Source organism: Nerophis lumbriciformis, linkage group LG29 (genome assembly GCF_033978685.3).
Source record: "Nerophis lumbriciformis linkage group LG29, RoL_Nlum_v2.1, whole genome shotgun sequence".
Classification (NCBI taxonomy): domain Eukaryota; kingdom Metazoa; phylum Chordata; class Actinopteri; order Syngnathiformes; family Syngnathidae; genus Nerophis; species Nerophis lumbriciformis.
In genome coordinates this window covers 18488287-18560375 of record NC_084576.2, presented here as the reverse complement: position 1 = coordinate 18560375, position 72089 = coordinate 18488287, and the positions used below count along the sequence as shown (strand labels likewise).

General features: G+C 39.9%; 1 pseudogene; it reads right to left on the bottom strand.

Moving 5' to 3' along the window:
* Positions 1-38127: 38127 nt before the first annotated feature.
* On the bottom strand, positions 38128-51305 carry LOC133571786 (uncharacterized; annotated as a pseudogene).
* Between the last annotated feature and the right edge of the window lie 20784 nt (positions 51306-72089).

Sequence of the window (72089 nt, the reverse complement as noted above, 5' to 3'; positions counted from 1 at the left end):
GGTGTGTTTTGAGTCTTGATTTGAAGAGGGATATTGAGTCAAAGTTACGAAGGTCTGGTACCAAATCATATGACTCTGAGGTATACTTCTGTCAAATTTGTAAAAAAAAAAAAAAAAACTTAGCATGCTAATGTTAGCATTAGCATAATAGACGTCTCCAATATAGACGTGTATTGCTGTAAAATTTGCTAAAAAATACAAAGTTAGCATGCTAATCTTAGCATTAGCATAATACACGTCTCCATTATAGACGTTTAAAATCATTATTATCAATATTGCTCGGGTCCTTGCATTGCATCGCACCTGCGGTTTTTGCTCTGCTGCTCGGGCCCTGATATAAAATAAACTAAGCAGTTTAATTTCTTTGACTTCTATTTACATTTAATATGGATTTAATCATTTAGTTTTTCCTTCTTTTTGTTTTCCAGAGCCCCTTGGCCTCAGAGGCAAATTTACGATGTTGTGTGTTTTGATGAGCGAACACTGGAGCCCGTCCAGGTGTTGCTCAACTTTTAAACCGCGAAGCAGGCAAGCCTGAGCAGAATTCCTCCGGCCGACAAAGAAGGAGAGCGAGCTATTTTGTTACCTCACACGCGCTTTAAAGGAAAGGAACCGGACCATCAATCACACCCAAAAGAAAAGCTGGGCTCCACAGATGATGAAGTATTGCGGGGCAGATGTGGACTTTTTCTCTTGTTCCTCTCCCATCTCTCTGCGAGGGGTTTAGGTCGGACCAGAGAAAGGGAGTCACAGCTGCAGCAATAAACGACATCCCTGCCAAAAAAAAAAGGGCTGCAATCATTTCTGAGCATTTAGCCGCGTTTTCCAAGAGCCCGCGGTCGCCCGACAAGATAGATCATGCACTTTTGTACAACCCCCATCAATTGTTCAATGCAACCTGTTGCCAACCCTCCCGGATTTTCCGGGAGACTCCCGAAATTCAGCGCCTCTCCCGAAAACCTCCCGGGACAAATTTTCTCCCGAAAATCTCCCGAATTTCAGGCGGAGCTGGAAGCCACGCCCCCTCCAGCTCCATGCGGACCTGAGTGACGTCAGGTGCGCAACACCACGTAAATCGTTGGTCAACCAAAAAGTAACCCCAGTACGCTATAGCCAACATTCACCAGGAGATGGCAACAGACAAACATAGATCACTATTACATTCCTACCCTTTTAGAAATGTATAGAAGTTACTCAAAATAAATAAACAACCCAACCAAAAAATGCAGCAGCTCAATTAAAAAACTGTACTTAAGCCACATTCTTTTCTTTTTTTTTTAGTACTGAACTCTTAACCCTCATTTGTAAAAAATAACATGCTTATTATACAAACAGTATTTGTACAACTTTAACACAGATTTTTATACTGTCTTCAGAGATTCAGTTTTTTTGGTGGTACTCGAAACCTTTCTGGGTACCTGCGAAAGGGTGTTCAGCATGGTTAGAAAAATAGTGACAGAGAATAGAACAAGGATGGACAATTCAACCCTTAACTCAACAATGAGTAGATGAATGTTATGTGTGTGTATATGTGTAAATAAAAGAACACTGAAATTCAAGTATTTCTTTTATATATATATATATATATATATATATATATATATATAATAAAATAAATATATATATAGCTAGAATTCACTGAAAGTCAAGTATTTCTTATATATATATATATATATATATATATATATATATATATATATATATATATATATATTATATATATATATATATATATATATATATATATATATATATATATATATATATATATATATATATATATATATATATATATATATATATATATATATATATATATGAAATACTTGACTTGGTGAATTCTAGCTGTAAATATACTCCTCCCCTCTTAGCCCCGCCCCACCCCGACCACGCCCCCCACCCCCCACCTCCCGAAATCGGAGGTCTCAAGGTTGGCAAGTATGACCTATCACGGCATGGAAAAGGGACCGGTCCACAGTGAGTGACAGGTCAAAGCAGTATTAAAAGGACCGACCAAAGACAATATGAAATGAGTCGTTGGCGCTACACGTCGACAGACCAATGAATAGTAAGACGGAACTGACTGTTCGCTGGTGTTGCATGTCCTTAGCGACACGCAGACTGTAAGTGGGTTGACCGGTCAGTCAATGTCATGCATGGTATTACTAATATGGAGATTGACCAATGAATGGTGAGTGACTGAAATGACCCATGTATTGACAGACATGTAGACTGACCAATGACCAATGGTCAGCAGATGACATAGCTAACCAATCGCTGAGGATGCTTGTAATGACGAATGTGTAGACTGACCAATGATGTGAGTGACTTAATTAATCACTTGTGGTCTGTGTAGTGATTGACATGTAGACTGACCAATGACAAGTAAGTATTATAATTGACTCGCGGTACATTTAAATTGACCAATGAATAGTAAGTGATATAACTTACCAATAACTGAGAATGCATGTAATGACTGATGAGGGGACGGCGTAGCGAAGTTGGTAGAGTGGCCGTGCCAGCAATCGGAGTGTTGCTGGTTACTGGGGTTCAATCCCCACCTTCTACCATCCTAGTCACGTCCGTTGTGTCCTTGGGCAAGACACTTCACCCCTTGCTCCTGATGGCTGCTGGTTAGCGCCTTGCATGGCAGCTCCCGCCATCAGTGTGTGAATGGGTGAATGTGGTAATACTGTCAAAGCGCTTTGAGTACCTTGAAGGTAGAAAAGCGCTATACAAGTATAACCCATTTATCATTTATGATCAATGATGTGAGTGACTTAATTGGCTAATCACTGGTGGTCAATGTATTGATTGACATGTAGACTGACCAATGACAAGTAAGTATTATAATTGACTCGTGGTACATTTAAATTGACCAATGACGTGCGGTGAGGTTGATGGCTGGTGAGGCACTGACTTCATCACAGTCAGATTTACAAACATATGAACCCTACAGAGTATCTTATTCACCATTTGATTGGCAGCAGTTAACGGGTTATGTTTAAAAGCTCATACCAGCATTCTTCCCTGCTTGGCACTCAGCATCAGGGGTTGGAATTGGGGGTTATTAAATGATAAATGATAAATGGGTTGTACTTGTATAGCGCTTTTCTACCTTCAAGGTACTCAAAGCGCTTTGACACTACTTCCACATTTACCCATTCACACACACATTCACACACTGATGGAGGGAGCTGCCATGCAAGGCGCTACCAGCACCCATCAGGAGCAAGGGTGAAGTGTCTTGCTCAGGACACAACGGACATGACGTGGTTGGTACTAGGTGGGGATTGAACCAGGGACCCTCGGGTCGCGCACGGCCACTCTTCCACTGCGCCACGCCGTCCCACCAAAAAAAATCACCAAAAATTATTCCCGGGCGCGGCACCGCTGCTGCTCACTGCTCCCCTCACCTCCCAGGGGGTGATCAAGGGGATGGGTCAAATGCAGAGGACAAATTTCATTACACCTAGTGTGTGTGTGACAATCATTGCTACTTTAACTTAACTTTAACTTTACACATACAAACTGTAGCACACAAAAAAGCACATTTAATTAAAAAAAACGTTATTATGGTCTTACCTTTACTTATAAAATAAGTCCATGAGCCGCTGTTGTGCTGGATTAATGCACCCCCTGATGAGAGTGTTATATCAACTAAAGCCCTCACTTAAACTTTCCACGTGCAAGATTGAATCTATTTAAAAAAGTGTAACCGAGGGTTTATAAATATCGCCTATACTGTATGAAACTACAAAATAACAAACACGGAGGCTCCAGTTTACACGAGGACCACTTTATTTACCTTCTTTCAAAATCTTCCGCTCCACTCCAACATGGCATCACTTCCGCTCTTAGTACCTTCAAAATAAGAGCTCAAGGCATATACTGTATAACAGCGCATAGCAGGAACTTAACATCACAAAGAGGAAAGCCCATAAAAATAGGTTACAAAAGTTATTTAATAAGAAGCCAAAAAGTGCAAAAACAATAATGTTCGTGTTGGAGGAGTTGTGAATTAGGTACACCTGCAGTCCGCAGGTGTACCTAATGTTGTGGCCCTGCAGTCATTCACAACTCCTCCAACACGAACATTATTGTTTTTGCACTTTTTGGCTTCTTATGAAATAACTCTTTTAAATAGATTCAATCTTGCACGTGGAAAGTTTAAGTGTGGGCTTTAGTTGATATAACACTCCCATCAGGGGTTGCCGTGCATTCTACGGCGGGGGTGCAGGAGGCGAGCCTCAGCCAGTGCGTCTTTTGCAGCCGTTTTATGATCGCTCAGCACAAGAAATACGTTACACACATACAGTTGTTGACAAAATACACTGTACATTATTTACCTCAGCTAACTAAACTATGGAAATGTATAATATAATTCATATAGCAATACGGTCTCACTGCACAGCAGACCAGCAGTTAGCCGAGTCCGCAATCCATGGTGAGGCACAACGCAGCTGTTCACCGCACCGTCTCTTCTCAGTATTTGAACGGCAAATGTGAAAATTCAGCGATTTTAAATAAAAATAATCTAAAACGGGTGAAGTTTAATGGAAAATAATATATACTTTATAGTATAATCACTGGATACATATAACAATTTAATAAAAATGTTTTCTTTTTACATTTTTTTTCTTTCCCCGCCTCACCTGCCTCTAGTGACTGCACGTCACTGACATAACCTACCAATAACTGAGGGTGCATGTGATAACTGATTATCAATAATGTGAGGGACTTAATTGGCTAATCACTGGTGTTTTATGTAGTGATTTATATGTAGACTGACCAATGACAGGTATGTACTGCAATTGACTCGTGTTACATTTCAATTGACCAATGAATAGTAACTGACTTAAGTTACCAATAACTGAGGGTGCACGTAATGACTGATGATCAATGAAGTAGGTGAGTTATTTGGCCAATCACTGGTGGTCTATGTAGTGATTGACATGTAGACTGACCAATGACAGGTAAGTACTGTAATTGACGCGTGCTACATTTCGATTGACCAATGAATATTAAGTGACATAAGTTACCAATAACTGAGGGTGCACGTAATGACTGATGATCAATGATGTGAGTGACTTATTTGGCTAATCACTGGTGGTCTGTGTAGTGATTGACATGTAGACTGACCAATGACAGGTAAGTACTGTAATTGACGCGTGCTACATTTCGATTGACCAATGAATAGTAAGTGACATGTCAGGCTTGTCCCTGACAGTTTGACTATGTTTTAGTTTTTTCTCTGTTTGTCTTAGTTTCCTGTCAGCGCTTTTATTTTTTCTTCATTTCCTGAGTGTCTCCCTGAGTGCTGCTTCCCCTCAGCTGTGGCTGATTGGCACCTGGCCACACCTGGTGTCAATCAGCCAGCTACTATTTAAACCTGCCTTCTCCTCCAGTCATGGCTGGATCATTTTCGTTACTACCTGTCGTGTCGTTGTTTGCTGTATGCTGTCGTTAAGCTATTCCCTGGATCCTGACTCCTGTTCCTGCTTCCTGTTTTCTGGTTCGTGTTTTCATTTTCTTATTTTTGAACATTAAAAACATGTTTTCTTGTACCAAGCCTGCTGCCATCTCTGCATCTTGGGGTTCGTCAACTACAAACTCTGACATAACATAAGTTACCAATAACTAAAGGTGCATGAAATGACTAATGATCACAGAAGTAGGTGAGTTATTTGGCTAATCACTGGTGGTTTATGTATTGATTGCCATGTGGACTAACCAATGACTTGAGTATCGTAACCGTTCAATCACTAGTGCAGCTTGTGGACTGACCAATGACTTGTGAGTACTGCAACAGATCAATCACTAGTGCAGCCTGTGGACTGACCAATGAAGTAATTGACTAAACTGACCAACCACGTGTTCACCATGTATTGATTGACCTGTAGACTGACCAATAACTAGGAATGATTGTAACTAACCAATAAATGGTGCCCTGTTTTAACTGACCAATAAATGGTCAGTGTCATAACCCACCAATAACATCTAATGACTAATGTGCAGACTGACCAATGAGGTAAGTGACGTATTTGGCTAATCACTGGTGGTTTAGGTATTGACATGTAGACTGACCAATGAATACTAAGTGAGTGAACTGACCAATCACTGGTGTCGCATGTAATAATGACTGATGGAACAATGAGTTTATTGAGTATCTATAATCACAAACTATACATCAAGTTGAATAAAATTGTGATGTCATAGTTTCAGTTCCAAGGTCTTGCCATTAGAGGCAAATACTGTATGGCTAGTTGTGTCTAGTATGGTCAAGGCCACAGAATGACCTCCGCCTCCTCAAACTGACAACTCATTTTTTGAGACGTGACCTAGTTTTCGACGGTGGCAAGTTGGCGTGAAGTTATTACATCGGCGTCTCTCTGACATTTACATGACGGAAGGGCTGAGAAGAAAGTTGGTCAAGGGGGAGACTGAAATATGATCTGTGGACAAATACAGTTGTGAAAAGAACCTCCATCTCAGGATTTGGTCTGAAAATATGAAAGCTTCCCTCCTGAGACATATGTGAAAAATACGCACGCGGGTGTGAGTACGACGCTGGGAAGAAGTTAAAGTTAAAGTTAAAATACCAATGATTGTCACACACACACTCGGTGTGGTGAAATTATTCTTTGCATTTGACCCATCACCCTTGATCACCTCCTGGGAGCTGGATAATATTATATCATTATAATACAGTATATAATCTATATATATATATATATATATATATATATATATATATATATATATATAATGACTAATGTGCAGATAAATAAATAAACAACCCAACCAAAAAATGCAGCAGCTCAATTAAAAAACTGTACTTATATCAAAACGGCAAACATTTATTCATGATAATATGTAAAAGCTGCTGATGCTGTGTTTGACGGAGATATTCCTTCATAAAACTACTGTAGTTGTTACATTCTATTGCATCACTTTATATAATATTTCCTATCCAAATGTTTGTTTTTCTTTTTAGAAGGCATGTTACATGTTCAAATTGTGCTGTTTAAGGACTAATTAAATCAGGGGTGTCAAAGTCAAGGCCCGCGAGAAAAAAAAAACGGCCCCCGGGATGATATTTGATTAGTATTAGAACCGGCCAGCAGGCCACAGCCGCCCGTTGCTGTTTTGCACGCACCAATACTCCATCAGTGTGGGCTCTAGGAATTTTCAAAATGGGGTCCCAGGGACCGCATCAAGTCATAAAAATGGGGTCCCTGTTACGTTTGCAGAAAGGGAGTTGACGGCTCAGACACCAGGGGGTAAAAATGTTTAATGATTTATTATCGTCAATATATATATATATTAATAATAAACAATACTAACTAACGATACTTAAATACCTAAATCCAAGAGTGTGTGTGGTGTTAAACTATGTGTGTAATTAACTGTTGTGTGTTACGCTCTTTCAGTCAATTAGTGCGCGAGGAACACATGTGTGTATATATATATATATATATATATATATATATATATATATATATATATATATATATATATATATATATATATATATATATATATACATATATATACAGCCCGGCCCCCGGTCAAATTTCTTTAACCCAATGTGGCCCCCGACTCACATTGACTCACATGTATGTGTGTATATATATATATATATATATATATATATATATATATATACCGTATATATATATATATATATATATATATATATATATACATGTATTATACATATACATACAGTATATACAAGTATATAAATATACATATATACATATATATTATGTATGTATATATATATATATATATATGTATATGTATATATGTATATATATATATACATGTATTATACATTTACATAAATACATGTGTGTGTATATATATATATATATATATATACACATATTTATATATATATACATATATGCATACATGTATATACATATATATATATATATATATATGTATGTATATATATATATGTATATATTATATATATTATATATATGTGTATATATGTATATATATGTATATATATACAGTATTTCTATATGTATATATATGTGTATATGTATATATGTATGTATATATATGTGTATATATATATATGTATATATATATATGTATATATGTATATATATATGTATACATATATACATATATATATACACATATATATACATATATATACTGTATATATATACATATATACACATATATATATATATAATATATACTGTATATATATTATATATACAGTATGTATATGTACATTGCTCAACCCTAATTTTGTATGTGTGCAGTTCTCACAGCATGTTTTACAGTGTTAAATGCCCGTTGCCAAAAAGGAGCATCATTTGAGTAGCAGGAATCAAAGATAGAAAAAAGAAAAAAAAAACGGATTCTCGGACCACGAGTGAAATGTATTGTTTAGCTCTGTCCGTGTGTTTGTGCACTGGCATGTTCGCTGGCCACTTCCTGTTGAGTGGGGGAGGATGTGAGATGCTCCCACTGAACAGACGGGGGGTCGTGTTTGGCTCCCACGAGTCAAGTCTCCCACTTGAGCGTAAACAACAATGGCGTCCAAAGTCGAAGGCAAGCTCCATTAAGAAAACACTTGCTCCATTTCACATGGAAGGAGAAAACGCCGAAGCTCTCCAACATCTTCTGGATGAACTCGCGAGGCTTTTTAACGCGGGCCAAGTGCTTTCACTCCGCGGTTCGCCTCACTGCGGGCGCCCTTGGGACTTTCTAGAAGCTTGCCCGGTTGGGAAATGTAATAAGCAGTGAACTGCTCATGCTCATTCGCATACAGGTGTCAGGTCTCTGCGTATTTCCCAGCCATGTGGTATCTTCATTCATCTAAGTGTGGAAGAAGGTGGCTGTCCAATGTTAACCTCCTGAGCTATCTGTGTGCGGCGCATGCGTGCAAAGAGACAAAGCATTTTTAAAGCTCACACCAAATTGTGTATACGCTGAATTTATGTGCACTAATTTATTTTACAGATTTTTTTTTACAATTAATTTTTTTTACACAAAATTTTGATACAGATTTTTTTTCCTCTGAATTTTTCATCACAAAATGTTTGTTGCACCAAATTTTTTATACACTGAATTTATGTGCACCAAATTTTTGACACCAATTTCTTTACATTAAATTTTTATACACATGTTTTTTTTTTTACATAAAATGTTTACACACTGAATTTAACAAATAAGCAAATACACCTATAAAGTGTTTTATTGTTTGTGCTATTGCGCCATCTTATGGACGAGTTTGCTCACTGCAGGTGTCCTTCCATTTAAGGGGTAGTGCTTTTTATGTATTTTCCAGTCAGAGTCAGTTTGTCTTCCAGCCATGCATAGCGTTCCTACTCGTATGGATCCTTCATACGTCACTCCAAGCAACGTTTGTAAGTTTTACAATATAACTAAAACAGTTTACACTTACTAAACCGTCCCATGTGTGATGTCTTATTATATATTTGTATAGCAATTTTATTTTTACACTGAATTTTTCTACAGCAAATATTTTTTCACCAAATTTTTATACACTGAATTTAAGTGCACCAACTTTTTTTTACACATTTTTTTTTGCTCTGAATATTTTTTACATAAAATTATTTTTACACTGATTTTTTCTGCACCAAATATTTTTCACCAAATGATTATACACTGAATTTATGTGCACTCATTTTATTTACACATTTTTTCACACAACATTTTTTTTACACTAAATTATTTTTACACTGATTTTTTCTGCACCAAACATTTTTTCACCAAATTTTTTATACGCTGAATTTATGTGCACTAATTTATTTTACAGATTTATTTTTACAATTAATGTTTTTTACACAAAGTTTTGATACCAGATTTTTTTCCACTGAATTTTTCATCCCAAAATGTTTGTTGCACCAATGTGTTTATACACTGAATGAATGTGCACTAATTTATTTTACAGATTTTTTTTTACTATTATTTTTTTTTACACAAAATTTTGATAAACAGATTTTTTTCCACTGACTTTTTCATCACAAAATGTTTGTTGCACCAAATTTTTTATACACTGAATTCATGTGCACCAAATATTTTACACTAATTTCTTTTACATTAAATTTTTATACACACTTTTTTTTTTTTTTTACATAAAATGTTTACACACTGAACAAATAAGCAAATACACCTAGAAAGTGTTTTATTGTTTGTGCTATTGCGCCATCTTATGGACGAGTTTGCTCACTGCAGGTGTCCTTCCATTTACGGGGTAGTGCTTTTTATGTGTTGTCCACCACGCGCTCACCCTTTAGAGCACAGCTGTAACTTCCAGGCACTAAACCGGCAGAAAATAGTTCTCAGGTTTCTCTATGTTTACATTTTGACACTTTGCACTATTTTGTTACATTTTATTAAGCATGTCTTACTTTTCGCGCCTTCATTTCAAGAGCTTACCGTTAAGTGTTCAATGTGATTTTACTATTTTGTTTTCATTGTTTTCCATGCTTGTGTTGCAATTTCCTTTCCTTTCTGCCTTGATAGCTAAGGAATTATAATCAGAGGAAGGTTACTGTAGATTCCTAATGAAGCATTAGCTTGACGCTCCTCTACTTTCTCCTGCTCCCGCTTGCTGCAGCAACAACAAACACAACTCCAGACGCTCCACTTCGTTTTGTATCGTTTACTTGTGAACTTAATCCTTCAAAAACGTGAAACAATAACGACGTGGGAACAAATGAATGGCGAAGTGAAGCGAGTTTGTCACAGTAAGAAAGAGTTAGAAAAAGTAGGGTCAAAAAAACTGTGTGGCTCGATTCCACCATACCTGACTGCCATTACCCACAATACATTGTGTCCAAACCATATTACCACACAGATCCTTCCGCCATATATGCGATTAAACAGTTACGTAATCTTCTCTGTATTAAAGCAGTATAACATAGTAGGTCATCAAATTATTCAGACAAATATAATAATTACAAATAAAGTGTACCTTATAATTAGAGATGTCCGATAATATAAATGGGTTAAAATGTGATATCGGAAATTATTGGTATCGGTTTTTTTTATTATCAGTATCGTTTTTTTTGTTGTTTTTTTGGGGGGGGGGTTTTTTTTTTTACTAAATCAACATAAAAAACACAAGATACACTTACAATTAGTGCACCAACCCAAAAAACCTTCCTCCCCCATTTACACTCATTCACACAAAAGGGTTGTTTCTCTCTGTTATTAATATTCTGGTTCCTACATTATATATCACTATATATCAATACAGTCTGCAAGAGATACAGTCTGTAAGCACTCATGATTGTGCGTGCTGCTGGTCCACTAATAGTACTAACCTTTAACAGTTAATTTTATTCATTTTCATTAATTACTTAGTTTATATGTAACTGTTTTTATATTGTTTTACTTTCTTTTTGTCATGTCTGTGTGATCATGTTTTGTTTTAGTCATGTTCGGTTTTGTTTTTGGACTTTTTGTGCACTTTTGTTTGTTTTGTCACCATAGCAACCATTAGTTTTCACCTGTCACGTCACGCACCTGTTTCACGTTTTGAGTCACGCACCTGTTTTCACTAATCATGTCTGTAGTGTTTAAGTTCATTGTTTTCAGTTTGTCTTTCTGGCGACATCCACATTTATGCTCTGCACATTCCTGACACTTGTTTTCATGTCCATCGTTCATGCTGCTCCTTTAGTCCATGCCAAGTAAGTTTTTGTTTATTAATGCCACAGTTAGTGTTTTTTGTTGTTCATAGTTTCTGCCTTTGTGCAAGTTTTGTGTTTATAGCCAAGTTTTGTACCTCCACTGTGAGCGCCTTTTGTTTGTTCCCTTTTTTTGAGTGTTAAAATTAAATCATGTACTTACATTCCCGTCTCGCCCGAGCCAACTTTCCGTTGCCTTCCGGAAAAACAAAACCCAAGGACCAAGTCATGACACTTTTTTATTCAAAAAAATGTTTTTAATTTATTTATCTTATTTTATTCTTTTTTTTTTTTTAAAGTACCTTATCTTCACCATACCTGGTGGTCCAAATTAGGCATAATAATGTGTTAATTCCACGACTGCATATATCGGTTGATATCGGTATCGATAATTAAAGAGTTGGACAATATAGGAATATCGGATTATGGCAAAAAGCCATTATCGGACATCCCTACTTATAATTATTCTATGCATGTAATATATACATTTTTGTATTATTTGAATAAAGTAAATAGTCCCCTTTTGGCTGAATAAACATAAAGCACCTTCCATAAAATGTAAATTAACTTAAACAGTTACATTTCAGATAAAAATGCTTACATTTAGTGCATTTTGTTCCCTGTCCTTATTTTGCACAGGTCATAAAAACATCGATAATTATCGATATCGACCAGCATAAAACACTTACATCGCAATACAGTTTTCAGTCATATCGCCCAGGCCTAAAAGAAGGCGAGGAAACACTATTGAATTCAGGAAAGCACTTATAAAAGAGTACAAAGGTGGCGAACTCATCACCATTTTGGCCAAAAAGAGTCTTAAATAAAGGTTAAAGTTAATTTCATTCGTCATTCATATGCATTTCACATTGTTTTCTACACAACAAACCACAGTTATTCTCTGTCAAATGTGTTTTGTGTTCATGTTTTTGGGCATCTGGAATGGATTTATTGGATTTGCGTAATTTGTCTGACCTGGAATGGATTACTCACGAAAGCCACAGTGCTACTAGATCTTTATTATTTATTCTTCTTTTTTCATATATTGTTATACTCTTATCTAACTAGAGTTGGGTAGAAATACACTACAATTACATCAGTAACTCTCTGGATAAAATGTACTTGTCAGGGTAGTTTTAACGCATCATACTTTTTCTTTTGTATTTGTATCAAGAACAAAGACTCGTTTTTTACTTTGTTACATGAAGCTTCATTATATTTATTTATAATCTATTTATAGTCTTTTTAATGTACTGTTCGGCCAGTTTTCAGCCATATCGCCCAGTCGTGTGAATGCAGAAATGCGCAAGCTAAACTTAAATGCTAACAGTTAAAATGTGTCAAATACCAAGTCGTATAACTATGAAGCGAATGCATTTAAAATTAGCTTCAAAAAGTTAACATGCTAATAAATGTTAGCGTGTGTCAAGTACAAAGTTATATGAGTCTGAGGTGTTCGGCTACAAAATTGGCCAAAAAGTTAGCATGTTAATGCTAGCATGCAAACAGTTAGCATGGGTCAAACCCCAAGTTATTTGAGTCTGAGGCGTTCGGCTGCAAAATTATCGGAAAAAGGTTATAAAGCTAACTTTAGCATGCTAACACTTAGCATGTGTTAAGTACCAAGTCGTATGACTCTGAGGTGTTTGTTTATAAAATTGCCTAAAAAGTTAGAATGTTAATGTTTACGAACAGTTAGCATGTGTCAAGTACCAAGTTGAGGCGTTGGGCTGCAAAATTGCCTAAAAAAGTTATTAAGCTAATTTTAGCATGCTAACAGTTAGCGTGTGTCAAGTACCAGGTCGTATGACTCAGGTGTTTGGCTGTAAAATTGGCTAAAAAGTTAGCATATTAATGTTTGCTAACAGTTAGCATGTGTCAAGTGATTTGCACCAGTCCCTCCGTGATCTTGACTTTGTTGAAACTCTTAAGAAACATTTGAAAACTTCTCTTTTTAGTAAAGCTTTTAGTTAATGCACCTTTTAACTATCACTTTTAATCCACTTTGTATCCTTTTTATGATGTTGCCCCTGTTGTTTTAATTGAATTGTTGTTTTACTTCACCTATGTTTTGTACAGCGCTTTGTGATTTTATCTGTGAAAACGCTTTATAAATACAATGTACTTACTTACTTACTTACCAACTTATATGAGTCTGAGGCATTTGGCTGCAAAATTGTCTCAAAAAGTTAGCCTACTAAAGTTAGCTTTATAACAGTTAGCATGTGTCAAGTACCAAGTCATATGACTGAGGTTTTATGGCTGTAAAATTGGCTAAAAATTTAGCATGTTAATGTTTGCTAACAGTTAGCATGTGTCAAGCAATTTGCACCAGTCCCTCCGTGATCTTGACTTTGTTGAAACTCTTAAGAAACATTTGAAAACTTCTCTTTTTAGTAAAGCTTTTAGTTAATGCACCTTTTAACGATAATTTTTAATCCACTTTGTATCCTTTTTATGATGTTGCTCCTCTTGTTTTAATTGAATTGTTGTTTTACTTCACCTATGTTTTGTACAGCGCTTCGTGATTTTATCGGTGAAAAGCGCTTTATAAATAAAATTCACTTACTTACTTACGTACTTACCAACTTATATGAGTCTGAGGCGTTTGGCTGCAAAATTGTCTTAAAAAGTTAGCATACTAAAGTTAGCTTTAAAACAGTTAACATGTGTCAAGTACCAAGTCATATGACTGAGGTTTTTGGCTGTAAAATTGGCCAAAAAGTTAGCATGTTAATGTTTTGCTAACAGTTAGCATGTGTCAAGCACCAACTTATATGTGTCTGAGGTGTTTGGCTGCAAAATGACCTAAAAAAAAAAAAAAGTTATAAAGCTAACATTAGCATGTTAACAGTTAGCATGTGTCAAGGACAAAGTTATATAAGTCTGAGGTGTTCGGCTGCAAAATTGGCCAACAAGTTAGCATGTTAATGTTAGTATGTTTAGTTAATGCACCTTTTAACTATCATTTTTAATCCATTTTGTATCTTTTTTATGATGTTGCCCCTGTTGTTTAAATTGAATTGTTGTTTTACTTCACCTATGTTTTGTACAGTGCTTTGTGATTTTATCGGTGAAAAGCGCTTTATAAATAAAATTCACTTACTTACTTACTTACGTACTTACCAACTTATATGAGTCTGAGGCGTTTGGCTGCAAAATTGTCTTGAAAAGTTAACATACTAAAGTTAGCTTTAACACAGTTAACATGTGTCAAGTACCAAGTCATATGACTGAGGTTTTTGGCTGTAAAATTGGCTAAAAAGCTAGCATGGTAATGTTTTGCTAAGAGTTAGCATGTGTCAAGCACCAACTTATATGTGTCTGAGGTGTTTGGCCTCAGAATTACCTAAATAAAAAAGTAGAGATGTCCGATAATATCAGCCTGCCGATATTATCGGCCGATAAATGCTTTAAAATGTAGTATCGGAAATTATCGGTATCGTTTTTTTTATTATCGGCAGGGGCGCCGCTAGGGATTTTGGGCCCCATGAAAAGAATCTTTACAAGGCCCCCAACACAGTGTCATTATTTTTTCTGTATTATAATTTCATCATCATTAGGGGCTTCTCTGGGCCCCCCTCCATCATGGGCCCCTAGAATCCGTCTCCTTTACCCCCCCTTTTCGGCGCCCCTGATTATTGGTATCGGGTTTTTGGGGGGGTTTTTTTGGTTTTTTTATTAAATCAACATAAAAAACACAAGATACACTTACAATTAGTGCACCAACCCTAAAAACCTCCCAACCTCATTCACACTCATTCACACAAAAGGGTTGTTTCTTTCTGTTATTAATATTCTGGTTCCTACATTATATATCAATATATATCCATACAGTCTGCAAGGGATACAGTCCGTAAGCACACATGATTGTGCGTGCTGCAGGTCCACTAATAGTACTAACCTTTTAACAGTTACTTTTACCAATTTTCATTAATTACTAGTGTCTATGTAGCTGTTTTTATATTGTTTTACTTTCTTTTTTATTTAAGAAAATGTTTTTAATTTATTTATCTTAATTCATTCATTCTCCTATTTCTGGGGCTGAGGTTGCCGAGGTAGTTAAAAAGCTCCTCTTTGGCAAGGCCCCGGGGGTGGATGAGATCCGCCCGGAGTTCCTTAAGGCTCTGGATGTTGTGGGGCTGTCTTGGTTGACAGGCTCTGCAACATCGCGTGGACATCGGGGGCGGTACCTCTGGATTGGCAGACCGGGGTGGTGGTTCCTCTCTTTAAGAAGGGGAACCGGAGGGTGTGTTCCAACTATCGTGGGATCACACTCCTCAGCCTTCCCGGTAAGGTCTATTCAGGTGTACTGGAGAGGAGGCTACGACGGTTAGTCGAACCTCGGATTCAGGAGGAACAGTGTGGTTTTCGTCCTGGTCGTGGAACTGTGGACCAGCTCTATACTCTCGGCAGGGTCCTTGAGGGTGCATGGGAGTTTGCCCAACTAGTCTACATGTGCTTTGTGGACTTGGAGAAGGCATTCGACCGTGTACCCTGGTAAGTCCTGTGGGGAGTGCTCAGAGAGTATGGGGTAACGGACTGTCTTATTGTGGCAGTTCGCTCCCTGTATAATCAGTGTCAGAGCTTGGTCCGCATTGCCGGCAGTAAGTCGGACACGTTTCCAGTGAGGGTTGGACTCCGCCAAGGCTGCCCTTTGTCACCCATTCTGTTCATAACCTTTATGGACAGAATTTCTAGGCGCAGTCAGGGCGTTGAGGGTATCTGGTTTGGTGGCTGCAGGATTAGGTCTCTGCTATTTGCAGATGATGTGGTCCTGATGGCTTCCTCCGGCCAAGATCTTCAGCTCTCACTGGATCGGTTCGCAGCCGAGTGTGAAGCGACTGGGATGGGAATCAGCACCTCCAAGTCCGAGTCCATGGTTCTCGCCCGGAAAAGGGTGGAGTGCCATCTCCGGGTTGGGCAGGGGATCTTGCCCCAAGTGGAGGAGTTCAAGTACCTCGGAGTCTTGTTCACGAGTGGAGAAAGAGTGGATCGTGAGATCGACAGGCGGATCGGTGCGGCATCTTCAGTAATGCGGACGCTGTATCGATCCGTTGTAGTGAAGAAGGAGCTGAGCCGTAAGGCAAAGCTCTCGATTTACCGGTCGATCTCCGTTCCCATCCTCACCTATGGTCATGAGCTTTGGGTCATGACCGAAAGGACAAGATCACGGGTACAAGCGGCCGAAATGAGTTTCCTCCGCCGAGTGGCGGGGCTCTCCTTTAGAGATAGGGTGAGAAGCTCTGTCATTTGGGGGGAGCTCAAAGTAAAACCGCTGCTCCTCCACATGGAGAGGAGCCAGATGAGGTGGTTCGGGCATCTAGTCAGGATGCCACCCGAACGCCTCCCTAGGAAGGTGTTTCGGGCACGTCTGACTGGTAGGAGGCCACGGGGAAGACCCAGGACACGCTGGGAAGACTATCTCTCCCGGCTGGCCTGGGAATGCCTCGGGATCCCCCGGGAGGAGCTGGACGAAGTGGCTGGGGAGAGGGAAGTCTGGGCTTCCCTGCTTAAGCTGCTGCCCCCGCGACCCGACCTCGGATAAGCGGAAGAAGATGGATGGATTAATTCATTTTATTATTATTTTTTAAAAAGGACCTTATCTTCACCATACCTGGTTGTCCAAATTAGGCATAATAATGTGTTAATTCCACGACTGTATATATCGGTATCGGTTGATATCGGTATCGGTAATTAAGAGTTGGACAATATCGGAATATCGGATATCGGCAAAAAAGCCATTATCGGACATCCCTATAAAAAAGTTATAAAGCCAACTTTAGCATGTTAACAGTTAGCATGTGTCAAGTACCAAGTCATATATGACTGAGGTGTTTGGCTGTAAAATTGGCTGAAACGCTTGCTAATGTTAGTCATGTTGGCTGAGGCTGAGCCAATCAGTGGCCCCAATACTGAACGAGTGTAGTCTAGTGGCCGATACTACTGTAGTATTGGTGCTTTTAGAATAGAATAGAAAATAGTTTTATTTGTCATTATTGCAGTGAACAGGTTCAAAGAACAACGAAATTGGAGCAGATCCCCTAAGGCGCATACACAATAATTTAGTAATATAAACAGTAAAAAAAAAGATAAAAAAAGAAGATATGTATCTATATATATGTATATATCCACACACATGCATAAATCCATACATATGCATATACATATACACATATTTTGATTCATTTAGCCATGTTTATTGATGAGAATGATAAATTCAGGGCATACTTACGTAGAATATGCTTTGTTAATGATGTGCATGTTGTGTTTAGATCAGTGGTTCTTAAAGGGGAACATTATCACAATTTCAGAAGGGTTAAAACCATTAAAAATCAGTTCCCAGTGGCTTATTTTATTTTTCGAAGTTTTTTTCAAAATTTTACCCATCACGCAATATCCCTAAAAAAAGCTTCAAAGTGCCTGATTTTAACCATCGTTATATACACCCGTCCATTTTCCTGTGACGTCACACAGTGATGCCAATACAAACAAACATGGCGGTTAGAACAGCAAGCTATAGCGACATTAGCTCGGATTCAGACTTGGATTTCAGCGGCTTAAGCGATTCAACAGATTACGCATGTATTGAAACGGATGGTTGTAGTGTGGAGGCAGGTAGCGAAAACGAGATTGAAGAAGAAACTGAAGCTATTGAGCCATATCAGTTTGAACCGTATGCAAGCGAAACCGACGAAAACGACACGACAGCCAGCGACACGGGAGAAAGCGAGGACGAATTCGGCGATCGCCTTCTAACCAATGATTGGTATGTGTTTGTTTGGCATTAAAGGAAACTAACAACTATGAACTAGGTTTACAGCATATGAAATACATTTGGCAACAACATGCACTTTGAGAGTGCAGACAGCCCAGTTTTCATCAATTACTATATTCTGTAGACATACCCTCATCCGCTCTCTTTTCCTGAAAGCTGATCTGTCCAGTCCAGTTGGAAATGCATCTGCTTTGAGTGTCGCAGGATATCCACACATTCTTGCCATCTCTGTCGTAGCATAGCTTTCGTCGGTAAAGTGTGCGGAACAAACGTCAAATTTCTTGCCACTTTCGCATCTTTGGGCCACTGGTGCAACTTGAATCCGTCCCTGTTCGTGTTGTTACACCCTCCGACAACACACCGACGAGGCATGATGTCTCCAAGGTACGGAAAACAGTCGAAAAAACGGAAAATAACAGCTGATTTGACTCGGTGTTTGTAATGTGTTTGAGAAAATGGCGGATTGCTTCCCGAGAGCGAATATTAGAAAGGCGTTTAATTCGCCAAAATTCACCCATTTAGAGTTCGGAAATCGGTTAAAAAAATTATATGGTCTTTTTTCTGCAACATCAAGGTATATATTGACGCTTACATAGGTCTGGTGATAATGTTCCCCTTTAACCTGGGTTCGATGGAACCCTAGGGGTTCGGTGAGTCGGGCTCAGGGGTTCGGCGAAGGTCAAGACACACCCGACTCATCGTGTAAATAAAAACTTCTCCCTATCGGCTTATTACGGATACAGCAACAGCAGAAGTCACACTGATTTGCAGGTGTGTAATTTGTTGTGAGTTTATGCACTGTGTTGGTTTTGTTCTTTGAACAAGGTGATGTTCATGCACGGTTCATTTTATGCACCAGTAATAAAACATGGTAACACTTTAGTATGGGGAACATATTCACCATTAATTAGTTGCTTATCAACATGCAAATTAGTAACATATTGGCTCTTAACTGGTCATTATTAAGTATTTATTAATGCTTTATTCGGCATGGCCTTATTATAACCCTAACCCTCTAACCCTGGCCCTAACCCTCTAACCCTAACCCTAACCAAATAACTCTAAATTAAGTCTTTGTTACTTAGAATATGTTCCCCATACTAAAGTGTTACCAAAAACATATAACTTTGTCTTGAATTTGAAAAAAAAAAACATTTTATTTTTCACTAAAGAAGGGTTCGGTGAATGCGTATATGAAACTGGTGAGGTTCGGTACCTCCAACAAGGTTAAGAACCACTAGTTTAGATAGTTTAGCATATATTGACAGAGCTACATTGTATTGGTTTTATCATCTTTAATGTACAAAACGTATCAAAGTGACCTCCACAGCCTTATTTTTTTACACGCGACCCTCGCTGGAAAAGTTAGGACACCCCTGGTTTAAATGTTGAACACATTTGAGCCATGTGTGTTCTAAACTAGGACAGACCAGACATTGAACTTAGCTGGGGAATGAGTTTGTGTGGGGGGGGCACAATAACTCCCATGCAGGGTTCCTCTGTTTCCAGTCAAATAGACTCTACACAGGAAGTCAGTGATGCCGCTTATCTGGACCATCTGCCGTCCGTCATCAGGCAGCTGATGGCGTCCGTGTTCACAGGGCACTTAACTCTTTGCTCTAATTGCACGTGCTCAATTTGGACCTGCGGTTCATTTTTAGCTGAAGATGAAGCGAGTTTTACAGGAAGCTTTTGTGGAAGTATCCCCCTTCCTCAAATTGTGTCTGCTTTCCCTCTCCTTGACCTGGAAAATGGATGGAAGGATGTCGAGTACTGTGAATACGGTTGTGTATACAACACTAAGGGGGGGGGAAAAGTACAAAAAAAAACCCACACAAAGCCAACGTATAAGTGTTGTCCGTGCTTTGTTTTGTCTTTGGAAATTAATAGGTGGAAAACCTTGGAAATAATTTGCTGTATAGGCGGTTTACATTTGCGTGACATTTGAGCATCCCTAATTAATTAAATGATTTTAATGTATTTATTAATTAATTAATTTAAATATTTACTTATTTTTTTTATTTATATATACTTTTTTTTTTTCTTTTTAAAAAAAAATACAATTTCTTACATAGAAGTTAAATGGGTTATACTTGTATAGCGCTTGTATAGTGGAAACCCTAGGAAATAATTTGCGGTACAGGCGGTTTACATTAGCGTGACATTTGAGCATCCCTAAATAATGAAATTATTTTTATGTATTTATTCATTAATTAATTTAAATTATTTACTTGTTTTTTTTATTTCTATATACTTTTTTTTTTTTTTTTTTTTTTTTTTTTTTAATAACATTTCTTACAAAGAACTTAAATGGGTTATATTTCTTACAAAGAAGTTAATTGGGTTATACTTGTATAGCGCTTGTATGGTGGAAACCCTAGGAAATAATTTGCGGTACAGGCGGTTTACATTAGCATGACATTTGAGCATCCCTAATTAATAAATTGTATTGTATTTATTTATTTTACTTTATTTTTTTTAATTTATATATACTTTTTTTTATAGCGCTTGTATAGTGGAAACTTTTGAAAATCATTTGCAGTACAGGCGGTTTACATTAGCGTGACATTTGAGCATCCCTAATTTATTTAATTTATGTTATTCATTCATCTATTTAATTATTTTGTTATTTTTTTATTTATATACACTTTTTTTTTTTAATAACATTTCTTACAAAGAAGTTAAATGGGTTATACTTGTATAGCGCTTGTATAGTGGAAACCCTTGGAAATAATTTACGGTTTAACATTAACATGACATTTGAGCATCGCTAATTTATTTATTTTTTTATTTTTTTAAATTTAATTATTTACATACTTTTTTTTGTTAATATATATACTTTTTTTTTTAGTAAAAAAAAATTTTCAATACAATTTCTTACAAAGAAGTTAAATGGGCTATACTTGTATAGCGCTTTTCTACTTTCAAGATGTTGTTGACGTTCTTATCCAATGACTTGTGTAAGATCTGGGGCACAGACTGCTCCCAAAACAAGACGACGGTAAAATGGTTGGTAAAAACCTGCCGGGCTTGTCACTCATGCACATCAAAGCGCGCTGTTAGTATATTCTCCCCAGAAAGCAAGCTTCTTTTTTTTTACCCTGAATTATTTCTATACCAATTTTATTTTTACACTGAATTTTTGTACAGCAAATATTTTTTCACCAAATTTTTATACACTGAATTTATGTGCACCAACTTTTTTTACACATTTTTTTTGCACTGAATTTTTTTTACACAAAATTATTTTTACACTGATTTTCTCTGCACCAAATATTTTTCACCAAATTATTATACACTGAATTTATGTGCACTAATTTGTAATTTTATTTACACATTTTTTTACACTAAATTATTTTTACACTGATTTTTTCTGCACCAAAAATTTTTTCACCAAATTTTTTATATGCTGAATTTATGTGCACCAAATATTTTACACCAATTTATTTTACATTCAATTTTTATACACACATTTTTTTTTTACATAAAATGTTTACACACTGAATTTAACAAATAGTTTTTTTTAAACTGTTTTGAAATTCATTCTGGAAAAATTAATTGCAAAAAAATTCAGTGTATAAAAAAACATTGCAGAAAAATGTGTTGCTTCGAGACTCGCTTCCAGTAAATTAAAACTGAAGCAATCGACCCTGTTTTAGGCTTAATTTACAGAAGGTAATCTTTAGTTTTAAGCAATTAATATTTGTGCGCTGAATTTTTTTACATTGGTTTTATGTGCACCAAATTTTCACACCAATTTTCTTTTACACTGAATTTTTTTCCTCTAAAAATTTCTGCAACATTTTTTTTGTACACTGAAATTTTCTGCACCAATTTTTTTACACAAAATTTTTCTGCGCCAATTTTTTTTACACTGAATTATTTTTATACCTATTTTATTTTTACACTGAATTTTTCTACACCAAACATTTTTTCACCAAATGTTTATACACTGAATTTATGTGGACCAAACTTTTTTTACAGATTTTTTTTACAATGAATGTTTTTTTACACAAAATTTTGATACACAGATTTTTTTCTACTGAATTTTTCTCCACCAAATTTTTGTTGCACAAATTTTTTTATACACTGAATTTATGTGCACCAAATATTTTACACCAAATTTATTTTACATTACATTTTTATGCACACAATTTTTTTTACACACTGAATTTAAAAAACACTTTTTTTTAATAAACATACACATTTTGCTGAATTTTTTTTTATTGAACAACATAATTTTTAACAATTTAGTAAAAAAATGTGTCCAAAAAAAAGTTTGCGTAAATAAAGACACAAATTAACCTCCAAAATCGGTGTTACGGTGTTACAGCAGTCCTCATAATTTTTTATTTTATTTTTTTATCAAGTACCAACTCGAAAAAAACGTGCCTCTCCAAGTACCACCATAATGACCAACAATAAAATACAGTAGCGTAGCAGGCCTATGTGTTCATTAAAAACAAGGCAGAGGTTTTATTAAACAAGTTTATATAATATTTTTGGCCAGTGTAACATTAAACAGTTTGAACAGTAACACTGTGTTTAATATAGGAAAATAAAACACTGTACTTTAATCAAGTGATTATTTGATGTACCACTAAACGGAGCCTGCGTACCACACTTTGAGAATCAATATGCGGCCAAATTAAAAGCCTTTGTAACGGCATTTGAAAAACCACACGGACAACAGCAGTGCGGGCCAAAACCAACAAAAACGAGCGGCCATGTTTACGTCGAAACTATTGATTTACTGCGCTTACATCCTGTTAGCGTGGTCGCGGGGACACTCTCAGGCTTTCCTGTCCAAACAGAAGCGCACTTATTGCCGCCTCACACGACTCTCCGTGGAGCCAATCGCCACCTCATTAGGATGATTGACAGCCCACAAACGGACCGGGGACAGGAAGTGTTAAAGATGGCAGCGTTGATGGTGAACATGCAGCTTGACGATGGCGAGGGGAACAATATTTACCTGTGGGATCTGGATCTTGTCTGCAGTTCTTCTAAATGATTGGATTATTTCAGCATGGCTGATTAAACAGTGTCTCCGGTGTACTTTCTGCCTTGCAGTTGAAACGGACAAGTCATTTACGCGTATGTGCGCACACTGTGCTCCGTTTTAATCAATGCATTATACAAGTATGTATTCATCACAGCAAAAGACACGCACTGACAGGTCCAAATGAGCAAACATTATGGCGGAAAACAAAACATTCCTACAACGAGATAGAATAACACACTCTGTATGCAAATTGGGAATCCACCTGAATGAGTTGTGCATGAACATTGTTAGCGTGACACTGATAAATAAAAGCTTTTAGGAACAATTTCAGGAGTTCAGACTTACAGGAAATGTTGGGGTTTGAAACTTATTTTTGAATTTTGATTTTAAAAAAATGTAAAAATGGAACCTCTATCCCCCGGGTGTCCAAAGTGCGGCCCGGGTGCCATTTGTGGACCGCAACTTGTTCCGAACAGGAGAAAATAAACATATTATGGATTAGAACACTACACGAAAAAATGAGAATATGCAAATTCAGGAAACATGGTGTGTTAAGGCCGAAATGCGTAAGCCACTGAAATGTGCGAGCTGAACGTGGCATGCCAACAGTTAGCACGTGCCATGTACCGAGTTATAGGAAGCTCGGGTGTTTGGCTGAAAAATTGGCTAAAATGATAGCATGGCAACAGTTAGCACGTGTCAAGTACCAAGTTATAGGAAGCTAAGGTGTTTGGCTGCAAAACTAGCTAAAAAGATTGCATGATAACATTAGCATGCCAACAGCTAGCACATGTCAAGTACCAAGTTATAGGAAGCTGGGGTGTTTGGCTGAAATATTGGCTAAAAAGATAGCATGGTAACCGTTAGCACGTGTCAAGTACCAAGTTATAGGAAGCTGAGGTGTTTCGCTGCAAAATTGGCTAAAAAGATAGCATGATAATGTTAGCATGCCAACAGTTAGCACATGTCAAGTATCAAGTTATAGGAAGCTGGGGTGTTTGGCTGAAAAATTGGCTGAAAAGATAGCATGGCAACCGTTAGCACGTGTCAAGTACCAAGTTATAGGAAGCTGGGGTGTTTGGCTGAAAAATTGGCTAAAAAGATAGCATGGTAACCGTTAGCACGTGTCAAGTACCAAGTTATAGGAAGCTGAGGTGTTTGGCTGCAAAATTGGCTAAAAAGGTAGCATGATAACGTTAGCATGCCAACAGTTATCACGTGTCAAATACTAAGTTATAGGAAGCTGGGGTGTTTGGCTGAAAACTTGGCTGAAATGATAGCATGGTAACCGTTAGCACGTGTCAAGTACCAAGTTATAGGAAGCTGAGGTGTTTGGCTGCAAAATTGGCTAAAAAGATAGCATGATAACGTTAGCATGCCAACAGTTAGCACATGTCAAGTACCAAGTTATAGGAAGCTGGGGTGTTTGGCTGAAAAATTGGCTGAAAAGATAGCATGGTAACCGTTAGCACGTGTCAAGTACCGTGTTATATGAAGCTAAGGTGTTTGGCTGCAAAACTAGCTAAAAAGATTGCATGATAACGTTAGCATGCCAACAGTTAGCACATGTCAAATACTAAGTTATAGGAAGCTGGGGTGTTTGGCTGAAAACTTGGCTGAAAAGATAGCATGGTAACCGTTAGCACTTGTCAAGTACCAAGTTATAGGAAGCTGAGGTGTTTGGCTGCAAAATTGGCTAAAAACATAGCATGATAATGTTAGCATGCCAACAGTTAGCACATGTCAAATACTAAGTTATAGGAAGCTGGGGTGTTTGGCTGAAAAATTGGCTAAAAAGATAGCATGGTAACCGTTAGCACGTGTCAAGTACCAAGTTATAGGAAGCTGAGGTGTTTGGCTGCAAAATTGACTAAAAAGATAGCATGATAATGTTAACATGCGAACAGTTAGTACATGTCAAATATTAAGTTATAGGAAGCTGGGGTGTTTGGCTGAAAACTTGGCTGAAAAGATAGCATGGTAACCGTTAGCACGTGTCAAGTACCAGGTTATAGGAAGCTAAGGTGTTTGGCTGCAAAACTAGCTAAAAAGATTGCATGATAACGTTAGCATGCCAACAGTTAGCACATGTCAAGTACCAAGTTATAGGAAGCTGGGGTGTTTGGCTGAAAAATTGGCTAAAAAGATAGCATGGTAACCGTTAGCACGTGTCAAGTACCAAGTTATAGGAAGCTGAGGTGTTTGGCTGCAAAATTGGCTAAAAAGATAGCATGATAATGTTAGCATGCCAACAGTTAGCACATGTCAAATATTAAGTTATAGGAAGCTGGGGTGTTTGGCTGAAAAATTGGCTAAAAAGATAGCACGGTAATGTTAGCATGCCAACAGTTAGCACATGTCAAGTACCAAGTTATAGGAAGCTGCGGCGTTCGGCTGAAAAATTGGCTAAAAAGATAGCATGGTAACCGTTAGCACGTGTCAAGTACCAAGTTATATAAAGCTGAGGTGTTTGGCTGAAAAATTGGCTGAAAAGATAGCATGATAATGTTAGCATGCCAACAGTTAGCACGTGTCAAATACTAAGTTATAGGAAGCTGGGGTGTTTGGCTGAAAAGATAGCATGGTAACCGTTAGCACGTGTCAAGTACCGTGTTATATGAAGCTAAGGTGTTTGGCTGCAAAACTAGCTAAAAAGATTGAATGATAACGTTAGCATGCCAACAGTTAGCACATGTCAAGTACCAAGTTATAGGAAGCTGGGGTGTTTGGCTGAAAAATTGGCTGAAAAGATAGCATGGTAACCGTTAGCACTTGTCAAGTACCAAGTTATAGGAAGCTGAGGTGTTTGGCTGCAAAATTGGCTAAAAACATAGCATGATAATGTTAACATGCCAACAGTTAGCACGTGTCAAATACTAAGTTATAGGAAGCTGGGGTGTTTGGCTGAAAAATTGGCTAAAAAGATAGCATGGTAACCGTTAGCACGTGTCAAGTACCAAGTTATAGGAAGCTGAGGTGTTTGGCTGCAAAATTGGCTAAAAAGCTGGTATGATAATGTTAGCATGCCAACAGTTAGCACGTGCCAAATACTAAGTTATGGGAAGCTGGGGTGTTTGGCTGAAAAATTGGCTAAAAAGATAGCACGGTAATGTTAGTATACCAACAGTTAGCACATGTCAAGTACTAAGTTATAGGAAGCTTCGGTGTTTGGCTGAAAAAGTGGCTAAAAAGGAAGCATGGTAACCGTTAGCACGTGTCAAGTACCAAGTTATAGGAAGCTGAGGTGTTTAGGCTACAAAGTAAGCTAAAAAGATAGCATGATAGCGTTAGCATGCCAACAGTTAGCACGTGTCAAGTACCGAGTTATAGGAAGCTGGGGTGTTTGGCTGAAAAACTGGCTAAAAAAAGATAGCATGGTAACGTTAGCATGCCAACAGTTAGCACATGTCAAGTACCAAGTTATATGAAGCTGAGGTGTTTGGCTACAAAATTAGCTAAAAAGATAGCATGATAACGTTAGCATGCCAACAGTTAGCGCGTGTGGAGTACCAAGTTATATGAAGCTGGAGTGTTTGGCTGCAAAATTGGCTAAAAAGTTAGCATGGTAACATTATCATTCTAAGAGTCAGTATGTGTCAAGTACCAAGCTTTATGACTCTAAGGTGTTTGGCTGCAAAGTTGGATAAAAAGTTTGCATGCTAAAAATTAGCATGCTAACAATTAGCATGTGTCAAGCATAAAGTTATATGACAGAGGTGTTCGGCTGCAAAATTGGCTAAAAAGATAGCATGGTAACGTTAGCATGCCAACAGTTAGCACGTGTCAAGTACCAAGTTATATGAAGCTGGAGGGTTTGGCTGCAAAACTGGCTAAAAAGTTAGCATGGTAACGTTAGCATTCTAAGAGTTAGTACGTGTCAAGTACCAAGTTACATGACTCGGAGATGTTTGGCTGAAAACATTTTATTTAAAAAATGAACATGGTAATGTAAGCATGCTAAGAGTGAGCATGTGTCAGGTACTAAGTTACGTGACTGAAGTGTTCGGTTGCAAAATTAGCTTAAAAGTTAGCATGGTAACTGTCAGGTTCAAACACTGATGACATCTATTAAACAAGACAAGAAGCAAAGAATCAAACAGAGACAGAATTCAATTTGGCTCAGTGAGGAGAAACGTGTACATCTGTGCCCTTGTACAGTGTCATTACGCTCTGGCGAAAGATTGTATGCCTCCTCTTTTATTTGGACTTTCCCTGATTACATGGCAATAGCTGTTTCTAAGGGACGGGGGTCGTAAACAGCCATCGCCTTTGATTACAACAGGACACAACGGACGTGACTAGGATGATGGAAGCCGGGGTTCGAACCAGGAAATCCAGGTTGCTGGCACGGCCGAGGTATTTGCAAATTATTTTAGCGACGTTAACATGCTAACAATTAGCATGTGTCAAGTACCAAGTTAGAAGACTCTTACGTGTTTGGCTGCAAAATTGGATACAAATGTTAGCATGGCAACGTTACCCTAATCATTAGCATGTGTCAAGTACCAAGTTATATGATTCTGAGGTGTTTGGCTGTAAAATTAGCTGAAAATGTTAGCATGTTAATATTCGTGATGCTGCCTGAGGCTGAGCCAATCAGTTGCCATGACACTGAATGATTTGTTCTGGTCTCGTGGCCAATACTACTGTAGTATTGGTGTTTTTCAGAGGTCGATAAAGCTGTTCTCAGGACCTTTTCCACCAAAGGTTCCGGAACTCGAAGTACCTGGAACCTTTATCTCCTTACATAACGCTCTGAAAGGTTAAGCAAAGGTCATTTCGAGCGAGCTTTACGAGGAGGTCTAATGAGCGATGATGATGATGATGATGAGCTACAGTGCAACCAGGTGCTACCACTTGACAACCAGGACACAAAAACCCTTTGAAGCTCATCCTGGTAAGTCCTGTCGAGAACATTCTGAGCCGTGCTCTGTTTTCTTTCGAGCACAAGCCAGCAAAAGCACCTTTGCATTTGTTGCACGATGACTCATCCTGGGACTTTAAATTACATGCTGACACAGCCAGTTTCCAGACAAGGGTGCCAGGGTAAAAAAAAAAAAAGACCATTGTATTGAATTTCAGTGGAGAAAAATCATTGCATAAAAATTCAGTTTAAAAAATATTTGTGTAAAAATTCAGTGTATAAAATTGCAGTGTAAAAATTGTTGTATTGAAATTCAGTGTAGAAAAAATGTCAGTGTGAAAAAAAAATATTGTATTGAAATTTAGTGTAGGAAAAGAATTGCATAAAAATTCAGTGTAAAAAAATAATTGCATAAAATTTCAGTGTAAAAAATAGTCAGTGTCCCTGCTTTGGCTTCTGCCTAAGCAGGGACACTGACACTGAAGTCCAGACTTCCCTCTCACCAGCCACTTCGTCCAGCTCTTCCCGGGGGATCCCGAGGCGTTCCCAGGCCAGACGGGAGACATAGTCTTCCCAACGTGTCCTGGGTCTTCCCCGTGGCCTCCTACCGGTCGGACGTGCCCTAAACACCTCCCTAGGGAGGCATTCAGGTGGCATCCTGACCAGATGCCCGAACCACCTCATCTGGCTCCTCTCCATGTGGAGGAGCAGTGGCTTTACTTTGAGCTCCCCCCGGATGGCAGAGCTTCTCACCCTATCTCTAAGGGAGAGCCCCGCCACCCGGCGTAGAAAACTCATTTCGGCCGCTTGTACCCGTGATCTTGTCCTTTCGGTCACAACCCAAAGCTCATGACCATAGGTGAGGATGGGAACGTAGATCGACCGGTAAATTGAGAGCTTCGCCTTCCGGCTCAGCTCCTTCTTCACCACAACGGTGTCAGGTTTGTCACTGACAGTTTAGTTATGTTTTGAGTTTTTCCTGTCTGTCTGTCTTTATTTCCTGCTTTTTATCCCTGAGTGTTTTTCCCCCTCAGCTGTGGCTGGTTGGCACCGGGCCACACCTGGTGTCTGCTATTTAGACCTGCTTTGTCCTCCACTCTGCGCTGGATTATTGTCGCTACTACCTGTCATTTATACTTGTCGTTGTAGCTGTGTCTACTTCTGTTCACTCTGCATAGTCTCGTTTCGTGCCACATAAGTGTTTTTTTTTTCACGTCACAGTAAGTGTAGTTTTTCATGTCCATATTAGTTTCTGTCTTTGTGCTAGTTTTTGTTCATAGCCAAGTTTGTTCTCCGCCTTTTGTTTGTACCCTTTTGTTTGTTTTTGGTTATAGTGTTAAATTAAATCATGTTTTCCTGCTCAATGACTGCCGCCATCTCTGCATCTTGGGGTTCGTCAACAACACACTCTGACAAACGGATCGATACGGCATCCGCATTACTGAAGACGCCACACCGATCCGCCTGTCGATCTCACGATCCACTCTTCCCTCACTCGTGAACAAGACTCCGAGGTACTTGAACTCCTCCACTTGGGGCAGGGTGTCCTCCCCAACTCGATGATGGCACTCCACCCTTTTCCGGGCGAGAACCATGGACATGAACAAGTAGATTAATAATCCATCATAATAAATTGAGAAAAGACAATATGTTATTGCATATGTCAGCAGCCAAATTAGGAGCTTTTGTTTGCTTACTTACTATTAAAAGACAATTAGTATGTTTACTATGTTATTTAATGACAAATGTATTATTTGATTGCAATAAAAAAAACATGTTTATTATATCATAATATGTTCTGTTAAAATAAAGTCAATAATGAAATGTTATTTTTTTGTGTGGTCCCCTTTATTTTGAAAAGTATCAAAATATATTTTGGCACCGGTACCAAAGTATTGGTATCGGGACAACCCGGGTTGTCATGTTTCTGAGATAAGATCTCAGTTTTGGAGTGTAATCATGTCCCACAGTTGGTTTTGAGTGTGCTACTTATTCATTTTTACTAGAGATGTCCGATAATATCGGCCTGCCAATATTATCGGCCGATAAATGCGTTAAAATCAGTAACGTGCAGTCACTAGAGGCAGATGAGGCGGGGCCTCACCTGCCATCATGGAAAGAAAAAAAATGTAAAAAGAAAAAAAAATAATGAAATTGTTAAATGTATGCAGCGATTATACTATAAAGTTATTTTCCATTTAACTTCACCAGTTTTAGATTATTTTTATTCAAAATCGCTGAATTTTCACATTTGCCGTTCAAATACTGAGAAGAGACGGTGCGGTGAACGGCAGCCAGTTGAGGCACATCACTCAGTGCCTCTGTCATGACTTGGACTGTGGAGTTTTTGTTTTCCCAAGATGCAAAAGGATTTGGATCGGACATGGCTTGAAGGTAAATACATATTTAATAATATAACTATAAAGAAAGGATCAAACAAAAAGCGCGCACAGGGGCGGAGGTACAAAACTTGACTAATGAAAACAAAAGACTTGCACGGGGGCAAAAAACTATGAACAATAAAAAACACTAACTGTGGCAATAATAAACAAACTTACTTGGCATGGACATGAAGTGCGCAGACGTGGACAGAGTGTGACAGGGGGCATAAATGCGAGGATAGCAGGGTGAGAAAGGCTATGACTCCAGGACGAACAACAGAAAATCAAAAGCTTAAATAACACAGACATGATTAACAACAGGTGCGTGACTCAAAACAGGTGCGTGACATGACAGGTGAAACTAATGGGTAACTATGGTGACAAGACAAGGGAGTGAAAAGACAGAAACTAAACAAAACATGACTTAAAACAAAACATGATTACACAAACATGACAGAGCCCCTCCCTTAAGGACAGATACCAGATGTCCATAAAAATTAACAAGAGTCATGGGAGGGCGGGAGGGGGACATGGCGGTGGGTCGCCAGACCACGTGTCCCCGTATCCACCGGGGCAGAGTTAGGTGGCAGCGGCGAGTGGAACGCCGCTGCAGCAGGCGAGGCGGGCGCCCAGGGATTGGCCACATTCGTGGCCGACTGGGAGGTGGGCGCACTTGGCGTGGTGGGCGACCAGGTAGCGGCCATATCCGTGGCCGACGAGGAGGCAGGCGCGTCGTCAACTTGGCAGGCGTGGCAGCTCGGCGTGGCAAGTCAGGCGGCGAAGCTCGGCGTGACGCGTCCAGCGGCGAAGCTCGGCGTGACGCGTCCAGCGGCAAAGCTCGGCGTGGGTCTTGGTCTTGGTGTGGGTCTTGGTCTTGGCATGGCGAGTCTTGGTCTTGGCATGGCGAGTCTTGGTCTTGGCATGGCGAGTCTTGGTCTTGGCATGGCGAGTCTTGGTCTTGGCATGGCGAGTCTTGGTCTTGGCATGGCGTGTCTTGGTCTTGGCTTAGCGGGTCTTGGTCTTGGTCTTGGTCTTGGTCTTGGTTTTGTTGAGCTGGTACCGGAGCTTGGCGTCGTGGAGCTGGTACCGGAGCTTGGCGTCGTGGAGCTGGTACCAGAGCTTGGCGTCGTGGAGCTGGTACCGGAGCTTGGCGTTGTGGAGCTGGTACCGGAGCTAGGCGTCGTGGAGCTACTGGTGCAGGTGGAGGTGGTCTAGCTGGGGGTTGCGGCTTGGCATGGTGAAAGACCGGTGGTGGTGGCCGTGCTGGAGGCTGTGGCTTGGCGGGTCGGTAAACTGGAGAGGGCGGTCGTGCTGGAGGCTGTGGCTTGACAGGTCGGAAGACTGGTGGTGGCGGCCGTGCTGGAGGCTGTGGCTTGGCATGGTGATGCCGAGCGACCCCACCAACACAGCTCCCAACCCCAGCCCCCCCCTCAAGGGGCGGATACCAGACGCGCTCCCTGCGGTCTGGAACTCTCTGTAGGGGTGGGCGGAGGAGGGCAGAAACTTCCCCATTAAATTGTCCAAATTGTCTTTTTTGTACCTGTGTTTTTGTGGGTGAAAAAAAAAATTTTTGTGGCTTGGGCGTGACTTGAGTCCTGGGGGGCGGGGCATGAAATTTGGGTGGCTTGTCTTGACCGGATCTAATGTTCAAAATCATATTTTGATAGTGTTGAATCATGGTCATGGGATTGGAGTCTTTTGCTGGAGGTGAGTGATCAAAAGAAAAAGAGTGGAAAAAAAAATCCTGGTCTGTGACGTCATTTTGGAGCTGCGGAGCTGGCAGCAGCCTGCTTCCGCCCGGAGTGGGAGGAGCCTGCGGGAGCGCTGCGTGCGGTCTGCTCGCCTTCCCTGACGTCCTCGGTCTGGAGCGGCGCTTCCGGGATTGCGGTGACGCAGCCTCGTCCTCGGACCAAATGGAACTAATGGGAATAAGCTTCCCATTTGGCCCCCACGTCAGGTCTCGCTCCGCCATGGCTCCTAACGACTCCCAACTTCCTTCTTCGACCAAATTCTTTGCGGGAAAGCGATTAGCTGGAGTCATAATGTCATGACTTGGACTGTGGAGTTTTTGTTTTCCCAAGATGCAAAAGGATTTGGATCGGACATGGCTTGAAGGTAAATACATATTTAATAATATAACTATAAAGAAAGGATCAAACAAAAAGCGCGCACAGGGGCGGAGGTACAAAACTTGACTAATGAAAACAAAAGACTTGCACGGGGGCAAAAAACTATGAACAATAAAAAACTAACTGTGGCAATAATAAACAAACTTACTTGGCATGGACATGAAGTGCGCAGACGTGGACAGAGTGTGACAGGGGGCATAAATGCGAGGATAGCAGGGTGAGAAAGGCTATGACTCCAGGACGAACAACAGAAAATCAAAAGCTTAAATAACACAGACATGATTAACAACAGGTGCGTGACTCAAAACAGGTGCGTGACATGACAGGTGAAACTAATGGGTAACTGGTGACAAGACAAGGGAGTGAAAAGACAGAAACTAAACAAAACATGACTTAAAACAAAACATGATTACACAAACATGACAGCCTCAACATGGATTCCGGACTTGGCTAACTGCTGGCCTGCTGTGCAGTGAGACTGTATTGCTATATGAATTATATTATACATTTCCATAGTTTAGTTAGCTGAGGTATATAATGTACAGTGTATTTTGTCAACAACTGTATGTGTGTAACGTATTTCTTGTGCTGAGCGATCATAAAACGGCTGCAAAAGACGCACTGGCTGAGGCTCCAGTAATCCCGCCTCCTGCACCCCCGCCGTAGAATTGTTATATCAACTAAAGCCCACACTTAAACTTTCCACGTGCAAGATTGAATCTATTTAAAAAAGTTATTTCATAAGAAGCCAAAAAGTGCAAAAACAATAATGTTGGTGTTGGAGGAGTTGTGAATGACTGCAGGGCCACAACATTAGGTACACCTGCAAGCTGCAGGTGTATCTAATTCACAACTCCAACACAAACATTATTTTTTTGGCTTCTTATTAAATAACTTTTGTAACCTATGTTCATGGGCTTTCCTCTTTGTGATGTTAAGTTCCTGTTATGCGCTGTTATACAGTGTATGCCTTGAGCTCTTATTTTGAAGGCGCTAAGAGCGGAAGTGATGACACGTTGCGGAGGTTTTTGAAAGAAGGTAAATAAAGTGGTCCTCGTGTAAACTGGAGCCTCCGTGTTTGTTATTTTGTAGTTTCATACAGTATAGGCGACATTTATTAACCCTCGGTTACACTTTTTTAAATAGATTCAATCTTGCACGTGGAAAGTTTAACTGAGGGCTTTAGTTGCGGCGCATGGACTTAATTTATAAGTAAAGGTAAGACCATAATAACGTTTTTTTTATTAAATGTGCTTTTTTGTGTGCTACAGTTTGTATGTGTAAAGTTAAAGTTAAGTTAAAGTACCAATGATTGTCACACACACACTAGGTGTAATGAAATTTGTCGTCTGCATTTGACCCATCCTCTTGTTCACCCCCTGGGAGGTGAGGGGAGCAGTGGGCAGCAGCGGCGCCGCGCCCGGGAATCATTTTTGGTGATTTAACCCCCAATTCCAACCCTTGATGCTGAGTGCCAAGCAGGGAAGAATGCTGGTATGAGCTTTTAAACATAACCCGTTAACTGCTGCCAATCAAATGGTGAATAAGATACTCTTTAGGGTTCATATGTTTGTAAATCTGACTGTGATGAAGTCAGTGCCTCACCAGCCATCAACCTCACCGCACGTCACTGGTTAAAATGTAATATCGGAAATTATCGGTATCGTTTTTTTTTATTATCGGTATCGGGGTTTTTGGGGTTTTTTTTGTTTTTTTCTTCTTGCTGCGGCAACAACAAACAAAACTCCAGACGCTCCTCTTCGTTTTGTACCGTTTACTTGTGAACTTAATCCTTCAAAAACGTGAAACAATAACGACGTGGGAACAAATGAATGGCAAAATGAAGCAAGTTTGTTACAGTAAGAAAGAGTTAGAAAACGTAAGAGTAAGGTCAAAAAAACTGCATGGCTCGTTTCCACCATACCTGACTGCCATTACCCACAATACATTGTGTCCAAACCATATTACCACACAGATCCTTCCACCATATATGCGATTAAACAGTTACGTAATCTTCACTGTATTAAAGCAGTATAACATAGTACATCATCAAATTATTCAGACAAATATAATAATTACAAATAAAGTGTACCTTATAATTAGAGATGTTAATAAATACGTTAAAATGAAATATCGGAAATTATCGGTATCGGTTTTTTATGATCTGTATCGTTTTTTTTTGTGTTTTTTTTTGTTTTTGTTTTTTAAATCAACATAAAAAACACAAGATACACTTACAATTAGTGCACCAACCCAAAAAACCTTCCTCATTTACACTCATTCACACAAAAGGGTTGTTTCTTTCTGTTATTAATATTCTGGTTTCTACATTATATATCAATATATATCAATACAGTCTGCAAGGGATACAGTCCGTAAGCACACATGATTGTGCGTGCTGCTGGTCCACTAATAGTACTAACCTTTAACAGTTAATTTTACTCATTTTCATTAATTACTAGTTTCTATGTAACTGTTTTTATATTGTGTTACTTTCTTTTTTATTCAAGAAAATGTTTTTAATTAATTTATCTTATTTTATTTTATTAAAATTTTTTTAAAGTACCTTATCTTCACCATACCTGGTTGTCCAAATTAGGCATAATAATGTGTTAATTCCACGACTGTATATATCGGTTGATATCGGTATCGGTTGATATCGGTATCGGTAATTAAAGAAATGGACAATATCGGATATGGGCAAAAAGCCATTAGCGGACATCCCTCATTTTTCCACTTTACACTCCGCTGATTTTAACGACAGGAAGCAAATTGCTCAACTCCGCCTCCGTAAGACGTAAGGTCGTCTCAGTGTTTTTCCTCGGCAGTGGCCCGGGTATTATTGACGTGAAACCGCGTGAAAGCGGGGGTCTTCACGGGAGAACGCGATGTTGGCTTTTTTGGCGACAGAAGCCAGGTCGCCGGGTCAGACTTTGCAGGAAATTATAACACGAGCAAAGAAAATATATCTACAGTGCCTTTGTCTGGGAACATGAGATCATGTTCCCGTTTGTTTTCCCTCAGCTTTAGGCAGCAGAAGTCTCCTCGATCTGCAGGAAAACAATGTCTGCAGAGATTCTGGCGGTCTGCGTCGACGGTCTCCTGTTTTTGTAGACATTTTTTTTTTCCAGGTCGTGAGGTCGCAAACGCCAGCCATGTGTTTTCTGGAGACGCGCTCTCCCTCATCACGGTCGCAGCTCTTGGACCTCGTGCACGCTTCGCAAATGGGGGCCGTCGGCTGGGACATCTGGAAGACATTTGCTTTGTTTCTCATCGAACGTTGCAGCCAGGAACCTGCGGGTAAACTCCAAAAAGTCACATCCACAACCTAAGTAGTTTTGGGGGTCGGGTTGTAGGTCCATTGATGTGGTTCCACGCTGGGAATGTTCACGATCACCAAGGGAACACATGTATTCCAAGGTGGAAGCATTACCCAGCAGGATCAATTGAAAAGCAAATATATTTTTGGGATGATGATTTTACATTAGGGGCAGGTGAGGAACTGCCCCACCATTACCAACAGATGGTGCTTAGATGTAGAAAGTGTTTTTTTTCATTCTCTATTACCTATGAGGTCCATTTGCGAGATGGATATGTATATATTACTCTGTGTTCATTACTGTGGAAGTTGCTTCCTAGCAGTTCCACTGTAGACACGGCACAAGTGCCAAGCGTGCAGTTTTTAACAAAGTTTTTAATGTACATAGATTTTTCCAAAATCTTTCTCCCACAGAACGTGACTTTTCAGTCACGTCCGTATCCTCTCTTTCCCCCTACTCTCAGCCGCTCACTGTTGAAGACAACAGATGATTAGATTAACACGTACCACCTGGGAAATCTAATCATCTGTGAGCTGTGTCTCGCCGTCAGCACATGCCCCGCCCCCATCCAATGGTGCTCGTCCTCAGCACCATAGACAGAGGCAGTGACCTTTGCTCCTGCAGGCCCGCTGGCCACACCTCCCACCACAATTACATACGATAATGATTTTATGCCACCAGGGGCCAGTGGGGCACTGCCCCATCATAACCAACTACAACTGAAATAGTTTTTGCCGATACGCATTATCAAGATTCATCGGTGAAATGAATATGTATAAATTAAAATGTATCCTTTTGTTCTTTCTCTGTTCTGTGTGTACAAAGAATTCTGCCTTGCAACAAGAGGCTGCAAAATTGCAAGTGATATGCAGTCATTTTTTCTGTCATGGTCTAGCAGCTTCTTATAATGTCAGTGCCTGTTTTGTGGGTCACCTGCGTGCACAACTAAAACTAATTTCCTCTTGACTACTTAAGCTCTCCAGTCCCTTAACCAGGCGCCAGTAGATACGTCAGTCATGTACATCTCCTGGGCTTTGGCTCCACTCACGCTTCTTGTTCCCTGTAGCTCAGGCTTAATTGTTACTTCTGTGTGCTATTCCTGTTCCTCACACTTAAAGTGTGAATCCTTAGTTATTTTTGAGTGCTCTTTTTGTTACTGTTTTTATATATATATATATATATATATATATATATATATATATATATATATATATATATATATATATATATATATATATATATAAGGAAAAAACAAAGAGGCTATATCATCCCTACAAGCCTGTCAAGAAACCTGCGAAACAGGCTTGTAGGGATGATATAGCCTCTGTGTTTCTTCCTGACCTAACGTATATTCTGCTCTACCCCGGTATTGAGCACTGTATAATGGCTAAACCACAGAAAGTTAAAGTTAAACCTCGACTATATATATATATATAAGGCAAATTAAATCACTTTCAATCTTTTCTGTTATTTAATTCTAATAAGTACAATATTACGCAGAGGTGTACTTATAACATTTTTATAGACAATTTATACTATTTATAGTTGCGGCGAAGAGTGCGGGGGACGTAAGAGAAAATAACTGAGAAGAACTGCCTTATGCTAACATCGTCCTGTCATATCTCCCTGTGCATTCTCTGTTCTGTGTGCACAACACATTCTGCCTAGCAACAGGTGGCTGTGAAATTGCAAGCAAGAGAAAACATAAACCGTCAGTTATAAACAACCGTGCAGGACAAATGGAGCAGTATTTCCGTGTTCGTGATTTCGCACCACCGGGGGCAAGTGGGACACTGCCGCACACCATAACCGACTTTGATGTAAACAATTTTGTTTTTGCTAATAGGCACTATTACATACTTGCCAACCTTCTTTTATATATATATATATACATATATATATATATATATATATATATATATATATATATATATATATATATATATATATATATAGAACTTGAATACACCTCACGGTGATGCTTGGACACGTCATCAGTGATAAACCCGGGGTCATAGGGTGTTTCGGGTCTTTAATCATCAGACACCCTCGCCCGGGCGACCCAGCCGGGGGTGATCAGACCCCGGCCTGTGTCCAAGTAGCGCACCACGGATCCCCCCTACGGATCCACAGCCACCGGGAGGCCTTTTCTGCGGCCTCTAGGATGTTCTTGGTGGCTTTTCTCGACTGCAGTCCTCTAATGCCAAGGATTCTGAACACACGCTGTAGTGAGTGACCAGCAAAACCCCTGCACCCAATTTCGACTGGTTCACAGCGGGCTCTCCAGCCGTTACTCCGACACTCTACAGTGAGCTCAGCGTATTTGGCCCTCTTACGCTCATTTGCTTCGTCAATTCGCTCCTCCCAGGGGACAGTCAGCTCCAGTAGCACCACTTGCTTGGTTGACTCCGATGTTAACACCATGTCTGGGCGGAGTGACGTGGTAGCGATATTGGCCGGGAACTTGAGTTGCCTTCCCAGGTCAACATGGAGCTGCCAGTCACGAGCGGTGGCCAGGAGCCCTCCTGAGAAGTTGGGCTGACAGCTTGCCTTCTGTCCTGCTCTGATGAAGGTGATTGACTGCTTCGGGGCAGCCTGGGACTTGCTGTTTTGTATCGCTGCGCAGATAGAATCCGCCAGGGCTTTTAAAACTTGGTCGTGGCGCCAGCGATACCGCCCCTCCCCTAGTGCCTTTGGGCAACAGCTCAGGATGTGCTCCAAGGTGCCCCTCCTCTGGCACAGTTTGCACTCCGGAGTGTCTGCTAGGCCCCAGATGTGCAGGTTGGCGGGGCATGGGAGGACATCGTACACAGACTGTATGAGGAATTTTGTGCGCAGAGGTTCAGCTCTCCAGAGCTCTGCCCAGGTGAGTTTTCGAGGTTCTGCATGCTCCCACCTTGTCCACGCCCCTTGTTTGGACATGCTGACCATCCGGCAGCAACGTTCTTCCTCCACCTCTGCACGGATCTCCTCTTGGACCAGTTGGCGCTTCTCCTTGCCACGGGCCCGGTCCCAACGTGGCTTTGGAAAGCTGCCGAGGCCTGCCCTCCCCCTTGCCACAGTACCCAACAAGGTTTTGTGCCTCAGCCGCGCCTCTGCTCTGCTTACGGCTTCTTGTGCCTGCCATTTCCTCCCGGTCTTAACAACGATTCCTGCCGAGGCTACCTTGACATCTGCGGAGTCCCTGTACATCATTACCTCTCTGGAGCGGGTGACCTTGAATTCCTCCGACAGTCCCCTGAGAGGGAGCTGCAGCTTGGTGGAATGGCCATAAAGAGCAATGCTGCTTAAGGACCGAGGGAGCCCCAGCCATCTCCTTAGGAACTGGCTGATGGTCTTCTCTAGTACCTCAACCGTTGTCATTGGTACCTCGTAGATTAAAAGAGGCCAGAGTATTCTAGGCAAGACTCCGTGTTGGTACATCCAGGCTTTAAACTTTCCTGGGAGACCAGATTTGTCGATGGCTGTGAGCCATGAGGTCAGGTCGCTCTTTGTCTGCTGCAAAGCCACTGCGTCCTTCAGGGAGCTATCAAAGATCTTGCCCAGGCTCTTGACAGGTCTTTCGGTCACCGTTGGAATCAAGTAGCCTCCAACAGTAAAGCGGAAATGGTCGGCCACTTTACCTTTCTTTAGGACCAGAGACCTGGACTTTGCTGGCTTGAAGCTCATCTTTGCCCATGTGATGAGCCGTTCAAGCCCCTGGAGGAGCCACCTGCACCCAGGCACAGATGTGGTCATCACTGTCAAGTCATCCATAAAAGCTCTTATGGGGGGCTGCCGGGTCCCAGATCTTGATTTTGGCCCTCTGCATTCAACCTCCGCAGACTTGACAATCATGTTCATTGCCAAGGAGAAGAGTGACACTGAGATTGTACAACCAGTGATTATGCCCTTCTCCAGGCGGTGCCAGGCAGATGTTACTTGGCTTGAGGAGACTCTTGCTTCGAAGTTGTTGTAGTAGTCCATGATGAGGTTGCAGATTTTCCCAGGAACATGGTGTCTTGTCAGAGCTATTTCAACAAGTTTGTGCGGGATAGATCCGTAGGCGTTGGTTAAGTCAAGCCAGAGAGTTGCCAAATCTCCTTTGCTCTCCCTTGCCTCCCGGATCAACTGTGTCACCACTCCTGTATGCTCCAGGCACCCAGGCACTCCAGGTACTCCCCCCTTCTTCACAGAGGTGTCTATGTAGGCGTTCTTCAAGAGGAACTCGGTAAGTCGTTGGGACAGGATCTTAAAGAAAATCTTGCTCTCAACGCTGAGCAGCGAGATTATACGAAACTGCTCGATGTTGCTGGAGTTCTCTTCCTTCGGGATCCAGACGCCTTCCGCGTATCTCCACTGGGCAGAGACTTTCCCTCTCCGCCAAATCACCTTCAAGATCTTCCACAGACGCTTGAGGAGCCGTGGACACTGCTTGTAGACCTTGTAGGGTACACCGCTGGGGCCGGGAACCGAACCAGATCTTGCAGCTTTCACAACTTCCTTAACCTCTGCCAGGGTGGGTTCATCACTGTTGATATATATGGGTTCATCACTGTTGATATATATATATATATATATATATATATATATATATATATATATATATATATAAATAAAAGAAATACTTGAATTTCAGTGTTCATTTATTTACACATATACACACACATAACACTCATCTACTCATTGTTGAGTTAAGGGTTGAATTGTCCATCCTTGTTCTATTCTCTGTCACTATTTTTCTAACCATCCTGAACACCCTTTCGCAGGTACCCAGAAAGGTTTCGAGTACCACCAAAAAAACTGAATCTCTGAAGACAGTATAAAAATCTGTGTTAAAGGTGTACAAATACTGTTTGTATAATAAGCCTGTTATTGTTTACAAATGAGGGTTAAGAGTTCGGTACTAAAAAAAAAAAAAAAAAAAAAGAATGTGGCTTAAGTACAGTTTTTTAATTGAGCTGCTGCATTTTTTGGTTGGGTTGTTTATTTATTTTGAGTAACTTCTACATTTCTAAAAGGGGAGGAATGTAATAGATTGATCTATGTTCGTCTGTTGCCATCTCCTGGTGAATGTTGGCTATAGCGTACTGGGGTTACTTTTTGGTTGGCCAACAATTACGTGGTGTTGCGCACCTGACGTCAAGTGTGTGAGTCTGTTCTGAAGTCTACAGTAAAGAGACGTACTTCCTCACCTCGCCTGGTTATTGCCTCCAACTCAATATATTACAACAACATTGCTGTTTACGGCAGACGAACTGCTTTAAGGTAGAATAAAACATGACTGCTGTTGTTGTGTGTTGTTAGCGCGCTGGGAGGACGTTAATGAAACTGCCTAACAATAAACCCACATAAGAAACCAAGAACTCGCCCTCGATCATTCTACAATTATAACTGTTTGGGCAGGCACGCTGTTTATATTGTGGGAAAGCGGACGTGAATACAGGCTGTTGACACGTCACTCAGGTCTGCATAGAGCTGGAGGGGGCGTGGCTTCTAGCTCTGCCTGAATTTCGGGAGATTTTCGGGAGCAAATTTGTCCCGGGAGGTTTTCGGGAGAGGCGCTGAATTTCGGGAGTCTCCCGGAAAATCCGGGAGGGTTGGCAAGTATGCACTATTAGGGGCCTCGTGAAATCAATTTGCTTGAATTAAAATGTATCCTTACGTATGTTTATATGTTCCTGTCATCTTATAACAAACGGTTAGTGCTCAGGAAAAAAAAACATTTTTGCTCTCTGGTACGCATTGGCGTTGTTAGGCCTATTTTAGGGGGGCTCAAGCCCCCCTAAAATATTCTTAAGCCCCCCTAAATAATTTGGTATTATTTATTTATTTTTTTACAAATACATATTCATTATAAAGTGGCCCGAATATGAGTTTAAATAAATAATCATATAACCTGTTATTATTCACTCAGTTTCCCCTCACTTCGTTGCGTAAGGTAGAGAGCCCCTTTAGTGCGTCGGTATCCAATCCATTCCACTTGTTCATATAAAAAATGCCCACATCACTCAAATTCCAGTCCGCATTTTCTCTGCGACCTTGCTTGCGGTCCTGCAGGTGTACGAAGCACATTATCTTCCTTTACAATGAGTGAAGCTGCACGAAATCTTGTATGTGCAATTGTAAATAATTCAGTTTTTAAGTTTTGTGTTTCTTGTAGAATCTATATAAAGTAATATACATTAGCCTATTGTTAAAATAATGAAAAAAACATAATTAAATATATTGGTCTTATTGTATTGTTATATTAATAGCTGTTGTATTATTCTAGGATGGCTTGTTAAACATTTCATAGGATTGTCAGAGGGAGGAAAAACCAAGACATTTAATATAAAATGTAAAATGAATAAATACATAAAAAGAAACAGAAAAAAAATGGTTAAAAGCCATCGTCCCGGGGAGCATTTCATTTCGTCCCGTGCATTTTTTTTAAAATAATAATAATAACAATGACTAATTTCTAAGTCTTTGTTAGCCGTTTGTGAAGTTTTGTGCTCGTGTGTAACGTTCGCTCGCATCCTGTGCATCTCCTGGGTGCTAAGCCCCCCCTGTCCTTAAAAGCTAGTGACGCCCCTGCTGGTACGCATGATTAAGGTTAATTTTTAGTGTGTACTTTACTTCCTGTCCTTGCTCTGTTCTCTGACGAGGAATTCTGCCCAGCGACAAGTGGCTCCAAAATTGTATGCACGGAAAGGAAAAACATTTACCGTACTTTAAGAAAAACTACAGCAAAAAATGGTGTCTTGAGCATTCATTTATTTTTCATTAGGGGCATGTGGGGAAGTGCCCCACCCTATCCAAAGGATGTCGCTAAGATGAAAAAAACTTCTATTCTTAAGGATTTTGTATATTTAACAGAGTGACAGAGGTTCAGTTGTTATATTCCCCCGTCCTTTTTCTGCCCTTTGTGGCAAATGTCTCCTATTAAAGTTGTGTACTCCCCACCGTATTTGTTAATCGCGTACAAATGCAACAGATGCACGCACCTCATGTGTAAATATAAATCCTGATGCACATGCCCTGGCACAGTTCCCTTTGGGCTCTCAAGTAATCAAAGTAAAGAACATGCACATGACTCATGGAGTGGCTGACTCGTAAAAAGATTTACAGTACTCTTATACAAACTGTACATCTCCTGTGGCCAATAAACAGGCAATGTTCCAAAACAAACGCAACAAATGAGATGTCTGTCCACCTGCTGCCCGTCCACCTGTTGCGTAACACCACTTGTAAACATTTCACAGCAGGAATTCTTGCAATGTGCGACCTCCATTTCTGTTCCTCTCGCTGGAAGCTGGCACAACAGAAGGAAGTCCTCTATTGTAAACAAACGGGGATTTTTATGAGGCATGTTCACAGTTATCCAAGGAGCTTTTACTGCTTTTAAAACACCCCCAGTTATGTGATGTAAGTTATATTATGTAGATCAGTGTTTTTCAACCTTTTTTGAGCCAAGGCACATTTTTGCGTTGAAAAAATCCGGAGGCACACCACCAGCAGAAATCATTAAAAAACTAAACTCAGTTGACAGTAAAAAGTCGTCGCAATTGTTGGATGTGACTTTAAGCCATAACCAAGCATGCATCACTATAGCTCTTGTCTCAAAGTAGGTGTACTGTCACGACCTGTCACATCACGCTGTGACTTATTTTGGGTTTATTGCTGTTTTCCTGTGTGTAGTGTTTTAGTTCTTGTCTTGCACTCCTGTTTTGGTGACTTTTTCTCTTTTTTTGGTATTTTCCTGTAGCAGTTTCATGTCTAACTTTGAGCGATATTTCCCGCATCTACTTTGTTTTAGCAATCAAGAATATTTCAGTTGTTTTTATCCTTCTTTGTGGGGACATTGTTGATTGTCATGTCGTGTTCGGACGTACTTTGTAGACGCCGTCTTTGCTCCACAGTAAGTCTTTGCTGTCATCCAGCATTCTGTTTTTGTTTACTTTGTAGCCAGTTCAGTCTTAGTTTCGTTCTGCATAGCCTTCCCTAAGCTTCAATGCCTTTTCTTAGGGGCACTCACCTTTTGTTTATTTTTGGTTTAAGCATTAGACACCTTTTTACCTGCACACTGCCTCCCGCTGTTTCCGACATCTACAAAGCAATTAACTACCGGCTGCCACCTACTGATATGGAAGAGTATTACACGGTTACTCTGCCGAGCTCTAGACAGCACCGACACTCAACAACAACACATAATTTGCAAACTATAATTACTGGTTTGCAAAAAATATTTGTAACCCAAATAGGTGATATTAGATCATCTCCCACGGCACACCAGACTGTATCTCACGGCACGCTGGTGTGCCGCGGCACAGTGGTTGAAAAACATTGATGTAGATTGCAGAGGTGGGACCAAGTCATTGTTTTGCAAGTCACAAGTAAGTCTCAAGTCTTTGCCCTCAAGTCCGAGTCAAGTCCCGAGTCAAGACAGGCAAGCCCCGAGTCAAGTCCAAAGTCAAGACTGGAAAGTCTCAAGTCAAGTCCTAAGTCCTGCAGTTTGAGTTTCGAGTCCTTTCAAGTCCTTTTAACCACAGACTAATATATTAACACAGATTGTGTATGCTTTTCAAACGTTGTATTTATTTATTAAAACAAGTGCATTTTAAATTGCAGGAAAGAAAATTGTGCTGACATTGCACTTTATAATAGCACTATTAACCAGTCATTTTAAACATTAACTCATTCCTTTACAGAACAAACACATTGAAAAATAAAGTGCAAATGTACTTATTTGTACAAAAGTGTTAACATTGAAAAAACATGACATATACGTGAACATAACAAAAAAGTTGTACTTTTTATATGTCAGGGCCCTATGCTGCATTGCATTTGCAAAAGACCAAATTAGCCAAGAGTCTGTCAGTCATTTGTGCACGATGGGGGCGTAGTATGATGCCACCATGGCTGAAAACTCGCTCCACTGGAGCACTGGAGGCAGGCACTGCCAAGACTCTCATGGCCACTCGGAACAGTGAAGGAAGAGTCTTCACTATCCTATCTTGTCGATTGCATTGTACCATATGTCCCGGCAAGAAATCTGCGTTCAAAGAACTCCGGCTTATTAGTGATTCCCAGAGCCCAAAAAAAGTCTGCGGGCTATAGAGCGTTTTCTATTCGGGCTCCAGTACTATGGAATGCCCTCCCGGTAACAATTAGAGATGCTACCTCAGTAGAAGCATTTAAGTCCCATCTTAAAACTCATTTGTATACTCTAGCCTTTAAATAGCCCCCCTGTTAGACCAGTTGATCTGCCGTTTCTTTTCTTTTCTCCTCTGCTCCCCTTTTCCTTGAGGGGGGGGGGGGCACAGGTCCGGTGGCCATGGATGAAGTGCTGGCTGTCCAGAGTCGGGACCCGGGGTGGACCGCTCGCCTGTGCATCGGCTGGGAACATCTCTGCGCTGCTGACCCGTCTCCGCTCGGGATGGTGTCCTGCTGGCCCCACTATGGACTGGACTCTTACTATTATGTTGGATCCACTATGGACTGGACTCTCACAATATTATGTCAGACCCACTCGACATCCATTGCTTTCGGTCTCCCCTAGAGGGGGGGGGTTACCCACATATGCGGTCCTCTCCAAGGTTTCTCATAGTCATTCACATCGACGTCCCACTGGGGTGAGTTTTTCCTTGCCCGTATGTGGGCTTTGTACCGAGGATGTCGTTGTGGCTTGTGCAGCCCTTTGAGACACTTGTGATTTAGGGCTATATAAATAAAGATTGATTGATTGATTGATGATGTTCAATGCCCAGAACAAAAGGGGGGAGAGAGTTTGTTTGGGTTGGTGCACTACTTGTAAGTGTATCTTGTGTTTTTTATGTTGATTTAATAAAAAAAAAATATATATATATATTTCTTGTGCGGCCCGATACCAATCGATCCACGGACCAGTACCGGGCCGCAGCCCGGTGGTTGGGGACCACTGAGGTAAACAACCAACAGTATGTCAGAAAGCTAGCTAAAACGGTACACATATTCATAATATAGTATACATTTTAACTGACCTTTATTTTACTATTTTTGTCTTTTTTTAGGTGGCTAAAATACGCGGTGCTGCTGACCGCCGTCTAACGTTACATGTGATATATTGACTAACGTAACCCTGCTTAAAAAAATCACTGAACAAAAAGTATGAATAAGGTAGTGAACTGCAACAAATTCCCGTGTTTGCAATAACGTTATAACGTTAGCAGTGAGTTTACAGCCTCACTGATTTAACTACACAGCAAATAAAAGTCACGTTACTTAGCCAATAAACGTTATCTTACATTCAAAACTTACCGTTCTTTGTGCAACTTTAAATGCCGGACGAAGTTGGAAGTTGTTGCCTCTCCATCAGTAATTTTCGAACCGCATGTGTTGCATACTGCAAACCGTTTTGTGTTGACCACCTCGTAATTTTTATACCCAAACAAAATTATTTTAGGTATCATTTTTTGTTCACTGGCGTGTGGTTTGGACATGTCTTCTTCGTTGGTTGTCCTGCAATTTGATTGGATGAATGCTGTGCGATGAAAACAAAGTAGATCTAATTTGATTGGTTGTTGTACTGAGACCACACCAGCTGACACACGCAACGCTGATAGACAAGTACACAATGAAAAATACGGAGCGCTCCCGAATAACTTTTTCATCTTTGGGTTTTGGGGAAAGTAGCAAGTCATGTCAAGTCATGTCAATTCAAAAGGCTCAAGTCCAAGTGAAGTCACAAGTCATTGATGTTAAAGTCTAAGTCGAGTTGCAAGTCTCTTCACATTTTGTCAAGTCGAGTCTAAAGTCATCAAATTCATGACTCGAGTCTGACTCGAGTCCAAGTCATGTGACTCGAGTCCACACCTCTGGTAGATTGTGGAATAAACTACAACAGCAATTTGATAAATAAATATTATTTGAAATATATCAATTCAAAGAACCGTTCTGTATAGAAAAAACTGTTTGCCAAAAATATTCAAAATCAATCAAAACTTTATTTATACAACACTTTTCATACAGAGTGTTTTACTGGACCAGTTTAAAAGGAAAGAAAGAAAAGGCACATACACAAACACACACACCACTATTGACACTAACAAGACGTGTCATCCAAAAGAGAATAATACAAAATAACGATAATAATACAAAAAGGGTAAAATAAAATATACGTGGGCAACATAAAATAAAAATAGTAGTAATAATAGTAAATACAATACTAAATAACAATTAACATTTTTAATTAAGAGTTAAACAATTTCATTAAAAAGCCTGATTGAAAGGGTGTGCTTTTTACCTTTTTTTTTAATAATTAAAAAATAATTGAATTCAAAATGCAAAAATATATAACCCCGATTGAAAAGCACTTAAAAAGGTAGATAATTGATGAGCTTTTTGTCTGCTGTTGTGTATCGCTGCACTGTGTTGGCGACACTCAGGTGTGCAGATGTTTGTACTTATTTGACTGATGCATGTTTTTTTTTTCTGTATTCGTCAAAAATATACTAAAATGTTTAAAAAAAAATTTAAAATATATGTATCATTATATACCAAAACTATATAAAATTAATTGAAAAACAAATGATCTATCTTAATCTATTTATCCAATCTAAAATCACAAAAAGCTCTGCTACGTCTTCATTGTGTTAATAATTAGCAGTACCTGAATAACAGTACATATACAGTATAAAAGCACAATAAGACACAGATTATTTTTCAGTCTAGTTAAAAATGGTCGAATATTCTCATAGTTCACGGAAAATCTAGTAATATAAGTTAAATTAAATTGATTACAAAATAAATTGTAAACTATATCTGGCTTAATAATCAGTGTCTAATAATCAAGTAAAATAAGTACATGTACAAGTATAGATTGATAGTAAGCATGAGTATAGATAACAAAAATACAAGTGTGGGCTGTTTGAAAATAAGACCACATATCTTCAAGTGGTCATATGATATTTTTCCTTTGTAGTCGACATAATATGTAATGGTGGTGATTTGGTCAAGATTTTGCATGGATTTTGTTTCACAGGCCGTTTAAGCCGTTTTGATGATGGTTATGGTATTTGTTTATTTCGAACATGAATTTAGTTACAATATGGTACGCCACATATTTCCAGTTTCTGATTACAGCATGTCCGTAAAGAAGTAGGAAGAAGCACAGTTTATTTAGTCCGAACCCTTTCTGTTTCATAGCAATTTGTTTGTACTCGATCTATAACACAAACAGTGGAAATATAAATACATCCATCTATCCATCCATCAATCTTCTTCTGCTTATCCGAGGTCGGGTCGCGGGGGCAGCAGCCTAAGCAGGGAAGCCCAGACTTCCCTCTCCCCAGCCAATTCGTCCAGCTCCTATTTAAATGATAATGATAAATGGGTTGTACTTGTATAGCGCTTTTCTACCTTCAAGGTACTCAAAGCGCTTTGACACTACTTCCACATTTACCCATTCACACACACATTCACACACTGATGGAGGGAGCTGCCATGCAAGGCGCTAACCAGCACCCATCAGGAGCAAGGGTGAAGTGTCTTGCTCAGGACACAACGGACATGACGAGGTTGGTACTAGGTGGGGATTGAACCAGGGACCCTCGGGTCGCGCACGGCCACTCTTCCACTGCGCCACGCCGTCCCATTTACTTACAAATACATACATTTGTAAGTAAATACATTATAAATAAGGTTCTTATAAATAAAGATAAAGCACAGTAAGCTGTGATTCACATAATGCAGTCCTTCTCAAATAGTAGAGCATGCCCCCTGGGGGACACGGTGCGATGCCAGTGGGGGTGCATATGAGGTATAGTTTGAATTAATATTTTGGTAGGTATGGGGCTCACAAGTACATAAAAACAGGAGCCAATTTTTTAAATCAGTTTTTTGCATTATAAAACCCATTTAAATACTAATATATTTTTCATGAATACAAATATATTTACAATTAAAAATATAGATTTGTTATCATTTATATCAATGAGTCAAATTTTTAAAGATAAACAATTATGCTTACTCTAATCAGTGACAATAATAAAATTTAAAAAATGTGACTCAGGAAAAATCTACATTTAATATATAAAAACATGAAATAAGGTACTTCAATTGAGTTAATAATATTTGAAAAATAATAAGATAAATAAGAACATGTACTTATAATTGGGTTAAACATACTTTAAAAAATTAAATAAGAACTTGTACTTATAAATGAGTTAATACTTGAAAAAATGAAATAAGAACTTGTACTTATAATTGAGTTAATGATACTTTAAAAAAAAATGAAATGAGTATATGTAATTATAATTGAGTTAATAATACTTTAAAAAATGAAATAAGAAGATGTACTTATGATTGAGTTAATATTACTTTCAAAAATGAAATAAGAACATGTACTTATAATTTAGTTAATAATACTTGAACAAATTAAATAAAAATATATAATTATAATTGAGTTAATAATACTTGAAAAAATGAAAAAAAACAAAACCATGTACTTATAATTGAGTTAATAATACTTGAAAAAATAAAATAAAAACATGTACATATTTGCTGTGTACATACATCAACTGATGCCTAGTCTGTATGCATCCTCAGTGACATCTTGGATTCACCGGGCGTTTCGCGTCTCTCAACTGGTCATACGCCCTCCTCCAAGCGACCCAACCGGGGGTGATCAAATCCTCCGGCTTGTGTCCAGACGGCTAGCTATCTACCATGACTCCAAGGATCTCCTCTTTTGAGCCACAACCATCTCGAGGCCGTTTCCGCCGCTTCGGTGGTACTGCGGATGGCTCTCCTCTTTCTCTCTCCATCGATGCCCAAACTGCTGTAGGCTCTGACGAAGGACGGGCTGCAATTCCTCTGCATCCAACTTCCACAGGGAAACACCTTGCTCTCCAACCAGCCTATTGACAGTCACTGACCAGTCCTGCATACTTGGAGAGCTTCCTCGCGAAGGCTCTTCCAGGCGATCTTCCCACGGGACTGTCAGCTCCAGCAGCACAGCTTGTTTGGTGGGCTCAGACACAAGGACAATGTCTGGTCGCAGGGTGGTGACTGTGATATGGCTGGGGAACTTCAGCTGGTTTTCAAGGTCCACCAACAAATGCCAGTCTCTTGCAGACGTCAGGATGCCTGCTGATATTCTTCTGGCAGGAGTTGGCGTGTCCCCAGCACTGACAAAGGCGATGGTTTTCTTGGAGGGGTGGAACTGTCTTTCCCATGCCAGTCCTGCGCTAACGGCTTCAGCGACGGTCTTCCGGACTGGGTCATGCCTCCACCTGTACCTTCCATCTCTAAGTGCCTTTGTACAGCAACTGAGGATGTGTTCCAGGGTTCCTCGCTCGGAGCACAGTGGGCATGCTTGTGTCTCTGCTATGCCCCATGTGTAATGGTTTGAAGGGCTTTCCAAAGCTCAGCCCAGGTCACTCTCCTCTCAACCGCATTCTCCCATCTTGTCCAAGCTCCCTGTTGCTTCATTCCAACAGCCTTGCAGTTTCTCGTCTCCTCCACTGCTGCTCTCACCTCATCCTGAACAAGACGTCTGCCTTTCTTCCCCCTAGTGTTCAGTTTGGGAGTTGGAAAGGATCCTAGCCCAGCTCGACCCCGTGTGACTACTCCAACCAGGCTCCTGTGTTGCAGCCTTGCATCTGCCTCTTGAACTGCTTCCTTTGCCAGTCCTCACTTGGATCCCTGCTTTGGCCACCTTTGGATCACTTGAGTCCCTATACTGAACCACTTCTCTGGCTCTAGTTACCTTAAATTCCTCCTCCAAGGATTTGAAGAGCAACTGCAGTTTGTTGCTGTTCCCGTGGGGTGCAATGCTACTCAGGCTCTTAGGTAGTCCCAGCCATCTCCGGAGGTGGTTGCTGACCCTCCGATTTAGGATCTCAACTGTCGAGATGGGGAACGAGTAGACGAGGGGGGGCCACAGGATCCTGGGAAGAATGCCATGCTGGTAAATCCAGGCTTTAAACTTCCCAGATAGGCCTGACTTGTCCACGGATTTCAGACAGCCATTCAACTCAGCGCATGTCGACTAGATGGATGTTGTGTCTCTCAGAGAGCAGTCAAAAAACCTTGCTCCAAGCTCTTGACTGGCTTCTCTGAGATAGTTGGGATGGCTGTGCCTGTGATGTTAAACCGGAACTTGTCCTCCACCTTCCCCTTCTTCAGCACCATTGATCTGGATTTGGCGTGTTTGAAACGCAGCCGGGCCTACTCCACCAACTTTTCAAGTCCCTTCAGAATCCAACGGCAGCCTGAGATTGATTCTGTCGTGATTGTGAGGTCATCCATGAATGCCCTGACGGGTGGTTGCCTTTGTCCGGAATTTGTGCGGGGCCCTCTGCACTCTGGCTCAGCAGACTTGGTGAGCATGTTCATGGGTAGTGAGAACAGTGTCACAGAGATAGTACACCCTGTGATGATACCAATCTCCACCTTGTGCCAACTGGATGTTGTTGCTCCGGAAGAGAACCGTATCCTGAAATTGCTGTAGTAATCAGCAATCTCTGCACCTGCTGGGTACATGATGTTTCATCGGAGTGAGTTGAACAAGCTCGTGCGGATGGAGCCGAATGCATTTACCAGGTCAAGCCACAGTACTGATAGGTTGCCCTTGTTCTCTCAAGCCTCCCGAATGAGCTGCGTCACCCCACTGGTATGCTTCATACATCCTGACATTCCTGAAATGCCGCCTTTCTGGACAGATGTATCGATGTAGGTGTTCTTTGCCAAGTCTGTACACAGTCGTTTGGAAACAGCGCTGAAGAAAACCTTTGCCTCAACACACAGCAGGGAGACGATGCGGAACTGGTCTAGCTGAGTGGAGTTTTCCTCCTTTGGGATCCATACCCCTTCCGCCACTCGCCATTGCTCAGGGATCCTCCCCCTTCTCCAGAAAACTCACAGGATTTTCCACAAACACAGCAGGAGTTTTGGACAGTTCTTATACACTTTGTATGACGTGCCACTCGGTCCCGGTGCAGAGCTTGCTCTGGCTCTGCAGACAACCTCCCTGACTTCCTTTAACTGCAGCTCCGACATGTCAAACTGCACTTCTGGTTCAGGGGGGTTTATGAGGTTGTTACACTCTCCCAACTCCTGCTCTCTTGCGGGGTCATTGTACGTCTGCTTCAGATGTTGATCTATGTCTTCCTGCGAGTAGGCCAGTTTGCCACTGCGCTTCTGTCCCAGCAAATCCTTCGTGAACTTGAAGGGGTTAGCGATGAAAGCAGCATGTTTACGTGCTCTCGCGTAGCCGCCTCCGATGCCACTCTGCCCAACGGAGAATTCTGATCTTTTTCCGAGGAAAAAGGCGCCTTCTGCCGCCTTGTACTGGAACTTCAGCGCTTTCATCTCCTGCCTAATGTTGTGGATCTGAGTATGTGGTACAGGAGCTTCTCTTCTCCTCCTTGCCTAACCATTCAGCTGCGATGCTGACAATAATTGTTGTCATAGCTTGTAGCTTCCCGTCGGCTTCTCCCTTCGCCATTGCCTCCAGAATTTGGTCGACATCGTCAGCGAATTGCTTCCAGAGTGAGGTCATGGTAGCTGCAGGCCACTTGATTCGCCTCTGTTCAGACTTGATGCTCGAGGGATTAGTTTGCAACACATGGAGGTTCTGGGCACTATGGGGTGACTCCGGGCCTGGCACCTCCTGCGTCTCACCAGGTGTAACACCTGTGCGTTGTGTTGCTTCTGCTCCCCACAGGCACTTCTTACTCGCTTGGTGGATCTTTAAGCCATGGATGTTCTTAGAAATGAAATAAAAACATGTAATTATAATTGAGTTAATGATACTTGAAAAAGTTAAATAAGAACTTGTAATTGTAATTGAGTTAATAATACTTGAAAAAATGAAAAAAGAACATGTACTTATAATTGTGTTAATAATCATATACAGTGAGGTACAGCACTGTAACACAGCAGCAAAAACTTAACTGTAAGTGATCGGAAACACTTGTGGTCGTTCCTCACGTGAGTTTAATGCATTTGGCCGACAAAACATCCGACGTATTTTAAAGTGAACGTCCTGCATGGTCACTTACTTCCACCCAGACGCAACTGACCTTCAGCCTGATGTCAACCCCAAATTGAGGCCTAGAACCTTACATCATTCTTAAGCTATCCCACTTCCACGTGGAGAAAAGGGGGGGTGGAAAAAAAGCTGTAAACGTTTGTTGCCAGCTCATAAATCACGAGTTGTGGTGTGCTGGCAAAGTGCCGATATTTTGGAACACGCTACAGTGTACGCCGCGTGTCGGCAGCGCACATTACGGCACAAGAGGGAGGGTCCCGGTCGTTAATCCATAAAAAGCGCTACGCCAACATTTTGGAGACAGCGTTCAAGTATCTGGAACGCCAGACAAACACATGTGGTAGAATATTTCTTTTCGAGTAAAAATGCTCTCGACTTAAACGTGGGGTGCGGCGAAACATGCTTTTCTTCTTCTTTAAAAGTGCTCGTTTAAGTCGACATACATGGTCTACTACTTTTTTCATCATCAAATTTGGAGCCCAAAGTCATTTCTATGGATGTTGATAACAACTAAAGATAAAGTTGAAACTAGGGATGGCTTTTTGCCGATATCCAATATTCCGATATTGTCCAACTCTTTAATTAGCGATACCGATATCAACCGATATGTGCAGTCGTGGAATTAACACATTATTATGCCTAATTTGGACAACCAGGTATGGTGAAGATAAGGTACTTTTTTTTTAAATTAATAAAATAAGATAAATAAATTAAAAACATTTTCTTGAATAAAAAAGAAAGTAAAACAGTTACATAGAAACTAGTAATTAATGAAAATGAGTCAAATTAACTGTTAAAGGTTAGTACTATTAGTGGACCAGCACCACGCACAATCATGTGTGCTTACGGACTGTATCCCTTGCAGACTGTATTGATATATATTGATATATAATGTAGGAACCAGAATATTAATAACAGAAAGAAACAACCCTTTTGTGTGAATGAGTGTGAATGAGTGTAAATGGGGGAGGGAAGTTTTTTGGGTTGGTGCACTAATTGTAAGTGTATCTTGTGTTTTTTATGTTGATTTAATTAAAAAAATTAAAAAAATAAAAATAAAAACGATACCGATAATAAAAAAACCATACCGATAATTTCCGATATTACATTTTAACGCATTTATCGGCCGATAAATCGGCAGGCCGATATTATCAGACATCTCTAGTTGAAGCTATAAACGATGAGGCGCCACTCTGGAAGAGGTGCTTTAAGACATCCGCAGTCGGCAGAGATTTAGCTACTTCTAAATCACTAATCCTCGCCTCCATGGCGACAAATAAAGTACGTTTCTCAAAAGTATCATCCCTGCAGGACGAGGAATAGCCAAACAGGCTTCACTACACACCGTAGGAGGATACAATAGCTCACCGCTAACAGCGAGTTAGCGCTCCTGAATGCAAACAAATGCTATGGGTGGATCTACACAGAAATCGACTGTAACGATACCAAGTACAAAAGCTGCGTATTGTTAATATTACATTGATTACATCGATATTTTTTATTATCACTAAATCTTTTGTTCTTTTTATTGTTAATAAACTAAACAATGTCCCTGAACACAGGAGAACTTTAATTATGATCAATATATGACCCTTTAACTACTTGGTATTCAATTGAAGCCAAAATTTGTAGTATCACCCAAAACTTATGTAATATATCAAACAACATAAGAAGAAGTGATTATTACATTTTAAAAAAGTGTAGACGGAACATGTTGAAACATAAAGGAAGCAGATATTAACAGTAAATGAACAAGTAGATTAATAATCACTCATAATTTTAAACAAAATAATTTAAAAATTTACTATAATACGCAGCTATTTACATTGAGAAATGAGTTATTTACACAGAAATATTTTGTAATTTTTTTATTTACATACCTTACTTGTTTCTAAACGGTGCCTGTTACATTGCAGTAAAACGGCTAATCAAACAAAACAGAAGTCATCTGCGGAAGCTAGCTCTCCAATCAGCTAAACAGACTCAATAACTCCACGGTGACGTTGTGGGAAATTTACTGAGGAATTTACCTAACTGAAACAATACAAAAAGAATGCCATTGTAAGTTAATAATACTAACACAGACACTAGTAAACATGTTATATTAGCACAAGCTAACAACGCTAGTATGATTAGATTACGATAGTGCGTACAAATATGCATGAAAACACTCCTACAGACATCCCACAAGCAACAGTTAAGTAAGGAAGAATAGTTTTAGTTATATTGTAAAACTTACAAATGTTGCTTGGAGTGTCGAGTAAAGAATCCATATGCGTAGAAACGCTATGGATGGCTAGAAGACGGAAAGTCCCTCTACTTCGGGTTTGAAAGCATCCTCATAGAAACTTTATTGCAGACTCTAACATCCATCCTACATCTATCTACAATCACACACAGAACATAAAACAAAAAAATACAGTATAAAAGGCATTATATCACTTTTTTCTTAAAGTGCTTGCGCCTACAATCAAACATGGAACGGTTTAGTAAGTATGAATCATGTTAGTTGGATTGTAAAACTTACAAACGTTACTTGGAGTGATGAATGACGAAACCTTACGAGTAGAAACGCTATGGACAACTAGGAGATGGAACTGCACTTGGAGTTCCGCTTCAAAGCACTAAACAGAAGGAAATTCTGTAGACGTTCAAATCGCAGCCCCCGCAGTGAGCTAACTTGTCCAAAAGATGGCGCCAAAGCACAAAATTTAACACACCTTTTCAGTTTCTTATGAAACCTATTTGTTGAATACAAATCATTATGGCGGTCTGCAAAAAAAAAAAAAATCTGTCAATTAGTGGCACCGTTTTATAAGCTCCAGGATTCAAAGCGTAGGAAAAAAGTAGCGCTTTATAGTCTGAAAAATACGGTACATGGTATGTAGGCTCTAAATTAATGTTTTAAATGTACAGGAAAAAATCATAATATTTCCCCTTTAAGTCGAGCTCATGACACAGTAAGTTGAGTGACGTGGACACGTTTGTTACTGGATACTTTCTAATGTGCTTCTGCATCAAAGACTGGATGCGTAAGTAATATGCAACTATAACTATTTGATACTTGTTTATATTGACAAATGTGTTGTTTTACACTGCAGTATTGTTCAAATAAAGACACTTGTTACCTATGTCTGGCTTGTGTGCTATTGTGTGCTTAGCTGTCGTGTAGTTGCTGGCTTCTAATAGCCTATAGACTACCAGGTTTAAAAATTACTTGTCTAAAATAGAGGAAAAGACCAACTTTGTGTGCTTATTGGGGTACGCTTCGATTTTAACTGACTTTGCGCAAATAAACACAGCGCAGGACCGCTCGTATCGGAGCTTTTATGTTGGAGATTTTAGATGCAAACTGATATTATGCGACACTTCTTTTGTTTTTTTCTGCTGGTATCGGGCCGATATAAGTATCGGACCGGGACACCCATTGTTGAGACAATTGGGTTCCCCTGTACATTGTGGTAGTTTATTTCATAAAGCCCCAGGGTGCCTTAATTCCATGTTTAAAACAACAATGAGTTTTGAAATATTCTTTTTTATTTTTTTAATGAGATCTGTTTGACTCCCACAGTTTTGAACAGATGACGAACTTTGTGCAAGTCCGTTGGGACTGGGAAATGTGGTTTGTCTCCAGAAGTGTCAGGATGTAAATGACTGCAAACATCCCGTTTCCCATGAAGTTGGAAGGGTCCTTAATTTAGTATTGAGATTTTTTTTATTTTAAATACAAGTTGGTCTGTTTACAGTGTATTTCTGTCATTAGGGAAGAAGTACACGTTTTTCTTTGTTCTTTTTTTTTACTGTAAAAATAGAACGTATGCATGATTAATAAGATATATTATGCTTAGTCAACAATAACACAAATGCAAAATAGTAATGTCAGGTAGTTTAGCATACATATATTGACCTACTGCACGTTGGATTGCTTTTAGCATCTTTAATGAATAAAATGTCTCAAAATGCAAAAGTGTGTATGCCCCTGCATTCTTTTTGTGTCTTGCCGTGTGTTAAAACAACATGATTCATCAACGCTACTTAGCGTTTAATTAGGCTTCAGTGCATTAGCGTTGACCTCGGCGAGAGTGTAATCGACTTCATCAACCCACACAGCAATCAACCTTCTGTGCATGCAGGATGCCTGATATGTAACAACAATAAGCATCCGGAAAGTATTCGCTTTTTCCACATTTTGTTATGTCACAGCCTTAAAACAAAATGGAATAAATTCATTTTTTTTCCCCTCAAAATTCCACACACAATACCCCATAATGACAATGTGAAAATGTTTTAATTTTGCTAACGACGCAAGTTTGATTAGATTACGATAGCGCCTACAAATATAATTGAAAACACTCCGACATACACCCCACGTGGGACGGTTAAATAAGGACGAATCATTTAAAGTTAAAGTAAAGTTAAAGTACCAATGATTGTCACACACACTAGGTGTGGCGAAATTATTCTCTGCATTTGACCCATCACCCTTGATCACCCCCTGGGAGGTGAGGGGAGCAGTGGGCAGCAGCGTTGGCTGCGCCCGGGAATCATTTTGGTGATCTAACCCCCAATTCCAACCCTTGATGCTGAGTGCCAAGCAGGGAGGTAATGGGTCCCATTTTTATAGTCTTTGGTATGACTCGGCCGGGATTTGAACTCCCAACCTACCAATCTCAGGACGGACACTCTAACCACTAGGCCACTAGTTATATTGTAAAACTTACACATGTTGCTTGGAGTGTCGAATAAAGAATCCATATGAGTAGAAACGCTATGGATGGCGAGAAGACAGAAAGTCCCTCTACTTTGTGTTTGAAAGCATCATCCTCAAAACTTTATTGCAGACTCTAACTTCCATAGACCGACAATCACATACAATACATAAAACCAAAAATACAGTATAAAAGGCATTATATCACTTTTTCTTAAAGTGCTTGCGCCTACTATCAAACATGGAATGGTTTAGTAAGTATGAATCGTGTTAGTTGTATTGTAAAACTTACAAACGTTACTTGGAGTGATGAATGACGAAACCATACGAGTAGAAACACTCTGAACAACCAGTAGACTGATCTGCACTTGTAGTTCCGGTTCAATGCACTAAATAGAAGGAAATTCTGTAGACATTCAACTTGCAGCACCCGCAGTGAGCAAACTTGTCCAAATGATGGCGCCACAGCGCAAAATTTAACCCACCTTTTCAGTCTCTGTGGGCGTTTTATGAAAACTATTTGTTCAATGCAAAACATTATGGCCGTCTGCAAAACATTTATTAAAAATAAAGAACTAAGAAATCACATGAAAACACTCTGACTTACCACCCCACGTGGGACGGTTAAATAAGGAAGAATTGTTTTAGTTGTATTGTAAAACTTACACATGTTGCTTGGAGTGTCGAATAAAGAATCCATAAGAGTAGAACTGCTATGGATGACTAGAAGACAGAAAGTCCTTCAACTTTGGGTTTGAAAGCATCATCCTCAAAACTTTATTGCAGACTCTAACATCTATAGACCTACAATCACATACAGTACATAAAACCAAAAAATACAGTATAAAAGACATTATATCACTTTTTCTTAAAGTGCTTTCGCCTACTATCAAACATGGAATGGTTTAGTAGGTATGAATCGTGTTAGTTGTATTGTTAAACTTACAAACGTTTCTTGGAGTGATGAATGACGAACCCATGCGAGTATAAACGCTATGGACAACCAGTAGACAGAACTGCACTTGTAGTTCCGGTTCAAGGTACGAAACAGAAGGAAATTCTGTAGACGTTCAACTCGCAGCCCCCGCAGTGAGCAAACTTTTCCAAAAGATGGCGCCAAAGCGCACAATTTAACACAGCTTTTCAGTCTCTCTGGACGTTTTATGAAAACTGTTTGTTGAATACAAAACATTATGGCCATCTCCAAAAAAAAAAAATTTAAATAAAGAACTAAGAAATCACATGTACAGCCTTTGCTGCTGCAAGCTTGGCACACCTATCCTCGGGTAGTTTGGCCCATTTCTCTTTGCAGCACCTCTCAAGCTCCGTCAGGTTGGATGAGAATCAGTAGTTTTCATCCAGGATGTCTCTGTACATTGTTGCATCCGTCTTTCCCTCTATCCTGACTAGTCTCTCAGTTCCTGCCGCTGAAAAACATCCCCACAGCATGATGCTGCCACCACCATGCTTCACTGTAGGGTGATGAGCGGTGCCTGGTTTTCCTCCCAACATGACGCCTGGCCTTCACGCCAAAGACTTCAATCTTTTGTTTCATCAGACCGGAGAATGTTGTTTCTCATGGTCTGAGAGTCTTTCAGGTGCATTTTGGCAAACTTTTTGCTAAGAAATGGCTTCCGTCCGTCCGCTCTACCAAACATTGCTGCAGAAATGAAGGTTCTCCTCTCTCCACAGAGGAATGCTGGATCTCTGACCATAGGGTTCTTGGTCACCTCCCTGACTAGACTAAGATGAACACAGCAATGCGCAGAGACATCCTGGATGAAAACCAATGCTTCCCATCCAACCTGTGCCAAAATTGTGGCATCATATTTAGGAAGACTTGAGGCTGTAAATGCTGCCGACGGTGCATCAACTTATGTCATACTAATTATCCGAGAGACTCCCGAATTTCAGTGCCTCTCCCGAAAATCTCCCGGGACAATCATTCTCCCGAATTTCTCCCGATTTCCAGCCGGACAACAGGCACGCCCCCTCCAGGTCCATGCGGACCTGAGTGAAGACAGCCTCTTGTCACGTCCGCTTTTTCTCCATATAAACAGCGTGCCGGCCCAGTCATAACATCTACGGCTTTTGGAGAGTGCACAGCTGCCCACACAACAAGAAGGAGACGAAGCAGAAGAACGAAGAAGAGACAGTCATGGCGACGACGAGTGGCAAAGAATAGAACGAGGAAGGACAATTCAACCCTAAACTCACTCCTCTCCTGCAAACTCAATTTCACAGATGCTGCCCATGCCTATGCTCCTTCAAAGGCTGTGCTACTGGCTGCAAAGCATTGCACTTTCAAATACTACAATGAGTAGAGGAGTGTTATGTGTGTGTATGTCATGACTATGGTGGGTTTGTTTTCCCGAGATGCAATAAAAGTTGGAGCAGACATGGCGTGAAGGTAAGGACATAATTTAATAATAGACTATAAAAAGTATAAACAAAAGGCGCGCACAAGGCGGGGAACAAACTTGGCTAATAAAACAAAACTAGCACAAAGGCAGAACTATGGAAAAAAAGGAACAAACAAAAGGCGCTCACAGCGGAGGTACAAAACAGTGGCTTGAATAAACAAAAAAACTTACGTGGCAAGAAAAGAGCAGCATGAACTATGACCTGGACAGAGTAAGCAGCGTGTCAAGAGTGCAGAGCATGAATGTGATGTCGCCAGGCCGACCAACAGAAAATGAAAAGCTTAAATAACACAGACATGATTAACAACAGGTGCATGAGTCCAAACGAGTACAGGTGCGTGAGTCGTGAGGACAGGTGAACTGATTGGTAGTCATGGAAACAAAACAGGGAGTGAAAAAACAGAAACTGACAGAGTGCACAAACCAAACAGAACATAGCCAAACTAAACATGATTACCAAGACATGACAGTGCATATGTGTAAATAATTGAACACTGAAATTCATTTTATTCATATATATATATATATATATATATATATATATATATATATGTATATATATATATATATATATATATATATATATATATATATATATATATATATATATATATATATATATATATATGTATATCCATCCATCCATCCATTTTCTACCGCTTATTCCCTTTGGGGTCGCGGGGGCGCTGGAGCCTATCTCAGCTACAATCGGGCGGAAGGCGGGGTACACCCTGGACAAGTCGCCACCTCATCGCAGGGCCAACACAGATAGACAGATATATATATATATATATATATATATATATATATATATATATATATATATATATATATATATATATATATATATATATATATATATATATATATATATATATATATATATAGATATATATATATATACATATATATATATATATATATATATATATATATAGATATATAGATATATATATATATATATATATATATATATATATATATATATATATATATATATATATATATCTGTCTGTCTGTGTTGGCCCTGCGATGAGGTGGCGACTTATATATATATATATATATATATATATATATATATATATATATATATATATATATATTTATATATATATATATATATACATATACTGTATATAGCTAGAATTTGCTGAAAGTCAAGTATTTATTTTATTTAGAAATACTTGAATTTCAGTGAATTCTAGCTATAAATATACTCCTCCCCCCTTAACCACGCCCCCAAGCCCCGCCCCCCCGACCCCTCCCCCAATCTCCTGAATTCAGAGGTCTCAAGGTTGGCAAGTATGACTTATGTACATTTCATTTTTTACTGTTTAAGTTTTAATAAATTGTCAAATTTTAAAAAAACAACTTCACATTCTCATTATGGGGTATTGTGTTTAGAATTTTGAGGGGTATTTTTATTTTTATTTTTTTTTCTGATTTTGGAATAAGTCCGTAACATAACAAAATGTGGAAAAAGTGAAGTGCTGTGAATACTTTCCGGATGCGCTGTATGTAATTAGCATTTTCCAAAAACAATATCCTTTCTCCAGACCTCACACGTTTTGGAATTGGTGCTTAAGATTGCACCAACAGCTGGTAGAAACAGCTCAAGAGAGAGAGAGAGAGAGAGAGAGAGAGAGAGAGAGAGAGAGAGAGAGAGAGAGAGAGAGAGAGAGAGAGAGAGAGAGAGAGAGAGAGAGAGAGAGAGAGTGATGCTATCAGTAAGTGATGACTTCTCCATGTGGCTTTGACATGTAAACATGATTGATATCCCAATACAATGAGACTCGGACTGAAAAATAATTCCGTCAGAGAGAGCGTATTTTGTTTTTCTGTGGTTGGGATCACAGCGGATGATTAAAAAGGAGAAAGCACAATAAGTTGCAGATGTCGTGCAATCGCCAGCCAATGACGGTTTCAGTGCTCCTCGGTACTGATCAAACAGTTCTTGGAAAGTCTCCCTTGAAGGTGCAATGGCTTGGAGAGAGCTGCGCTTCTACATTCTGCGCTCATTTATTTCAGACGCTGACAAGTTTAAAATTTAACCGATACTAGAACCAAATCAGTACTTTTAAAATGCTGCTGATTTACACAGCAGTAACTGGACAGAAAAAATAAGAAGCTACCGGTGCTTTGTTCCAGTGCTAAGTGAATGCAGACTCAGCACCTGTAACAACAAATTATGCAAAGAACATTCTTGGAAATAATATAGCGTCCTGACAGAAGCAGGCAGATTTCTGAAGCTTTTTTTCATCTTTATTATTGCTCACCTTAACACGCCAACAGCAGCCCTCATAACACCGCAGCTGTCAACTATTGCTGGGATTTCTCATTAAATATGCCTGGCGGTCAAGCTAGCTAAAAAAAAAAATGGTAAAATGGGTTATACTTGTACAGCGCTTTTCTACCGTCAAGGTACTCAAAGCGCTTTGACACTATTTCCACATTCACCCATTCACACACACACATTCACACACTGATAGCAGGAGCTGCCATGTAAGGCCCTAACCACGACCCATCAGGAGCAAGGGTGAAGTGTCTTGCTCAATATATGTTATATTTTATTAGAGATGTCCGATAATATCGGCCTGCCGATAATATCGGCCGATAAATGCCTTAAAATGTAATATCGGAAATTATCGGTATCGTTTATTTTATTATCGGTATCGTTTTTTTTGGTTTTTTTTTAATTAAATCAACATAAAAAACACAAGATACACTTACAATTAGTGCACCAACCCAAAAAACCTCCCTCCCCCATTTACACTCATTCACACTCATTCTCACAAAAGGGTTGTTTCTTTCTGTTATTAATATTCTGGTTCCTACATTATATATCAATATATATCAATACAGTCTGCAAGAGATACAATCCGTAAGCACACATGATTGTGCATGCTGCTGGTCCACTAATAGTACTAACCTTTAACAGTTAATTTTACTCATTTTCATTAATTACTAGTTTCTATGTAACTGTTTTTATATTGTTTTCCTTTTTTTATTCAAGAAAATGTTTAATTTGTTTATCTTATTTTATAAAAAAATTTAAAAAATTACCTTATCTTCACCATACCTGGTTGTCCAAATTAGGCATAATAATGTGTTAATTCCACGACTGCATATATCGGTTGATATCGGTATCGGTTGATATCAGTATCGGCAATTAAGGAGTTGGACAATATCGGAATATCGGATATCGGCAAAAAGCCATTATCGGACATCCCTAATTTTTATTCTTATTTGTTATTGTTGCTTTTTATTTTTATTCTTATTATTATATTTTCTATTTTATTTCCATTTATACCCACATTATTTACTTTTTAAATTCAATCTCAATTCTGTACACTGCTGCTGGAATTTTAAATTTCCTGAGAAACTCTCCTGAAGGAATCAATAAAGTACTATCTATCAATCAAGGACACAACGGACGTGACGAGGTTGGTAGAAGGTGGGGATCAAACCAGGAACCCTCAGGTTGCTGGCACGGCCACTCTCCCAACTCCGCCACGTCGTCCCCTGTAGGTCTGTCCTCAATGGGTACTAGGCCCCATTTTGCCTTTCTCTGAGAAAAAAATGCCCTATGCTTGTGTTGTTTTCGGGTGTGCGAATCGTTCAAATAACGGTCAAGGATAAACGTTTCTTCAGAGTTCCTCGAGAGGTAATCAAGAAGGGCAGAAGAGTGCAAGATTTTACGAAAAAGGACAAGAAAAGCACGTGGCTCACTCTTTAGTCCAAGGGAGCAGAGTCGAAGAATGCACGAGTTGACAGTGATTACTTTGTCTGATATACAAACCCCGTTTCCATATGAGTTGGGAAATTGTGTTAGATGTAAATATAAACGGAATACAATGATTTGCAAATCCTTTTCAACCCATATTCAATTGAATGCACTACAAAGACAAGATATTTGATGTTCAAACTCATAAACTTTATTTATTTTTTGCAAATAATAATTAACTTAGAATTTCATGGCTGCAACACGTGCCAAAGTAGTTGGGAAAGGGCATGTTCACCACTGTGTTACATGGCCTTTCCTTTTAACAACACTCAGTAAACGTTTGGGAACTGAGGAGACACATTTTTTAAGCTTCTCAGGTGGAATTCTTTCCCATTCTTGCTTGATGTACAGCTTAAGTTGTTCAACAGTCCGGGGGTTTCTGTTGTGGTATTTTAGGCTTCATAATGCGCCACACATTTTCAATGGGAGACAGGTCTGTACTACAGGCAGGCCAGTCTAGTACCCGTACTCTTTTACTATGAAGTCACGTCGATGTAACACGTGGCTTGGCATTGTCTTGCTGAAATAAGCAGGGGCGTCCATGGTAACATTGCTTGGATGGCAACATATGTTGCTCCAAAACCTGTATGTACCTTTTAGCATTAATGGCGCCTTCACAGATGGGTAAGTTACCCATGTCTTGGGCACTAATACACCCCCATACCATCACAGATGCTGGCTTTTCAACTTTGCGCCTATAACAACCCAAATGGTTCTTTTCCTCTTTGGTCCGGAGGACACGACGTCCACAGTTTCCAAAAATAATTTGAAATGTGGACTCGTCAGACCACAGAACACTTTTCCACTTTGTATCAGTCCATCTTAGATGAGCTCAGGCCCAGCAAAGCCGACGGCGTTTCTGGGTGTTGTTGATAAACGGTTTTCGCCTTGCATAGGAGAGTTTTAACTTGCACTTACAGATGTAGCGACCAACTGTAGTTACTGACAGTGGGTTTCTGAAGTGTTCCTGAGCCCATGTGGTGATATCCTTTACACACTGATGTCGCTTGTTGATGCAGTACAGCCTGAGGGATCGAAGGTCACGGGCTTAGCTGCTTACGTGCAGTGATTTCTCCAGATTCTCTGAACCCTTTGATGATATTACGGACCGTAGATGGTGAAATCCCTAAATTCCTTGCAATAGCTGGTTGAGAAAGGTTTTTCTTAAACTGTTCAACAAACTGTTCGATACTTTTTGATACTTTTCAAAATAAATGCGACCACAAAAAAAATTATGACATTAATAATGTAACAAAAAACTCTTATGATTAATTAAACATATGTTTCTTACTGCAATCAAAGAAAATTTTTGGCATTAAATAAAATAGTCAACATACTAGAAAACTTCACTTTTAGTAGTAAGTAAGCAAACGGGTTGCAAAGGCCCCTAATTTGGCTGCTGACATATGCACAAACATATTGTGTCATTTCCCATATTAATATTATTTTGTCAAAAATATGAGGGACAAGCGATTATTAATCTACTTGTTCATTTACTGTTAATATCTGTTTATTTTCTGTTTTAACATGTTCTATGTGCATTTCTGTTAAAATTTAAAAATCACTTATTCTTCCGTTGTTTGGATACTTTACATAAGTTTTGGGTGATAGTACATATCTTTTTTTCCCCCCAAAATAGTAAGAAAGAATACATTTAGTAAGAAAAGTTACAGTACTTTAATGATACATATTATTTCCAGGCTTTCGAGGGCCAAATAAAATGAAGTGGCGTGCCACATCTGACTCCCGAGCCTTTAGTTTGACACCGATGATTTAGGAGATCGTCTGGCCATACTTTCTCTGATTGGTCAAAAGCCCCTCACGTGACTACACAGCGCCATGTTTGGTACCAACTTTGAAACCAAACTGGGCATACTCTCGTACACCAACATCAGTGCAGTGTCAATACAGGTAGTGAATGTGCCACACACTCAATGAGGCATCATCTATCCAGATAGCATTTGTGAATAGGTATATCAATATGTAGAATTGTCTTTTATTTACATTTTATTTACGTATTTGTCAACACACGCTACACTGTGAATCTGCCTTTTGTTTATGTCAGATGTTTTCTTGTCACATGATGATGAAGAAGCGTGATGATTTTGTGATTTTACAAGATGGGCTGAAAGTGTCTTCGAAAAAAAAGAGAAAAGCTGATTCTGTGACGCTCCTAAGTTGGAAGTGCAGAGAAATTCCGCACATATCATTTTGTAAGGAAGATAGACAGCTATAATTGTAGAGAGCAGTGAACTTGAGAAAGACCAAGTGCGGGGTCCTTCATTCCGCCTTCTGTCATGTCGTTGCAGACATATAATTTGTCCACGCAGACAGAAAAGATTGTGACGTTAAGTGCGCAGCACAGTAAATGTGTGATTACTTCTCTTTATTGCGTGTTGGATGGAACTCTTCAACACGATCGCTGTCATTTTTGTTTTGCTGTGTTTGTATGCGAATCGCACAGAATGTCTGCCATGGCCCGAACATCAAGATGTTTAGTGTATTTTTTCCTATGCATCGGTTTAACTATAAATACAAAACCCAAAACCAGTGAAGTTGGCATGTTGTGTAAATCGTAAATAAAAACAGAATACAATGATTTGCAAATCCTTTTCAACTTATATTCAATTGAATACACCACAAAGACAAGATATTTAATGTTGGAACTGAGAAATGTTTTTTTTGTGTGCAAATAATCATTAATTTAATGGCAGTAGCACATTGCAAAAAAGTTGGCAGAGGGGCATTTTTACCACTGTGTTACATGGCCTTTCCTTCTAATAACACTCAGTAAATGTTTAGGAACTGAGAAGACCAATTTTTGAAGCTTTTCAGGTAGAATTATTTCCTATTCTTGCTTGATGTACAGCTTAAGTTGTTCAACAGTCCGGGGTCTCCGTTGGTTTTTTTTACGGTTCATAATGCGCCATACATTTTCAATGAGAGACAGGTCTGACCAAACAGGCAGGCCAGTCTAGTACCCGCACTCTTTTACTATGAAGCCACGCTGTTGTAACACATGCAGAATGTGCCTTAACATTGTCTTGCTGAAATAAGCAGGGGCGTCCATGAAATAGATGCTGCTTCTGTAGACAACAGGGACTAACGTTTACTGATAATTGGCCCTCTTTCTGGGGCAAACCAGGCTTGCTGATGAGAGACGGCCTTCACCCTAACCAGGAAGGCGCCATCATCCTGACTAAAAACATAGACTACTGTTTAAGTCATATTTGACTAACTACACTAGAGCAAGCCCGGTCACAGGCAATTACAGAGCCTGCTAGTCCGGGTGAGGAGTCAGTTAAGCTAGAACAAGCCAGCACCAGGCTGATAATTCCTGTACGCATAGCAATTTTCTTAGAATAACACACAACTCACATAATGTGTTTTCTGTTGTGAATGTGTCCGGGGTAGATATGCATTCTACTGAGGTGGCAAATCATGATGCGTTCAGTCGATCGCAGCATCAAGCAAACAATCTGAAAATTCCCGTCATATCAATTCCTAGATATGGTCGAAACTATTTAAAGTACACTACGTATAATAAACGCAACATTATTAATATTGCTACTACGGATAATTTAAACAAAAACTCGTCAAAACAGCCCAATACTTATAATATGGGCTTTTTAAACATAAGATCATTGTCTCCCAAAACGTTATTAGTTAATGAGGTCATTAGAGACAACAATCTTAACGTCATTGGTCTTAGCGAAATCTGGCTCAAACCAGACGATTTTTTTGCGCTAAATGAGGCATCTCCTCCTAACTATACGAATGCGCATATTGCCCGTCCCCTTAAAAGGGGTGGGGGTGTCGCACTAATATACAATGAAAACTTTAACCTTACCCCTAACCTAAATAATAAATACAAATCGTTTGAGGTGCTTACTATGAGGTCTGTCGCACCGCTGCCTCTCGATATGGCTGTTATCTACCGCCCCCCAGGGCCCTACTCGGACTTTATCAATGAATTCTCAGAGTTCGTTGCTGATCTAGTGACGCACGCAGACAATATAATCATAATGGGGGACTTTAATATCCATATGAATACCCCATCGGACCCTCAGTGCGTGGCGCTCCAGACTATAATTGATAGCTGTGGTCTTACACAAATAATAAATGAACCTACGCATCGCAACGGTAATACGATAGATCTAGTGCTGGTCAGGGGTGTCACCACCTCCAAAGTTATGGTACTCCCGTATACTAAAGTAATGTCCGATCATTACCTTATAAAATTCGAAGTTCTGACTCATTGTCAACAAACTAATAATAATAATAACTGCTATAGCAGCCGCAACATTAATGTTGCCACAACGATGACTCTTGCTGACCTACTGCCTTCGGTAATAGCACCATTCCCAAATTATGTCAGCTCTATTGATAACCTAACTAACAACTTTGACAATGCCCTGCGCAAAACCATTGATAGTATAGCACCGCTAAAACAAAAAAGGGCCCCTAAAAGGCACACCCCAGGGTTTACAGAAGAAACCAGAGCTCATAAATTATCATGTAGAAAGTTGGAACGCAAATGGCGCGCGACCAAGCTTGAGGTTTTCCATCAAGCATGGAGTGATAGTTTAATATCGTATAAACGCATGCTTACCTTAACTAAAGCTAAATATTACTCAAATCTCATCCACCTCAACAAAAACGACCCTAAATTTTTGTTTAGTACAGTAGCATCGCTAACCCAACAAGGGACTCCTCCCAATAGCTCCACCCACTCGGCAGATGACTTTATGAATTTATTTAATAAGAAAATTGAACTCATTAGAAAGGAGATTAAAGACAATGCATCCCAGCTACAACTGGGTTCTATTAACACAGATACAACTGTATCTACGACGGATACTGCAATACAAAATAGTCTCTCTCTTTTTGATGAAATAACATTAGAGGAACTATTACGGCGTGTAAGTGGGATAAAACAAACAACATGTTTACTTGACCCACTTCCTGGGAAACTTATCAAGGAGCTTTTTGTATTATTAGGTCCATCAGTGCTAAATATTATAAACTTATCACTTTCCTCTGGCACTGTTCCCCTAGCATTCAAGAAAGCGGTTATTCATCCTCTGCTCAAAAGACCTAACCTTGATCCTGACCTCATGGTAAACTACCGACCGGTGTCCCACCTTCCCTTTATTTCGAAAATCCTCGAAAAAATTGTCGCACAGCAGCTAAATGAACACTTAGTGTCTAACAATCTCTGTGAACCTTTTCAATCCGGTTTCAGGGCAAATCACTCTACGGAGACAGCCCTCGCAAAAATGACTAATGATCTACTGCTAACAATGGATTCTGATGCGTCATCTATGTTGCTGCTTCTTGATCTTAGCGCTGCTTTCGATACTGTCGATCATAATATTTTATTAGAGCGTATCAAAACACGTATTGGTATGTCAGACTTAGCTTTGTCGTGGTTTAACTCTTATCTTACTGACAGGATGCAATGCGTCTCCCATAATAATGTGACCTCGGACTATGTTAAGGTAACGTGCGGAGTTCCTCAGGGTTCGGTTCTTGGCCCTGCACTCTTTAGTATTTACATGCTGCCGCTAGGCGACATCATACGCAAATACGGTGTTAGCTTTCATTGTTATGCTGATGACACCCAACTCTACATGCCCCTAAAGCTGACCAACACGCCGGATTGTAGTCAGCTGGAGGCGTGTCTTAATGAAATTAAACAATGGATGTCCGCTAACTTCTTGCAACTCAACGCCAAGAAAACGGAAATGCTGATTATCGGTCCTGCTAAACACCGACATTTATTTAAAAATACCACCTTAACATTTGACAACCAAACAATTGCACAAGGCAAATCAGTAAAGAATCTGGGTATTATCTTCGACCCAACTCTCTCCTTTGAGTCACACATTAAGAGTGTTACTAAAACGGCCTTCTTTCATCTCCGTAATATTGCTAAAATTCGTTCTATTTTATCCACTAGCGACGCTGAGATCATTATTCATGCGTTCGTTACGTCTCGTCTCGACTACTGTAACGTATTATTTTCGGGTCTCCCTATGTCTAGCATTAAAAGATTACAGTTGGTACAAAATGCGGCTGCTAGACTTTTGACAAGAACAAGAAAGTTTGATCATATTACGCCTATACTGGCTCACCTGCACTGGCTTCCTGTGCACTTAAGATGTGACTTTAAGGTTTTACTACTTACGTATAAAATACTACACGGTCTAGCTCCGTCCTATCTTGTCGATTGCATTGTACCATATGTCCCGGCAAGAAATCTGCGTTCAAAGAACTCCGGCTTATTAGTGATTCCCAGAGCCCAAAAAAAGTCTGCGGGCTATAGAGCGTTTTCTATTCGGGCTCCAGTACTATGGAATGCCCTCCCGGTAACAATTAGAGATGCTACCTCAGTAGAAGCATTTAAGTCCCATCTTAAAACTCATTTGTATACTCTAGCCTTTAAATAGCCCCCCTGTTAGACCAGTTGATCTGCCGTTTCTTTTCTTTTCTCCTCTGCTCCCCTTTTCCTTGTGGAGGGGGGGGCCACAGGTCCGGTGGCCATGGATAAAGTGCTGGCTGTCCAGAGTTGGGACCCGGGGTGGACCGCTCGCCTGTGCATCGGCTGGGAACATCTCTGCGCTGCTGACCCGTCTCCGCTCGGGATGGTGTCCTGCTGGCCCCACTATGGACTGGACTCTTACTATTATGTTGGATCCACTATGGACTGGACTCTCACAATATTATGTCAGACCCACTCGACATCCATTGCTTTCGGTCTCCCCTAGACGGGGGGGGTTACCCACATATGCGGTCCTCTCCAAGGTTTCTCATAGTCATTCACATCGACGTCCCACTGGGGTGAGTTTTTCCTTGCTTTTATGTGGGCTTTGTACCGAGGATGTCGTTGTGGCTTGTGCAACCCTTTGAGACACTTGTGATTTAGGGCTATATAAATAAACATTGATTGATTGATTGATTGATTGAATGGACACATATGTTGCTCCAAAACCTGTATGTACCTTTCAGAATTAATGGTGTCTTCACAGGTGTGTAAGTTACCCATGCCTTGGGCATTAATACACCCCCATACCAATACAGATGCTGGCTTTTGAACTTTGCGCCTAGAACAGTCCTGATGGTTCTTTTCCTCTTTGGTCCGTAGGACACGACGTCCAGTTTCCAAAAACAATTTGAAATGTGAACTCGTCAGACCACAAAACACTTTTCCAATTTGCATCAGTCCATCTTAGATGAGCTCGGGCCCAGCAAAGCCGACTGCGTTTCTGGGCGTTGTTGATAAATGGCTTTGGCTTTGCATAGTAGAGTTTTAACTTGCACTTACAGATGTAGTGACAAACTGTAGTTACTGACAGTGGTTTTCTGAAGTGTTCCTGAGCCCATGTGGTGATATCCTTTACTGACTGATTTCGGTTTTTGATGCAGTACCGCCTGAGGGATCGAAGGTCACAAGCATTGTAGCTTACATGCAGTGATTTCTCCAGATTCTCTTAACCTTTTGATGATATTATGGACCAAATCCCTAAATTTCTTGTAAAAGCTTGTTGAGAAATGTTGTTCTTAAACTGTTCGACAATTTGCTCACGCATTTGTTCACAAAGTTGTGACCCTCGTCCAATCTTTGTTTGTGAATGACTGAGCATTTCATGGAAGCTGTTTTTATACCCAATCATGGCACCCTGTGGGATGTTCCAAATAAGTGTTTGATGAGCATTCCTCAACTTTCTCAGTCGTTTTTGCCACTTGTGCCAGCTTTTTTGAAACATGTGGCAGGCATCAAATTCCAAATGAGCTAATATTTGCAAAAAATACCAAAGTTTACCAGTTCGAACGTTAAGTATCTTGTCTTTGTAGTAAATTCAATTAAATATAGGTTGAAAAGGATTTGAAAATCATTGTATTCTGCTTTTTAATTACCATTTACACAACGCGCCAACTTCACTGGTTTTGGGTTTTGTACAATAATCACATTCATAAATGTGCGGTGGCACTAAGGATTTCAGCG